We start from the raw sequence: 61,764 nt of genomic DNA, 5'->3' as shown, positions 1-61,764 counted from the left end.
TCACCTACTTCTGAGTGTGGAGTGAACTATATGAGGAGCACTAGATACACTACCTTGTCAGGTTGATGATGTGCTCTTGTTTGACCCAGGAGGCAGTCCCATCACTAGACCCACCTCTCTATCAACAGTCCAACGGAAGTTAAATGAACGAGACTGACACAAGTTTGTATGCATGTGTTTTAATGCTAAGAATAAGAAATGGACTGAAATAAATGGAATAAAAATGGAATGACATACAAACACCACTGAGTCACAGGAGTCACAGATGATTATATTTTAATTTCTTTTACCTGCTAAAATAGATGTCTGAGAGCCATATAGGGTCCAAACATCAGCGGGAAAACTAAGTGACACACAAGACACCTATCCCTTTAACATAAATGCAGCATTTAATTAGTTTGAAATTCATTTGAAATATACCGTTTAAAAGGCTGCTCACTAAATGTAAATGATAATTAGTTTAGGAATGACATACACATTTCCTAATGCCCCTGGTGCTGAATGTAGGAAGGCTCATTTCATAAGCAGGTCCAATCAAATAATTTGATTTAAAATTATTAAGCCGACATACAATACTCCTGATGACATGATATTTCCCTGTCTATACACACAGTCAGTTGATAAGATTGGTGTCTGAAAACAGACTGCCTGTGATTTGGAAACACTCTGTTTATTTTGGGGGCAGCAGTGCCAGGCCAGGGTATGTAATGTATCCGTAAATGGATGAGAGCATGCCACCTGATACTCCATAATGTGTAATTAGAGACTGGCTGAAAGACAGTAGAGAGACAGATAGACCTGCCACACACTACCAGAAACTGGCTGAAAGACAGTAGAGAGACAGATAGACCTGCCACACACTACCAGAAACTGAATGAAAGACAGTAGAGAGACAGATAGACCTGCCACACACTACCGAAAAGTTCCTCTTATTTGTACAGAAAGGGAGAAAATGCTTGAATGTATACACCAAACCTTTCAAATGAATACTGTTTGTCACTGAAGTTTCCGGATCCTTTGATTACATCTGTCCAAATTACATTTACATCACAGAGCGATGGTGGTGTTAATAGAAAGAAAACAGCAAATAAAAGAAATATGCTGCAAGCTTTAGTGTGAGCACTGCCATTTACTGCAATAACCGGCATCAACATTCAAACACTATGAACAGTCTGTGGAACGAAGTCAATACTGTTCTTGCCTTTTAAACAAATTGTTGTAATAAACCTGAAAGCATGTTATATATAATACACTGTTATTCATTTTTGGAATAATTTCTATGATTGGGTTACAGTTGGGTTCCAATTACCTCCCATTAAAAATGAACTCCCATCAAAAATTCTTCATCAAATCAATATGACAAATATGGTTTATTGTGTTCTCACAAAAGAAAATGCAGAGTTCATTAATCTACTTGTAAGATCTGGTTTAGGCATAAAACTCTTCCAGTGTCTCTGCGGTCCATCAGAGGGCTGTAGCTGTAGCTGTGGCCCCATCTGTCAGACAGAACGCCAGCTGCCCCAGAGCGACACCAGAGTGGTGGAGTAAGCCACAAACACGACCAAGTAGAGGCGGAATAGGAATCGGTCCACTTTATAGCAGAGAGCCAGCCAGTCTGATTGGGAAGAGCCGTCATCCTCCACCTGCTGCAGGTAGGACCTAATCACACATTTGACTGTTAAGAGCCTTTAAAAACTTAAAATAATATTTGAATATGAGCCTTTAAGAATCACAGGCCCCTGTAGAAAATGTTAATCCATGAAACAGAAGGTTTTATAGGAGTATATCTAGTGGATATCAACTGAATGCAGGGAATAATGAGCATGCAAATTCAATGATTTAGTGTTATGAGTTGGGAATGAGTTGAGAAATGTGAAATGATGGGTCAACACCACCATGTTTCATAGGTTGTGGTAAGTATTTTGTGATCCAACCTGATAGTGGTTATTTGATACAGCAGCCTCTCCAGACGTAGTGAGAACCTAGGGGGTTCGCTGAGTGACACGAGATCTTCGTCTGATGGAAGATCAAACTCAAAACCTGAAATGATATAGTCCTGTCAAATTTGACATAAAATAATAAGGCGATTTTATAATAAAGTGCCAAGAAATGGTCTGTGCATACCTAATCAACTGAAATTACAAAAAAATATATACAATTATACAAATACATACAAACGTTATTTTCATGTTACCTTGCGTTAAGTATAATTTAGATGTATTGAATCGAAGTGCAGTACAACTTTATACTGTATGACTTGATATTTTATTAGTTAGTGCTCCATGAATCTCAAAGGTTCATACCACTGCTCTGGTCCATCTCGTCTAGTGTCCGCACCGATGTGAACATGCTCTCTCCAAAGCTTTGACTGGAAGAGCCGTACTTGTCTAGCAGGCAGGCAGAGATGGACATTTCCTTCACCTCCTTGTCATTGTGGTGAAGCAGCTTCACCACCAAAATGGACTTGGCCAGACTCAGAACCAGAAGGGCCATACACACCGCAAAGAAGACCCCTGCAATCAGACAGATGTTCCTGGTCTAACTGAGGGAGTGATCAGCAAAGCAGACGCCTATGAAGCCAGCACAGTTCTCTGATGCACTAAGGCCAGCTACTACCATTAATGAGGAGCAGATGGAAGTAAGCTTCATAAGCATTCATGAAGGCATTGGGCGAACAAACAAACAAACAAACAAACAAACAAACAAACAAACTCAATAACGTATGTGTTGTCTTCTCTTACCAATGAGGGGAGTGTTGAGAGCTGTTACAGGGATCTCATCCATGAGGTTGACCCTGAAGACAGTGTAGCCCAGGAGGATGCTAACTTTGAAAGATATCCGTGTGCCTGTGTTAGGTGGCAGGTAGAAGCTGATGACGTCCACTATCATGAGGAAGACGCTGGGGATGAGTAGACCCACGACATACTGCAGCGGGCGCCGCCGAATGAGCACCTATGGAGACAAAGAGATGGAACAACAGAGAAGCAATATATTAGTTCAACATAAGAAAACCAATAAACACAAAAACACATAAAGGCAATTCTTTTGGATATATATTTTACATATAATAATGGCAATGCACCTAATAGGCAATTCAAGTTTAGATACACGTAAATTTGTCAAATCACCCAATAAATTCTAACCCAAATAAACTAACTGTCATAAGGGTACTGTGGCAATGTTTATACAACACACTCACATTGAATTGAATATGGGCATAGTCTTGGTCGTCCACATGTAGCCTCCAGTAACGTGACGGCACGGACAGCAGCTCCCACTCGCCGTCACTCATGAACCCTCGCTTGTCACTGGCGATGTCTTCAGGGTCACGCCAGAAGGCCAGGTCAACCTCTCTCACTGTTGGAGAGAGAGAGACCACAAGTGGTCAAACAAGCACTGGGACCCTCCCCACATTACAAAAAGATGAAGGGCCCTATTTTTTTTCTTTCATATGGTTTTGTGGAATTATATTTTATGAGTGGAATTGAAGAAGGTAATTGGAAAATTAAATTAGAAGAAAATACTGCAATTGTATATTAACCAATAGTTTCAGCATCTGTCTGTGTCATGCAGCAATCTATGTGTCAGCGATGACATCTACCTGCAAAGTGTTATGATTCTACACCGACACGTAAGTGGTAATAACTTTTTTTTGTGGTCGGCTGTGGAGACGTGATTTGATCAGTGAGTTCTTTTATGAGAAGCGCGTAAGGGCTATTTGCTTTCATATGAGCAAAAATAGCAACGGCCCCAGGGCCATGCAGTCAGACCCACACCTTGTGATAAGATCTCCTGGTTGTGTTTGCATGCTACATGTCACGTAATGAAAAAAGGATCCTTTATTTTCAGTGAAGTACGAGAACATTTTCTTGTGCTACCTCATCTTCAACTCCCCTATACAACGGCTAACTTCTACACTGTAAGATTGTGATTTTATAAACATCAACAATGTGTGTGTGTGTGTGTGTTTGTGTGTGTGTGTGTGTGTGTGTGTGTGTGTGTGTGTGTGTATGTGTGTGTGTTTGTGTGTCTGTTTGTGTGTGTGTGTGTGTGTGAGTGTGTGTGTGTCTGTTTGTGTGTGTGTGTGTGTGTGTGTGTGTGTCTGTTTGTGTGTGTGTGTGTGTGTGTGTGTGTGTGTGTGTGTGAGTGTGTGTGTGTACACATGCACATCTCACCAGAGTGCAGCCAGCTACGGAATGTTAAGGTGCAGTTTTGCTTGTCAAAAGGAAAAGCGTAGAGATGCAAGTCACAAGAAGCAACCACTTGGATGGGTTTGTAGTTCTTGATGGTTCCAGAGGAGTTGACATAGACATAAGGAACTCCAGAGGTTGGGCTAACATCCACACTAACAGAGGGAAGACACATCAGATCATTATTTGTTTATGTAGCATTATAGGACAATATCCAGATAATCTTATTATCTTAATAGAAATGGTTACAAGTTACAAAACAGTGGTGAAACAAATTGATCATTGGTTCGTACAATTCGGTGATAATGACGTCAGGAACCCAAATAGCGTCAGATGACAGTGAGATTTCATTTATGCCATCAAACTCCTCGGGGTCCCAGACTAAGAACTCATCCGTCCAGATCTGAAACAGAACCAAGTAGAACACATTTCCCACACAAGGAACTCATCCGTCCAGATCTGAAACAGAACCAAGTAGAACACTTTTCCCAGTCCACGTACAGTTTTCATATTGATACATATCTACTTCTTTTGGTTCCAGTCAGACACACAAACAGCAAAACATACGAAATAAGAGCATACTGAGTGAAAATGAAATGGACCCCAATAAAGAGAGGCCATGCTTCAGAATCAATTCAGTGACTTCCCACAGTCTACTCAGAGCCCAGTGCCACATCATTTAACTATAACGAATTGTGAGCATCATTTTCAGTCTGTAATATAAGGCACATGAACTTGATACTTACTTGCCGATACCAGATGCTTGTTGTTAACTTCTGGTTCTGTCCATCCTTGGAAGAAAGTATGATATCATTAACATTTCTACAAAAATACTTTAGAACCAATCCACTTATCAAGAAGCAGAAGTCCAAGGAGCGTACAAGTCCAGTTGCAACATCAGAAAATCATATAGATACAATAATTAAAAATGTTTTAACACTGCATATAAAGATAGTGAGATAAAGTTGGAAAACTAAAACTGTGAGATAAAGAAGTTAAATATCCAAACAAGGACAGCTAAGGACAAAAAAAAGCACAAAATGACCAGAGAATCAATCAAAGTTAAAGTTAAAACAAGGAATTAATCTAAAAACAAAACGAATGGATTCTAAGCAAAAAGGATTTCAAATTTCAAACAATCAATTAATACTTTTTCACTATAAATCTATACACTTGTACTAGATTAGTACTGAAAAGCAGTGGCATATTGTTAACTTCTGAAATTCTTCACCGCAATGAATCTCTGGGATCTACATGACCTGACTTTAAACTTGGGTCTGGCATTGGGGAGAGCTTAGCAACAGCTAACCGAAGAATTACAAAAATAAAAAGGCGTTTTTACCACATCCAGGATGGACTGTATGATGAAATCAATGTAAATCACAGTGGTGTCCGTCCAGTTGACGACAGGCCGGACGCCACAGTCATACTGCCGTAGGAGCATCCTGGTGAGCTGATTCAGCGTGGACCTCTTTGGTTTATCCAGGACCAGCTCCACCACTGGAGCTACTCAGTGACATTGGTTTAGAAAAGCAAGAGCCAGATATAAAAAAAGAAGGATTTTTTTTTTTTTAAAGATATGACAAAGCTATTTTCAACTAATTGAAGGAATTGAATGTCTGTCTCCAAAATATGGCCTTTCATACAAGACAGCTGATTTGCAGTCTGTAGAATTACACATCGTAATGGACCCGGATAGGAAAAAGACCTGCAGTTGTTCAGATATAATTGGGAATGTAACTTTAATCTTGAAGATCATAATCTGAGAATTCCATCAAACATTCAACATGTTGTATTAGCAATTATGGTATGTTACTAATTATTTGATTGGTCCTCCGATTTATAAACAGTTCTCTAAACAACGTTGTATATTTTAGGTTATTTGATTAATATATTTCGATTATTTTTGCCAACAGTTTGGAAACTGATAACAACCTAACAATAAAACATGGAAAAGATACTTTCTTTTTTCACCAAATGATGAATGAGGAAAGCAATAAGGAGATGGAAAATAATCAGAGTAATTCAATGATTACACTGGATTATCAAATCACCTCTGGAGTGACCAAATTACTTACTATACCATTTTATAAATGTCTTCCACCTGTTTTATCAAAACAGAGTTGTTACCTCCCGTTTACAATTTGATTGAATTGTGCTCAGTTCAGAACTTACCTGAGAGCAGAATAAAGAACCAGATGACAGCATCCATGATGTGCTGAGAGCATGGAGTGACACTTCTCCACCCCGTTGTTCTCAATCAGATCCAATCACAGGTAAACGCAGTTTGACGACTGGGGTCAATTCAGACTTCCCATTCCCTTCATTAGTTTCTCCAAACAAGGAATTTTTAAAGTTTCTTCCAGCTCACTTTAAACAGAGACCATACAGAATACATGGCTGAACCCTAACTGAATTGACATGCCAGCCTGACTGACTCATGCCCAGTAAACTCATTTCTGTGGAGTTGATGAAAGTACATCGCTTCATGTACCATGACAACCGTGATCTATTTCATTATGACTGAGGTCTGTCAGTGGAGGCTCACATTTCCAAAGGCCGAACGGTAAATTCCATCTGAATTGATTATAATTGCATTAGGGCTCAGATAAGCTCTCACATAGGGAAGAAGAGGGGCTCTATTTCACATTTTGCATCCTGCCGTCTTTACCCATAATTCAGTTTGCAAAGTAGAGTTTGATTTACAGTCAATGGTTGCCGTAAAACACCAAGCTTGCTTCAGAACTGAGACCTGGGGCACCAGGATGGCACTTGAAGAGAAAATAGTCTTTGACATCACCTCAGGGACAGCCTGTTGGTCCTCACATCCACAAAATGTTTTTTAAATCAAAATTATGTTTGTTAGTGTTTGTCAAGAGTCATTGGTCCAAATCTGTTGGTTCTCACATTGAAATACACACACATTCCAATGGAAGGATTCAATATTTGTTTTGGAGATTGTTATAAAGATGATAACTCTTACGGCAGTTAGATACATTTGTAATTTTTTTCAATTTGCACAGAACAATAAAGATAACAACATTTAGAGATTTTGATTGATGGTACATCACTTGGAGATAGTATGTTTTTTCCTTGTCAAAATGGCAGGAAATGTTATACTTTGTTATTATGGTGCCATCACCTGGTGAACTGGTGTCATTGCTGTTGATGGACTTGCTGAAATATGGGCCTGACCTTCAGCTCTGGATGCCCTTGTACGTTTCCAAGAGGAATGGGCCAACTCTTTAAGTGTCACATGATGATTGCCTGGAATTGTTTATGGCTCAGTATGAGCCTCTTTGTTTGTTTCCCATATACAGAGCCAGGGCTGTGAACGAACACAGGAGATTTTTTGAGCACACACACAGAACGCACAGCCAGACGACCTTAGGCAATTCACTGAATTTGCCAAACAGTGTATGTCATCATAAACACAGCCTCCACCTTTAATGTCTCGCCACAGGGGGGTTTTCATTTCTTCATAAACTTCAGCTGTATCATATTATATGTACAGTACTTATGTTCATAACTAGATGCTTCCTAATTCAAGTGTAGGCGATGCTACAGGGAAGCCTGTCAATTAGAAAGGCCTGTTGATTAGTAACTCACCATGTGGCCCCATGGGTGTGTCTCCAGTCAGGTAGGTAGCAACATTTAGATCCATTGCTCTGGGAGTCTTCCACCTGAAAGTCATTTAAGATGTTTTCTAACTTGAATGTTGACTGCAAATACAGTTTAAAGCAGATCAGCCGTGCAATCTATTAGCAGTGAGGCAATATTATTCATCTGTTCATCAATATGAGCAGAGTCAAAGACCAAAGTTTGTCTTGTGTATACAGTGCATCATAACCTGACTGGTTTGTGGAAACTCACTAAAGACCACTCTAAAGTTGATGAATTTATTGTAATTTGTTACATTGTGAGATATTTTGTATAATTATTCATAGCCTATTATCTGGATATAATTCATGATGGGATAATAAGGTCAATGGCTTCAATCACAGTTCTGAAGTGATTTTGAAAATGTATTAATTCATTAATGGCTTTATGATATAACATTGGAGGATGGAAATGGTCATATGGGCTAAGCAGATTGTATCAGCACTGAATAAAATGATAAATGACATTGCTGTAAATATGTATATTTATCCATGTCTGCCTCCACAGTAAATCAGTGCTCTCTGCACCTCACTGTCAGCATACACATACATCACATTTGAGCATACACATACCACATTTGAATTACTGTTCTACCACTAGGTGGAGAAATACCTCACTGTTCTGTGCTTCCTCTTTATCACTCGCAAGGAGCAGAATTGGTGGAGAAAACAGATCACCATGGCAGGTGATCTCCTAACATGGCGTCTCAAGATACACAGGTTGTTGTCTTTATTTTCCTCCACATTGAAACCCACCACGTCCTCAAAATGACTCAAGTTGCCCATGGCCAATGAATCTCCAACAGAGAGAAGACGTGATGGTGCTACAGCTCGCTCAGACGTAGGCCAGAGCAAAAAAAGGCGAGCTAGGCTGATTCATTTCCTCATGTGTGCGAGTTATGAGTCACTGCCTGGCTGCACATAACACACTCTGAGGTAGCACTAATCACAGCCCTACAAATAAGCAGTCACCAACAAGAGCAGCTTGTTAAACGTGTTTGCCCAGATCTTCTCATGCCATGCAACATACAGAGTGATACTCTGAAGCTACTCTTGCTCTCTGTGACTTGTTATTAAGACAGACCATTTTTGGACAGGTTCCGCTTAGGGTCTTTGCTGCTATGGCATATTCTTTCAAATTTACAGAACACGCTGGTTTCAATAACTCTCTAAATTATTCTGGATTAATACTTGATGTACATGGGAATTCTGTTGATCTACAGCACATGAATGTTTTAAATGTCCTATAATCTATCATTACTGACCTTCTGCATCTAACTTTTCCAATGACTGAGGTACTATAATTCCTCATTCACTGCTAGTATTATCCTACCAAGAACAAACATTTTGTGACAATATAAACTGAAATTAGTTGTTGTATTCAAGAGTCAAAATGAAATCAGCACCCAATATCTTCATATCCCAAAGCTCTATCATTACTTGCCTAACATTTTGTTTAATATTTTTTGTGGTTTAACTGTCAGATGCTCTCTCATTTGATGGGGTGGAGGTTCCAGAAGCCACAGGTTCAGATTATTTTCCTTATGTTGTAGGAATCAGTCCTAACAGTCAGTGTATTAACTTCATCCATTGATTGTAATCAAACTTACAGTGTGTGCTTGTTTAATGTCTTCCTTTCTTATATCTCTCACATATCCTGGCTATGTTTCACCATGTTTTTTCATTAGCAACTTTGTAGACACATGTTACGTAACCTATTCTTCCTATTCTGGTTAAAGAATGAAGTGCAATGCATTTGTTTCAACGTTGCATTTTACTTCACTCTACTGAAACTGTCTGTTCATGTCTGAAATAATATCACTTTCACTCTCACTTGATGTCATCAGCCCAGTTCATCGCTGAAGGAGGAAGTGTGATAATCATTGCAATAAGGGTGGAAGCACCATATACTAAAACCACTATTATTTTAGTTAGATGTCATGTAATATTTACAAACTGTTCAGTGAACTTTACATGTTAGCTGCCCAACAGGTAACAGTTGATATGGCCTAATCTAGATCTCCATTCATATTTTGGCACACGCTTCAGCTCTCTGTCAATCTACCAAAGAAAATGGCCTTCACAAAACCAAAGAAAAGAATAAATACCAAAAACTGAACAAAGTAATACATTAATGGACCTCTTTACTACATGGTCCACTAGAAAATAAGGATTAAAACAGAACCTCTAAAAATAATGCATTCCAAAAATATCATATTATTGATGGCATGTTATTACATTATTGGGTCTATTACAGTTTGAATGGAGTTAAGTGGAAAAAGTTATTACATTATTGGTAGGTTATTACCTACATTATTATCTACAAAAACAAGGTTTACCCAATAACGTAATAACTTCCAATAGTGTATTAATGTATTACATTATTGGTACAAATATTCTTACATTATTGTTTAAGACATTTTATAACATTACTGGGTTTATTTTTGATGGACTTAAGTGTCAACAATTATTACATTATTTGAAATGATTACATTATCAGGAATGTATTACTTTATTGTGTTCTACAAACCATTCTGTCTTGGCCTCTTTCGAAGCTGCTTGCTACATTTTCCTTCGTCCTACCTGGCCATGTTCCTTAGCACTGGTACACATCGGAATCACCTGTCTTTTTCTGGCTACATGAACCCATCCTTGTCTTACGACAAGCAAAAGAAACAGTCAAATCTGAATACTGCCATTCCAATAAATGACAACACAGTGTGTGCGTCTGTGCTCAGAAGATGTCAGCTGATCTACTGAGAAGGTTTACCAAGCAATTAATCAAGCTAATTGGCTTCATTCAGGGGAAATTACATTTGGTGATAAAGACCTATACAGGTAGGCCATTGAACATTCAACAAGAAGGCATAGAAAAGAACATGTTGACTGATCAACACAAGGGGGGGGGGGTCACTTAAGTTGATTAGTAGCAGTAGCCTAATTATGGGCAATGTGTAACATTTTGGTTTCAAAGTTCTTGGGTGACAGAAATCTTCAAAACAAAAATTCTAATTCTATTGTCAAACCTAATCTTGTGACTAGCTGCCTCAAAAAGAGCATATCAGCCTTTTTATTAGGCTACAGAACATTAAGCAAGCCCTTTCATACACACTATGACCTTCAGTCACTTTCATTGTGTGCTATGGATGAATTTCCATACTGTAAGTTGTTTTACTAAAGTAAATGTGAATGACTTGCCTGCATTACAGATATGTCTGATATGGGAGGGAATTCTCGAAGTCATATAAAATCCACAATGCAGCCCATCTGTTCGACAGTAATAATAGGGGTCAGTGAAGTAGCCTACAAAAAATGTGTCTGTATCAAATGCTTTTTTTAGAAGAACTGTAGAACTGTATCATAGATTGTTATCTATTGTTATCAACTACATTACTGATTATGATCTGGTTTGGGATATTGCGTGGGCTACATCTAAAAACACAACAACAGTAACAACCAGAAAAAAAGACATGGAATTTGTATATCAGCACAGACTGTTTTGTTAGTTTCATTCATCTGGGAAATAGGCATTTTTAAAGCTATGTATAGCCCACTTATACAAGGCTAATAAGTGTAATTTAAGGTTTTGTTTTGGGCTCAATTGAAAACAAAAGAATAGTGAACGTATTATAGGCCTATTTAGATCGCTTATCTCTAACGGGCTCATAGGAGATCTCCTGTTTGTCACTCTAGCTTTTGTTCGCTTTTCCCCGACTCAAGCCATGCCCTGTCGATCAAGATGCAAGTGTCCGCCCACATCACCCTTTCCCTGTGCCGCAGCTGGCCGTCCAGCAGCCCAACTACTCTCTACAATCAGTGTCGGGGAAAGCCAAGAGAGCAGCACCTTATATCGCCTTTCCCTCCGCACACGCAGGAAGTCTATGAGTGTCTACGCTGAAGAGTAAAAACCTACAAAGGTATGTTGAACGTATGAGATCGTGTGTTATGCAATGCATTGATCTGGACATTTAAATTTTAATTTAGTTGCCATTTTAGAAAATAAAAGCCCCCGTGAGCTATAAGTAAATGCGCGGTCGATTTCGAACGCAAGCGTATTTGCGGAAGTGCCTGATTATTTCTATCAACCTACCCCTTACTTTTCCGAGAAAGTTTTAAGAAAGTATTTTGTTTTATGCAATCGGGTAGTCCAGCGATTGCCTACTGGCGAATGACGACTATGTGAATTTTTCAACATATGCTTGAAATACATTTAGGGGAGAAGTTGTTATGAGGGCTGACCGACTAGGAAATTCAAAATGGCTACCATCATTGTCGTCCCAGCTGCTACATGCTTGCTGTTCAATGACTGCCTGTGCAGCGAAACACTTATGCTTATGATTCCTCCTAAATTTCGGGCACTCAGTGTAAGAGTGCATTTTATGTCTGCGAATTTTACGCGTTTCTCAAAAGCGGCATTATGGAAAAGTATGGAATTACGTGATTTCCGAGTTACTGGCATTTGTTTCGGTAGAGATTGTTAGCCGGTAGCACAGCGCCCGTGACCACGTCAGTACGGTGGGGGAGGGTAAAGTATGCCTGGCTGGGTGGAGCTAGTCCACTAGCTGGCAAGCGAATGTGTCTCGGCGAAAGTGTTTTTGTAACGTTGTTTGTTTTGCAATGCTGTCGCTTTAATTGGAGCCCGTATTTGAAACCATCAGAGGTGGGACTTTTAAATCGTAAAGCATATGTGTCAGGCTGTCACCCATGGTCAAATATCAGCACTCGCCACACATAAGGCAATTACATTTCTTTTCAGACACATTACACAATCAGAAATTCTAAAACAACTCCGCTCCGCTCTGTAGCCTTTGGTTGTGTTGCACTTATATCCAACTAACGGTAATCTCTGTGTATTTACTACGGTGTAATTCGGTCATATTAACTTAATTTAGGAATTACTTTTCTGATATTTGCAATAGAGCGAAATCCATATCTCTTCCACCCAATCCATACCTTATATTAAATATATTCAACCTGTTATTTATGCTTTGTGAGATTGCATTGGTATATATAACTCAAACTGTCCAAACATGGATTCTCTGAGCGCTGTGATTAGTATGGGCTTTATTTCTTTTAATGAAATATTGGTTGAAGCCTTGCAATGGAATTACTGTCAGCTTGCATTCTGGTCTCTGTCTCTACAGTTCTGGGATGTCACTGATTGGTCAGGTAGGCCAAATGTCCATATTTTAGTTTAACCATGATTTAGCCTTTTCCCCATCCCTTCCCCCCACCGGTTCCCACATCTTCAATGTTAAGTCAGGTTTTATATTACTTTTACTGGGATCCCAGTCACGTCTTTTGTGGTCTCTTGAAGAAATCATCTCCATTGAATGAATTCACAACCCACACCAGATTATGGACTGATTTCTGGTCTTTCAGAATGCATTGATGTTCTTCTGTGTTTGGTGGTGTTTCTGTATGCCTGCAACTAATGGGTTTGTTGGTTTGGCAAAGATAAGGATGTGCTTGCACGTTATGAAAGAATAGATTCTTATTCAGCCCAGTAGGAGAGATGTCATTTTATCGTTGCTTAGTGCTTTTTCCTCGTCCAAAATGCCTACATCCCTCCAACCCAACACTGCCTGATGTAGATAGCTAATTAGAATACTCCCTACTCAAACATACATTCACATGAGTCACACACTGAAGCAGATGTAAAAGTAAGTGTACTCCAAGGCCTAATATTTACCGTAGTGTGCAATACATCTTCTGGCCTGTGTCATTTGTACGTCCTGACTTTAGCGGCATGTGCGTCACTTTAGCGGCTCCCCTTGCCCTGGTTGACTGGAGGCAAGTGACCTGCAGCCTTCATCTTGATTCGAGATGTAGCCTATGAGCTGTGCCACTCAAACTACTATTAGCCATTTTACCAGTGTTGTGCTTGTCTGTCATTACTTTATGGTGTGTGTGTGTGTGTGTGTTCTTCGGCTCAATTCTAATGCTTGCAGTGGGAGTTGGGTCAGAATTACCTCTTGTGGAACACAATGCTTGTTTTTTATTTAAATTTTACTAACATCTGTGCAGTTTTTGTTGAAAGTGTGAAACATCATGTGAATACAGTTTGTGTTCAGATGGGTATGTATATGACCATGCCGAATATGTTGGGTAAAACAGGTACTCGACATGGCAATTTGGTGTGTCACATGGGTCAAATAATGTAGGACTTATGTGGTTGCAGGACTAATACATTTTGTGTAAATTTGTAATAAATGTGCATATTTATTTTTACGTCGCTTTGGACAAAAGCGTCTGCTAAATGTAAATATTCAGGAGTGTTTCAAAAATGGTACTAAAGCCAGATTCTATCAATGGAGGCTGCTATTACTTGATGTGTAATCACTTTTTCTTATAGCAACCACGATAGAGACAAATTACAATGAATTATTGTAGCTGCCGGGCAAGTATGAAACAGAATTTGTTACCATCCAGTTTGTGTTTGCTTCTACACATGGGTCATTGTCAAATTGCGATATGAACCTCACTCTTCTGTTTCTCCTCCATCACAGCAGAGCCATGTTCTCCAAAGGAACCAAGCGCAAGTTTTCCGATGGAGGAGAGGAGCTGCCTGAGGAGGGCCTTCCAGGCTCCAACGAAGAGCTTTCCTCTGTATCCTATAGCCTTCAGAGGCAGTCCCTCCTGGACATGTCCCTCATCAAGTTGCAGCTGTGCCACATGCTGGTAGAGCCCAACCTGTGCCGCTCCGTCCTCATCGCCAACACTGTTCGGCAGATCCAGGAGGAGATGACCCATGATGGCAGCTGGCAGGCAGCCACCATGATGGAGGCCTTCGCTGCAGCCAGTGCTGCCGGTTCTGGTGCTGCCGGCCCACCGGAACGTCTGGTGGCTACCGAGGTGCTGTGCCGGCCTGGGAGGGAGATGAATGGGAGCCCTACTGCGGAGCCAAAGCTGTTTTCGGTGATGGGGTACGAGGAGTGCCGCGAGGAGGAGGTGGTAGCGGTGGAGGAGGACTCGATCTGCTCTGAGGCGGCCTCGAATGTCTGCCTGTCGGGCAGCATGGGCCACTGTTGGGAGAGAGGGATGCTGAGGGGCGAAAGGGAGCTCGACTCTCGGCTGGGTGCCCCTGACGAGGATGTGGATGTGGAAGAGGAGGATGAGGAGGAGGAGGACGATAATGAGCTGGAGGGGTGCAGAGAAGAAGGGGAGGCAAAAGCCATGAGGCAGGTCTTCGGCACGTTTGAGATCAAGAACAGCCACCCGGGCCCAGAGTCCGCCTTGGAGGAGCTGTTCTCAGATGTAGACGCGTCCTACTACGACCTGGACACCATGCTCACAGGAATGCAGGCTGCCCCCAAGATAGGCCCGTATGACCTCTTGGACAGTCTCAGCCAGTCCCACACTCCCTCATCCTTAAGTTCAGCCTCAAACTGTCGTTCCGACCTCAATGAGCTCGACCACATTATGGAGATCATTGTGGGCTCCTAGGCAAAGGCCTCTCAGAGACCCGTACTCGTCTTTTGCCTTTTTATGTCTCCTATGGTAGGCCAGTGGAATGAGACGTACTGTTAAGGAAAAGGACTTTCTGCCCCTGGTGTCAGTGTGATTTTTACGAGCTGACCATTACGTACTTAATGTATGTTTTTTTTAAATGAGGCTGTTTCCTTTCATCCTTCTTTTGTGTCTGTCTTGTTTTAATTTATTCCTGTAAAAATTACACTACAAGAATGGAGAACAGAACAAGATATATACAAATCTGTAAAGTTTGTCTTATTTTCATAAAAAAGAAATTGATTGAAATATGTATGTAAATATATATATATATATATATATTTTTACAACAGATACATCTTGGGAACTGTTACTGTACATTTTATATGAGATTGCACAGTGTCATGTGCCATGGACTGATATGTCTTCCAAATCCTAAAGCTGATGAAACATTGGCTGATGCAGAGTTAACACACATTTTTCTGACAACCCTGTTTCTGTCCACAGTTTGGTGCACACAGTACCATGTACAGTATTGCTCAATATCACTTTGTCTGAGGTCACGGGAATGCCTTATCTCCTCGCTTGCCACAACCTTCGGTTTGCCATTAGAAGTTAAAAGTTATATTTGACTCTTTAGAAATGAAGAATAATGGCACAAGCCAATTTTATGTGAATTCCTTTTAATTTAATTTATTTTATTTATTCACATCAAATATGTCAGGTGATTATTGGTCAAGTTGAATCCAAGTTGCTCTTTGACTTTGGTGAACTTGCTGACTTTTTAGTGTGAAACAGCATTTCTCAAATTTCTATGCATCAAGTGTCCATATACACTTTCTATGCATCAAGTGTTCTACTACAACTTTACACATAGTATTTAAACGTTTTTTTTTATTTTTTATGTTGGGTCAGAAATGGCATAAGTTATTGTTTATGAACGCGAATGCTTTTCTTCATATAGCAAAATGTCAAGTGAAAGAGAGTTCAAAATCGCTTGAAAGTATCATTTGAACATGGATGAACTGAGAGGCAAATGGTATCTATGTAATAAATCTAGAGTAGATTAGAACCATTTTATATGAACATTGTAGCATTTTTTTTTTATAACATTTCTAATAAAAGGTACAAATTATGAATGGTGTATGTTGTTTTCCTTTACTCCTTTATAAATTCAGGACTTTTCCTTAATAGGTTCATGACTGCAGAAGGATTTTCTCATCAACTGCAAATGACCGCATAATGGTTGTGGACAAAACTTGAAATTCACCTAACCATTTATTCACCACTACAGTACAGGTAGAGCATAGTAAAACAGACAACCTGTAAAACAAACAAACCAACAAGAAAAACATGGATTTGGTTTAGCCTTTTCTCCACTTCAAACAGAATTTACATTTACATGTTGCATGAGTTAATGGGGTTCGATACACTTTTTGTCCACTTGTGTCAAGGATAGAGCATAATGTGGTGAAATGGAAGATGACAACTAGCTAACTACATAGGATGATTTACTTAGTTATGTCAATAAAATGAAGGTAAGGGAATTGCTGAATGCACTCTTGTTTTCCTGTGACTTGCACAAAATGCAGTTTTCAAAACATTGTAAACATGACTTGGGGGATGTTTTGTTAAACACGGAATGGGATATGGAAATGGAAAGTAGTTCAGCATCTCTGAAAGAAACTGGTGCTAAAACGCGAATGTACAAAAGCTTTTTTATTTGAATCCCACTTACGTAAAGAACTTTCCAATATTCTTGTGTATCTTACTGGCCTGTTTCTGGCATTTTCATTAAATCCGAAATATGTAAGGGCATTTGACTTGTTGAAAGAATACTTTTAACAAGTCAAAAATCAGTGTCGTGTACTTTCATTTTTTCATTACCTATTTACCCATTTTGTAATACCAGCATTGGAGCGCAAAAGAATACTGTCCTAGTATTGGTTGCAAGTGCAGACGTCACTCAAAATGTAACGTCACAGTTTAAATCCCCAGTTGCTCATGCCGCGCACGACCTCTGTGCACGCAGACGAATTTGGTATAACTGCAGTTGAAACCCACATGCTATTTATGGCAACGCTGCATTGTTCTTTTTCTTGTTAATGTAATACATGCAAGCACATGAGAATTTTCTACAACAGACTGCAACATAAAGCCTTAGAGTTGCCCTTTACAGTCACTATTCGCACACGTAATTTCTGTTCTCTGCTCTGCCGTATCCTTAGTACAGTTTTTCTACAGTATTTCCTCTGGTCACGTTTTTGGTCTGTGAGCGCGATATTAGAACGAATGAAAGACAGGGATAGGAAGAAGGAGAGAACTGGCTCAGCCAACCAGATGTGGTTACTAGGCGGGCTTGAAATTTCATTGGACCAATCCAGGCTCTCCCACCTGACGACCGTCAATCAGCTGAGCCTCTTTTCTGCCCTTTTCCCGTAGCTTCTATGTTGGAGAAGTAGAGTTTAGCTCGGTAGGCAGCTTGATAGAAGCCGTCGTCCACATCAGTCCTGTATGCTAGTTAACCAGGAACGTGTAGACTTTGGACAGGCGAACACTTAGCTGAACCGTCAAAACTAATACATTTGCTCATTATCAGTCAGCAAATGTAGCAAACGGTTGATGAACTATTGTCTGCCTATTAGTAATTTTGTGTAATCTGAATGCAAACATTTAGCCAGTAAACAGTTTAGCCAGCTCAGCACCGTTAGCCAACTTGGCTAATTCATTGCGCATCAATTGGCTGGCCATGCCAGTCAGTGATAGGTAGCTATTATTGTTGAAGTTGTATTTTGCGGAGAGATTCTGTTCTCTTTCAACTTCAGCAGACTAGCAAGAACGCTAGTTTAGTGATACATTATGGTATGGGTCAAAGGGATATTGTGTCTTACGAGACTTCGATGAAGAGGAAAAACAGAATTCGAGCAGCCTCTATGTGTCGCCTAGATGTGGACTCCGCTGTGAAGGAAGTTGAGCAACCGAGAGATGCCCTTTCCTCGTCAAGGTAACGCAACTTACTAGCTTGTTAGCTAGCCATGCTGTCCCAGTTCTCTGGTTGCTTGATCACCACTGACTGTATTGTCAACAGTATGAATGTATTCTCTCTGGGAATGTAGGTGGTTACGACAGCCTTCTTTCAGTTTAAACGTTCAATGTTAACGTTTACCTGCCAGATGGCTGGCTAAGTTAATGATAACTTTAGTCGCAGCAGATACTAACGGTAACTTAGCTACCGGTAGCTATGTTGCTTAACGTTACTCGGTCATGAAAGTGATTCCTAACTCGCCAAGCTACCCTCACACTAGTAGACATCTTTAGCTGTTGAGCTTTTAAGTGAGATACCGCTACCCAGCATTCCAGTAGTTGGTAACCTTTTTAGTTCCGATGAGCTGTGAAACGAAAGTAAGGGTTGAACAGACCGAGCCCTTTAAACGTTAGTGAAGCAGCTTTAACGTTAAAGTTGCTGTCCTAAGAGAACGGTTTATGAAAACGATTATGATTGTTTACTTGGTTTTCTAATTTCACAGTCCCCGTTAATCATTTTCCAGTTAGCGAACTTGTTACGGACCAGTCTATATGCTCACATTAGGTTTAAATTCCACTTGGCTAACTTTCAGCTTCTACTTTTAATGTGGCTAGCTACTAGCTTGCTAGCTAGGTAGCTAGGCGGTGAGCGTTTGCGTAATGTTCAATGGCGAGTTCAAGTGGCTGCTCCGTGCCTCAGTGCTGTTGCGTAATGGAATCAATCCATCGCTAACTGACCATCATGCACTCCGCTTTACTACTTGCTACTTCTTTAGCATCACAACCACCCTCAGTCAAACACCAAATCGAGGGAAGTCTAAGGTTAATTGTGGTCAAATATGCCGGCTCGTTATTACTGGAGTAACTTTCAGGGGCGCATTGCTCATGTGTGCAGAATCTGTTAAATTAAAATTGGGATTCATCGCTCATTGACCTAACATTGAGTCAGTGTGAAGTTGTTCATTTAAATGAGCCATGCCAGCAGCAACCAGGCTTGCGCTGTAGATCTCTCCAGGTTTATCATCAGGCAGCAGTATGGCCGTCTCCCCGAAATAGACTGTAATATTGATAATGTGAACCGATGCAGAAACAATAATGTCGATGTTTGTGCGTTTATTTTTTTCTCTTGGTACCGTAACTCAAACATTAAAAGTTACTATGTTTATGGCTGCAGAAAGAACTGTCTTCAAATGCAGTTAAGCTGTGGGCACGGGAGCCATAGTACCCATTATTTCGTTTTTACTTGGAGTTTTTGGAGATTAATTCAAAGACTTTGCCTATTGTGTACACTCACGTTAGCCGAATCCCTCTCCCTCCAGCCCCTTCCATGTAAACCACGCTCAGAAATGTTGATGCATGGTTCAACATGCTATCGTACAGTCGACGTGGTTGTCAGATGGCCATGGATTTAAACCGCTACTACTGATGGTAGCTAGTACAGTATTTGGTAATAGTGTACAGTGTTTTCCAGCATGTGCAAAATAATATACATTTGAGTTGGTCTAGTAATTTGTTGACTGGTCATTTAATGTAAGCTATCTTAGAGGTCACTCAAACTTGCATGGTCTTCCACATGAATTTTAGAAGCACATACCGGCAATCTTCTGTGTCCCTCTCTCTGTGTATTTACTAGAGCCTTTTTGTCCAACTCAATCTCACTAGCTGTACCTTCTGTTTGACATGCATGAAGTAGATGCGCTGAGGAAGATAGTGGAATTCTACTGTGATTTAGAATTGGAAATATATGGCTTGGCTATTAACCAGAAACTTCAATTACATGTGGAAATGAGGTATAGCAAGTAAAAGTAAAACATATTAGGTATTGGATAACTGGAAGTTGATGTGCTTGCATTCTGAACTATAGGAGGATACAGTGTAGCAGTCCACAGCGCTTAGGACAGCAGGGGTGCAATAAGCCTAGCCCTTTAAAATAAATAGGGGGTGGGGCTCACGGTCTGTTATTGCATCTCGATGACTTAGTTGATCTCGGGAGTACCTATGATAACCCATCCCATCACGACCCATGACATGAGCCATAGGTCCGCTCACGTCTCCCTCGGTGTGACTAACCCCCACGCACGGATGTGACTCATGATGGCGAGGGTGGTTCCGTGGTCTGAGTGACAAAGTGGCCCATATATGGACATCCTCTTTCCCAGCCCCCTCCGCCCCAGTTCATTACCAGCAGCACAGCTTTGAGTGCTCATCAATGACTGGCCCCGCCCCCTACTGCTTGCTGCCTACTCGTGGTTAATCCTTGCTGCCTCTTCCTGTTCCTCTCTCTCTCTCTCTCTGTCTCTCTGTCTCTCTCTCTGTCTCTGTGTCTCCCTCTCTCTCTCTGTGTGTGTGTACTGGAGCAAGTGGCTCCCTCCAGGGCAGGGAGAAGAGAGGGGAGATGGAGAAGGGAAAGAGACGAGTGCAGTGCTGTTCCTCATTGTAACTTCAGCATTAGTATTCTTCCCTGGACAGGGACACATTTAGAACAATCTTCAATGACTCCAGATCAAGCAGAATTAAGCACGTAGAAAGCGTTGAGAAGCACTGACGTGAGCATCTCTGTGTGAGTTGGGTTTTCTGGCCATGTACATTTACTTAATTGTGACAGATTGACCGTTGCTAACGCTCACTACTTCACTGCCCCCTCCCCCCCCAGCCCCATATAAATCTTGAGAACAGATTGAGAATGCTATCCAGTGTTTCTGAAAGCATACAAATGTGAAAGTACTGAAAGAACGACGCTACATTAATTTCCCAGCCAATCAAGTCATGTCATCATTAAACCCTCGCACAATGGCCCTCACACAATGTTGTAATGATGAAGGTTGTCTGTCTTGATGGAGAGGGCTGGATTATGTAATCCATTCTGAATTGTTGCCAACAGCCAAAGAACTGTCAACCAAATTTAGGTCAAAATCCAGTTCTAGAGATGAGTCTCATTAAGCCAGCTGTACATCACATATTGGGCCCTATGTTGTATACATCTGGAGACCTCTGTGTTGGAATTGGTCCTAAACCTATGTAGAAACAAGTAGGCCAAGATGGTCAACTGAGTCTGAATATTTCAGTTGTCTCCTTATGACTCCATACAGGTTTGCCACAAGAAGTTTGCCACAGCTGCAAAACTCAAACAAGGATGTAAAATGATGGACTGTAGTGTAGGGCATCTCGTGCCAAATCCAAGAGAAACACTGACCTTCGGCTAATTGAAAACATGCTTGAACATTTTTGTTAAAACAAGAAATAAGTGTCACTCTTGAGAAGCTGCTTAATCTCTGGCTAGGAGCATCTCACTATTTCCCAGACAGTCCCAGAAACAGCCTGTCACTCGAGCCCTGAACCTCTCCTCCACCGCCGTTTCCATGGTAAATGGTTGGGTGGGTAGGGGATGGGAGGTAGGTGGAGTATAATGAGGATGATGTGGTTTTGAAGCACGACTTGATGCCTCCCTAACTGCCAGAACAGGGAGCAAAAGATCACGATTTCAGACGCCCCTGCTATCCCACACACACACACACACACACACACACACACACATTCTTTTTCTCAGAGCCTCCAGTCTTACCAGCACCTACATCTTTAAAGATCAGTTGGGGTTTACTGTGTGGATGGCAGGATTATGTGTAAGGTGGATGGAATTTATTTTTAAAAAGCTTCCACAATGAAGAGTATAGGAGACACATATGTCTTTATTTTGTGTTGAATCTCAGTTTTATATCTCTGTTGTCGTCGCTCCTATGCGAACCTCCCACTCTGGCAAGAGGCACTGTTGTTACCTTTCAGCTGGTGTTCCATTAAAAGATCCCTTCGTAAGACTCCTCGTGCCACCTATCTCAGGCTTCTGGATGCCAATGTGGGCATCATTGCTGGCTTCATGTAGACCTGTGTTGGCTTCTACAGAGCTGCCCTTTCCCCAACCATAGGCACCTCTTGGCATGCACTGGCAGAGATGTGCTGGCGTTCAGGAGCGGCCGGGTGGGCTGTTATATAACGGCCAGTCTCAGATGTTCATGAGGGCTGAGCAGCCATCAGCCTTAGAGTGCATCAGAGAGCCAGTGAGTGAGTGAGTGGAGGACCACACTGCAGTGGGGGGGGAAGTGGCCTCTGTAGACAGCCCACTCCTGCTGCAGTCCAGGCTCCAAAAGCTGCAGTTTGAGCTCCTGTTTCAGGATGTGTGAAGTCTAAAGCTTCCTTTCATTGGCCCTGGTCTCAGGATGTAGATCAGATTCACGTGATGAGTGTCTTCTGCCTCACTGTCTCCAGAGAACAGTGCAGAGAAACATCCCTATGGACGGCTCTGAGCTGCTGCAGTCAAGTAAGCTCTACTGCTGCTCCCGTCTTCTTCCAGTTCACATGGTTTCCTGATTCGTAAAAAGAAAACACGGCCAGGCAGGTAACGAGCTGCCTGTGACTTGTGTCCTGTGAGCTCTCTGTGCTGTGCTACAAAGGGGGCTACCCCCACTAAAGTCTATTGCAATTCTCTTATTATCGTTTGGTTTAAGATGCAGTCGGGCACACGACGAGTCCTTTCCCACCGGCCCCAGAACAGACAGTAGATCGCTGTGTCGTGTTCCTGTGGGGTGGTGGTGTGATGTGCTGCTGATCCTGCCTCCGCTGGTGCCAGCCCTGCCGTAACGGTGCAGCTGGTGCTGCCGGCTCTGCAGTGGAGAGGAGAGGAGAGGAGGGGAGCGCGGAGCGGAGCAGAGCAGTCTGCGGCATGTGCTCGGACCTGCGGGGGATGTCTGCTCGCATGGAGCAGCGTGATGGATGAAGTGTGGACACACAGGCGCCTGCAGAACAGAGAGGAGGAGGAGGAAGGAGGAAGGAGGGGGTGGAGAGGACAGAGGAGGAAGGAAAATAGGAGTTAGAGGGATGGAAGAAAGAACTGTATGGGGGACAGAGGGGGAGAAGAGTAGGAGCAGGAGCACGAGTGGAGTGAGGAGGTGGCAGCCATCTACAGAGCAGGCGGTAAGAGGCTGAGTGAGGAAGAGAAGGAAGGCGAGTGAAGAAGAGAAGGAAGGCGAGTGAAGAAGAGAAGGAAGGAGTGAGAGAGGGAGAGGTGTGACGACACCGCATATGGTGGACCTGTTCTGTTCAGCAGTGCTCTCTGCCTCTTCCAAACAGTTGTTTTTCACTCGGCGTGTTCAGCACAGTATTCTGGCAACTCCGTGTCACATAGTTTGGTATCCTTCAGGTCTCTATTGTGTGCATGTTTGGAAACTGTGTGTGTCGCTGGAACAGAGCATGTTCGACTCGAGCTCCTCAAGAGGGATGATCGGGATGAGCCATGCTAAGTATTCCTTGCGGTGGGAAGAGCAGCACATAAGCACCCATCTCCTTTTGCCTTAGTAGTGCAACCCCCCTGCCATTGCTCTTTCCTCTCTAGACTGGGCGTCTTTCTGCCTCTTACTCGTGTGTGTGTGTGTGTGTGTGTGTGTGTGTGTGTGTGTGTGTGTGTGTGTGTGTGTGTGTGTGTTGAGGGGTGGGGGATTGAGCACCTCCAGCCAGCCTCTCTGCGCCGTACACCACCTCTCTAGGGACCGTCTGTAATGCTGACATCCAGCAGAAAGATGGATGAGAATCACCATGGTGACCAGCAGAGCGTTCCCATGACCCATCAGCTTATCCCCTGGAGTGAGAGAGTGTGTGCGTGCTCTGCACTGGTGTGTGTGTGCGTGCTCTGCACTGGCGTGCGTGTGTGTGACGCGGTGCACATGTCCACCCCCCTCTGGTGCATGCTGCAGTGACCGACATGGCCGTCCACGCAGCCCCTCACATGGCAGCACTGGAAGCCCTTTCATAACACCAGCGCCGGCCGCCTGGCCTCCTGTTGGACCTTCACTCTTCAGGTTCTGCCAGCGCAGAGCACGCACGTGTGTGTGTGTGTGTGTGTGTTTATGTGGGCCTGGCCTCCTGTTGGATCTTCACTCTTCAGGTTCTGCCAGCGCAGAGCATGTGTTTATGTGGTCCACACACACTGTGGTTGTTTTCTGTCACTGGAGCAGCACAATATTTGTTTTCTGACTCCCAATAGTCCCAAGGTCATGTGTGCTTCATGTCGAGCATGTACACTCGAGGAAGTGTGCATAATCTAAACATTACATCTTTGATCAAAGTGAGAAGGCCAGGATTGTAAATGTACATATAAGATGCACGTGAAGAGTAGTGTGGTGTTTATGGCAAACATGCATGGTGCGGTTGAATTGTCTACATCAGTGTTTCTCAAACTTTTTCAGACCAAGGACCACTTAGCCAATAAAAAAAAAACTCGCGGACTATCTTACTAAATAGTATATCCCCGGAACAACAGGCCTCCTACCCAGACCTGGCACCAGACAATTGTTAGCGCCAAGGCCGGATTAACCATTAGGACAATTGGGCACTTGCCCAGGGGCCCTGGACAACGTCAACTAAAATGTTATATCACGTTATGAACGCAGTCCTTACTTTCCTAATGTGAGCACTTTATTGCAACTCGTTCGATCAAAATATTATGTTAAATCACGTCAAAAACAGTGTTTGTGTAGTCTAGTAGCTGCCTGCACAAATGCCACTTGGGGCTTGCCAGCTCTACGCCGCGGACACTGCGAGCGAGAGTCACGTGACTTGAAGCGCTGTGGCTGGAGGAGAGCGTTCTATGGGGAGAAGCAGTGCAGCAAGATGGAGAAGCAGTTAAGCGGGAGTGCTAATGTGAGAAGTTTTAAAAGTAAAAATAGGTCATTAGGCCTCATAATTGTTTGTGTAGTCATGAGTTCAGTCTTTAAGGGAGGCCAGTTGTAAGGTCCATTTGTTCAGGTAAAATAATAAGGATATATAGAAGTGAAGTGATCAACATTAAATGTTGGATTGTGATACAATAAACATGATCTTGACTTTAAAATTACATGCAACAGTGTAGCCTTGAGCCTTGTTGCCCAGGGCACAGAACATTGTTAATCCGGCCCTGGTTAGCGGCACATGATTTTCGCGGGTGGGCACTCCTTTTTTTTTAATCGGTAGGCTAGTTATAGATATGACAATGCGCTAGGCAAAGCATCTGGAACCCTGCCTGCTCCATGCGTGACCTGGTTAAGTTACAAACTATAGTTCGCTCACAGCCTCATACTCCCATCACACACTCAGACACGCCAATGTATCACTAAACACCAATAAACACAACCATGCGCATACCGTCCACGCGACCGCAGTAATTCACTAACAACCGTAGGCTAGCCGTCTGGCATTAATATAGCCATCCTAGTAGTCAACTTTTCATAATTATGAGTCGTCATTATCCAACGTCACACAACACAGAATAAAGTTATCATCTTGCTGTCTCCGCAGCGGGAGAAAAACAAATGCTGTTTGAATGCAGCTCCGCGGCGCGAGTGACCCTTCTCCTTGTCTGTGTCAGAGGCATTCTCATTTAATTTTCTTTTCATTGTCCCTGTCTTAAGCCACCGATCCATGACCTTCTTAATAGATTAGGCTACTCTTTAATAGATTAGGCTTCTACTGACTGTGTTCTCTTCGTTCTGAGTTGTATGTTAGAAATGTCGCAATCATTTACTTGTGGCAGTCGCGGACCACTATGGGGCACTTGCGGACCACCAGTGGTTGAGAACGACTGGTCTACAGGTTTCAGGATATGTAGATGGAATTCTGGTGGCTTCAGTGCATCTTGGCATTCAGCTGGCTTTCTGCGCATGCTCTGGATTTAGATATTTTCCTACAGGAATCTGTGCTGAGTGTGTTTGGCTTCAAACCCCCTCTTTTTCTGACTTTTTTTATTTACCTTAACTGTGTTTCTTTTCTCCCCCTCTCCCCCCATTCTTGGTTCTCTGCAGGTATCTGCTGGGCCGCGGCGTGAAGCGCAAGCTGAGCGAGTGTGACGCCGGTGACTCTGCACCTCTGGGCTTGCCCTATCCTCAGCAGCGCCAGATGGTTCTGGACCTGTGCCTGGACAAGCTGCAGAGCTGTCAGCGCCGCTCCGAGCCCAGCCTGCACCGCTCCGTGCTGCTGGCCAACACGCTCCGCCACCTCCAGCAGGAGATGAGGCAGGAGGGCTTCGCCTGCATCCCGCCGGCCCCGTCGCTGTCCCCCGTGCACGCGCTCACCCCGCGGCACACCCCCGACCTGCCGCCCGTGCCCTCGGACCTGCAGCCCCCCGGCGCCCCGCCCCCGCCCTCCGGTGGCCCAGATGTTGGGGCGCAGCTGGGCGATGGGGCCGGCCCCCACTCGCCTCTCCAGGACTCGATGTTCGGCTCGTTCGAGATCACGAGCTCCGCCAGCTGCTACCTGTCCGACCTGCCGCTGGACGACATCTTCGAGGACATCGACACGTCCATGTACGACGGGTCGGACGTCGCCGCCGCCCTGGCCCTCGCCCCGGCACAGAGAGCGGGCGCAGCCGGGGCCGACGACGGACTCAAGGGATTCCCCTCTTCTGGCTGCACCCCCTCAGCCCTCCAGTTCTGCTTCAACGACCTCAACGACCTGGACCACATCATGGAGATTCTGGTGCGTTCCTGAACAGAACCCCCACCCCCACCACTGCTCTTTCTCTCTACAGAATCATGAACCTTTTTCTGCTATGTTTTTGTTTTTTAAAACATCAAATGGTAAATGTAAATCTATTTTTATACAGAGAACTATCCCAAATATATTTATATGAAAAAGATGGATGTCGACCTGCCTGACACACACTTGTTCGTTCGCTGTTGGGTGAATGCACACACATACCCGTTCTGTCTCCAGACTGGCCCCAACTAAAGCCATCCTCTCCCGCAGACACCGCATCTGTCTGCAGGGCCCTCAGTGACAAACTGGTACAAGTACTAGTGTTAACGAGACCTATCTGCATGATGTGACTATTCAGGACCGCCTGAAGTCTCCCAGGAGCAAAGCCAGGGGTGCAAAACGGAAGGTTTTTAGCATTTAAAAAAATGAGACTTATTTTTGTGGACTGAACTTTGCCCCCAACCCATCACCTAAGTATTTTGTGGAGCATTACATTTGCTATCAATAATTCTACCGTCTGATCATGACTTGCACATCCAACAACACTCACACTACCTCTCAACAACCAAGAGCTCACTATCGATGTTTTACTATACAAAGTCAATGTTAACGTTTTAGCCGCCTCGTGTTCTCCTTACTGGTATATTCCTTTCTTGAAAACAAAAACAGACGACAACAACAACAACAACAACAACAACCCAAATTCTGGTGATTGTCAGTCCTGCTCTCCTTGACCTGAGGCTGCGAGGTTTCCCCATTGTGACCTAAATCTACTGCGCTGTTTGGTTCTGCCAACATTCTCCTTTGGCAGGCCTCGTTTGAACTTGTCACTCTGGCACTCATGTGTTTAGCACCTCAGGTCTGAGGTATATTGGGACAGTGTTTCCGCAGGAGGACGATGACATTTGTGTCCGACGGAGATCAGGCTTGTAGATACTGCTGAAGTGAGGAGGGGAGACGCACAGCTACATGTTTTGTCTCTCTCTTCCTTTTTTTTTTTTATAAATTGTATGAAGATGAAATCTGTATTTATACATTTTTGGCTTTAATGATTGTGGCGAGGACAGACACACCCCGGCATCCTGCTGAATGAACTTTAGTGCCTAGAAACGGAGGATATGAAGACTGGAACTGGTGGAACTGCACACTGTGCCCCGCTCCCCTCGCTGCACCCCATGTGATGGACCCTTTCTGCTAGAGAGCAACAGTGTGTGTGCCTCCGGTCCAACGTCCGGCCCACAGTTCCGGATTTTACATTCTAATGTCAGACCTTTTGGCTATTTTCAGACTTTCTTTTTCTAAAATGAATATTCAGTAGTTTTAAAGCTCCAGAAAGAAGCCATTTGACTCTGAAGTTGATCCACACTTCTGAACCATCTGTTTCTTCCCTTTTGCAATCCTCACCACAAAGATTTTGTGCAACTCTTCAAAATGTCAGTGATGTCCGGAAGTCCTACACTTTGGGCAGGACAGACACAAGTATACCCGCCACCAGGCTGCTGTCTCCAAACACACACACACTACCCCCTTTTTTTGTTGCTTCCTCCTTGCCCATTGAACCATTTGTCTCTACAAGGAGTTGCGTAATAACCAGTAGCAGCCAATCAGGGTCTTGGCCAACAGGAAGTTGTTTCACAAGGAGAGATGCCCCGTGTGTGTGTGTGTGTGTGTGTGTGTGTGTGTGTGTGTGTGTGTGTGTGTGTGTGTGTGTGTGTGTGTGTGTGTGTGTGTGTGTGTGTGTGTGTGTGTGTGTGTGTGTGTGTGTGTGTGTGTGTGTGTGTGTGTGTGTGTGTGTGTGTGTGTGTGTGTGTGGCGGGCTGGGGCTGCAGGTGGGGTGTTTGTCAGACTGGCTGGCTGACGGGGGAATCGGGTGGGGGAGGGGGTGCTGTGGCCCAGAGCTTCAGTCATGTGGACTGGCTTGAGGAAAAGGCTTCACTGAGAATTTTACAACAGCTGGTGTGTGTGTGATCAAGCCACACCCCAGAAGGGGCCCCTCTCTCAGTAGCCAATCAGGAAGCAGGGGGAAGGAGGAACCCTTTTGTTTTTGTGTGGAGTTGGATGACAAAACGCCAGCAACTTTTTTTTTTTTTTTTTCTTTTTTTTTTCTCCCCCATCAGAAAAGCAATGTATTCCTTAGTCGCAGGGCTCCCTGCCTCGCAACACTTGACTAGAAAAACTCCCCGAGCTCCTCAACCCTCCAAGTGCAAAGAAACTGAAAAATCCCTGAAAATTGTAATCTCATCGCCCATGCTATTTGTCTGTGACAAGCCGAGGGGTTTCTATGTACACATGAAGGCACACCTCTCTGGACTCAAATTTGGGGTGCTCAGAGAACCCCCACCCCACCCCACCCCTCTGGCCCGTGGGGGATGTTTACAGCTGTGTCCGTGGAGAAGGCCCTCTTTGATTATGGCCACTGGATCCCTCCACCGACATTGTCCACGGACATCTCTCTCCCTGTGTGGGCTGAGAGCTGTGCAGCAAGTAAGCCGTGGGCTCTGTCAGCTTAGTAAGCTTTTTTTATTTTATTTCTAATATTTCTTTTGTGTGTTTCTGTATATATTTGTATTTCTTTCATTTTCTCTGTGTGGTTAAGTTAATGAGATAATATATTGAATTTTATTTAAATGTGTGAACATGGTCTGCTTTAAAGAAGAAAAAAGCTGGGGAGGGCTTTGGCCCCCACTGGATGAGAGGAGCGTTTGTAAATATTTTGTTGCAAATTGTGAGATTTTTATTATGGAAATATTTTTTTTTGTAAATTGCAAATTCTGTCAATGTTAGTACAGAAATATCTATTGAAATTTGTTGTGTTTTTTTTTTTATCTTTTTGTTTTTATATAAATACACATGTACAAACGAAAGAGATTTCAATCAACCAGGCAGTCTATTTGGCAGCTCTACATGATAATGTCACCCCTGAGTGCTTGTTTTTGTTTGTTTCGGCTCCTTTGATTACACAAAAATGTGCTGGCCATTGTCAGGTGTACTGAAGGATGTCTCATCTTCTCTCAGTATGTCTCCCTCCGACTTTTGTAGACGGTCTTGGCCAGCCTTTCTTCACCTTGGAACACACGCCAGTCCAAGGGTACCCAAATGTTCTTAATTTCACAATACATGTGACTCCAAGAATCAAGCCCTTCACAAGTATATGGGTATGGCAGCGTAGGGTTGCACCTCAACCCTACAGCAGGGTGCCCTGGCTGTGGTCCCCTTTATTAGGATCCCCTTTATTAGGATCATTTCTATGTAAATGGCACAATTTTCTAAATTTAAGGTAACTTCACAAAGTGAGACTTCTAAACATTGACCGTTGTTTGTCCCATTTTACATTGTAGTAGCATTTCCCTTTGAACTACCGCAGCAGTCTAGAGGGCTGTGATATTATTTCTTACTTCATGTAACGCCACTCCGCATTGAATCATGTGGAATATAAGCTTATTGTCCCCACCCCAACTGTTCATGTTTCCCTGAAAAGTAATAATAAAGAAATGTCTGCAAAAAGAAGCTAGAAGTCACATTCATCGTGAGGGATTCTTTTACAAAGATGCAAATAAAAGATTGCCTCATCTGCCTTCAGTGAAAACAGCGGTGGCTGACTTCAGACCGGATCTGTTCCAGTCCACTTTGGTCTTGGATGTCTGAACGAGGCCTGGAAGAAGCTTTAACACACACACACACACACACATGCACTGAACATCTGCATCCACTCTGTCTCTCGATTGTGCCACTTCTTATTCATCCCTGTCTGTCTGTCTCGGCTTGTCTGTTTAGATGTACGTGCTGGAGAACCTTGTAAAGGTTTAACTTATGTCCCAAGTGCAATATGAACTCCTCGCACAATGACAAAAAAAAAAAGCCTGACCGCTCTGGTCCAAAGAGACCAAAAGTATGTATTTTTATTGTTTTTCTTTGAAAATTTATATTAATGTATAAAGAAAGCATATACATTTTTTGAACAGAAAGAATATGCCCCCCCTCCTTTATTTCCCTCCTGTTCTCACATGGTGTTGTAGTTCTTTTCCTGTTATGCCCCTGTCTGTTGTGTAAGGCAACTCTATTTCCAGTCATACTCTATGCAACACTATTGTAGCAGGTCAGTACATGTAAATAAAGTTGAAAGTTGAAAAGAAGAGGTGTATGGTCATTCACATTGTTGTTTTGTCTGTCAAGTAAAAAAAAAGAAGCACTTTGAGGTGCAATTAATGTAGAATTGTAGCAGGCCAAATTGATATAAATACAAACATCCTTGAATGAATGTAAATTGATCTTACAAATAATATTGATTCTAGTCTGATTTGTAAAATTTTACAAAAAACATTTTAATACACGTTAGCAACTAAGAAATAATAAAGGAGTGAGTATAGAACCCCCTTTTAGCATAAAGAACTACCCTGACGGAATAACTTGGGCTCTGCTCATTTTCATTCAAGTACTTGGCCGAACACGCATGCAACGACGCCGCAAATCCGACAATTCCCGCTTGCGTTTGTCGCCCCCTTGAGGCCGAATTGCGCATGTGTGTGTTGTGATGCAGTGCCTTTGTGCCCTGATATTGCCTCGTTAAAAGCGGAGAGCAGCCTACCACCAACCAGGTACTACTACCACTACTCTTACAACGATAATATTACTACCTCTCCAAACAACGACAGCAATAACAAAACAAAAAAAATCGCTCTAATGACATGATCGCAACATAAAGTACGATTATAGGCATTAGTTTGGTTCAGGGGCTTTTACTGAAGGGAGCCGGAGCCAGAGCTACAACAGTTAAAGGTTGCTGGATCCAGGCAAGTCTCTGGGTTACACACAAAAACACGACAAACTGCACAAAGACAAAACCAAGTAGGCGATGAGCATGACAAAAGGATACCCCCTTCTGGAAGCTTTTGAAAATACACAACCTGAACATTTTCTTGTCTCGAAAATGTACTCAAAACACCCCGTATTATCTTGTTGTGTGATTACAAACTGTCTTCATATCCAGTCATAAGCCTTTAATTGCAAGAATAAACTAAGCATTCATATTCTGTGATCTGATTTTTAACGCAGAGGCAATACATGTTCTTTCTTTGTCTTTGATGTTAGTCTTTCGGTTTGATTTGCCACCCCTGCCTTCTCCTTTAGTCAGTGGGGTGAGTCTGATCGACCCTGAGAGAGCTGGAGAAGTCACTCGCTTCCTGCACAAGCATTAATAATGCAGAAGCATGTAGCAGGGAGCTGTGTTTGTATTCCATCGCTGTCAACTCAGCCTCACAAAGGACTCTCTATCAGTTCAACCTAACTGAGTACATGACAAAATGTGCATTTAATTGCACATATACACATAAAAAGAACAATGACCAAGATAAAATTTCTCACATACACACACGCGACACGCATACATCTTCTTTCTTTCTCTCTCTCTCTCTCTCTCTCTCACACACACACACACACACACACACACACACACTCTAACCATAATTCTAAAACTAATTAGGGGGAGCTCACTGTTTGAAGTGTCAGTCTTTGCCTCATATATGTGCTACTATCTGCCCCCCTCCTTCTCCCTCTTTCAGTTTTTGGGAGGCCCTGCTGTTTTCCTGAGGGCTTGGCACAGCAGTCAGCCAGGCCTCATAGAAAGATGAGTAACATCAACTCTGGTGCAGGAGGGCCAGGATACACGTAGAGAGGGAACATTAGTGCTTCTGCATTCTGCCCATGAGAGAGAGAGAGAGGGAGAGAGAGGGAGAGAGAGAGAGAGAGAGAGAATCTTCCTGCTACACCATGGCAACAATGAAATCATGGCACAACCGAATCACTTGATTGATTCCGAGGAAGTTCTGTGGTTTCTCCGTCGAAGGTGCAAATGTATAGTATGTTTATACCAGCATCAGTACTGTGAACAAAACATACGCATACACCGCAAAAGAACAATAAATAAAATGCAATAAACAGAAGCTATCCAATTTGATAAATTCTGTCTCTGCTATTCTAAAATGCTACACCTTTTATCAGACCCCATGGATTTCACCAAATCATTTACCCACTGCCCTCTGGATGCTCTGCAGCTGAGTGAACAATGCCCAGAGATTATGTTTACTCTGACATCACCAGTCTATGTCCATGGTCCATCATATCTATAATATTTCTCTTAAATATGATGTGTAAGACATATATAATATGTAAAACAGTCATACTTGTATGCGCAAAAGAAATAGAAGGACAAATACATAGACTGATAGACAGTTCCCGTTGCTCTCCAAACCTGCAGGTGGCGCCGATTCATTTTTTATTTTCAAATCTCTCTCCAAAGGAAGAAGAAGATGAATCTACTTTGTGCTTTCTTGTCGGTGGACTGATAGCAGCGTTGCCGTTGTATTTACTCTTTTCTTTTCGCCCTGCCGACATTAAAACAGTCCATAGCTTTTCAAGCGATTACAGAACACTTTACACTAAACTATTAAACAAAAAAGTACGTTTTCATACGTGATTACGTGACCGACAGACCAGCCTGCTAGTTGCTTTGCAGGGTTAGCTTGCTAACGTTACTTAGCGGTGGGCAGTCGAGATTTTTCTAGAACTTTCTAGTTAGGTAATAGCAGCATTTAGCGAGCTGTCTAGCTGTCAGATGAGATAGTACCAGTAGTAGTAGCTACCTGGCTTGATAACGTGAACTAAACAACTATTCTGCGACAAAATGGCCAAATGGGGAGAAGGCGACCCACGCTGGATCGTGGAAGAGAGAGCTGATGCTACCAACGTCAACAATTGGCACTGGTAAGATGTGACAGAAGCTGCCGCAGCTCAATGGCTCGCATATCTGTCCTGTCCGTGTTGGTGTTCTGAGTAACAGATTAGGTGGAGTAAGCGCGAACACATGGCTGAAGTCTAACTTTGACTTGAACCAAATAAAAGTCAAATTAAGTAACATTAATGTGACTATTGTTGGTATATTATACAACATTCTTGAGAAATCGTAGTGGTACAGTTCTCTTAACTACAATGGCGAGTTACCCTCGTGAATACATTCCCCCCCCTAGAAACCAACTTTTACGCAGCTGTAGCCGGGCACCAGAACTGAAGCATCTGGGAAATAGTGGGCTCTTAAGGGGGTTGCTAACGTAGCTAAGTAATCACTATTTTTAGACCGCCTGGTTCAGGCAGATGGGGGGTGTATATATACACCAAAGAACAGCTGCCACGCTCACTTCTCACACAATATCACAGCTCTGATGTGGTCAATGCAGAGGGAGAGTAATACTTCCGTTCTGCCAACAGCGCTGAAACTACTACTTTGTGAAACAAACTTTTTTTATTGATTTCAAGAAACACGAGGTTGGAGTAAAAAACAATTACTTTTACGTTTTAGACCGTGCGGCTTCTGTTCCTTTGGGGGTGAAGTTGTGTTTTATATTAGGATGTCCAGAATGCAGCGACAGTGTGATCTAGATATATGACCCACATGTGAACTGGTTACATTCAGCACATGCTTATCCTCATGTCATAGAAGTCCACTGTTAGCATCAGATTGGAACCCTCAATATTTTGTGAGAAGAATATTGTCCTTCTGGCTTATCAAGTAATTTGCTATTTTTCCCTAATACTAAATCAAGCAGTCTGAAGTAGAATCCTAAATGAATGTAGATGGGAAGTCAGTGACCCTCTCACCCTCTCTTCAGTGAGTCCCATTCTCCCTGTCATTGTATCCTTGGTGACTAACTATGGGGTCCTGCCATCGTAGGACAGAGCGTGACGTGACCGACTGGTCCACCAACAAGCTGAAGGGACTGCTGATGGGGGTGCGTGTGGAGGGGGACCAGGGGACCTGTGAGGTCACGGCCGTCGACTCTCTGGAGGGGGAGGCCTCGATCAACAACCGCAAGGGCAAGCTCATTCACTTCTATGAGTGGCACGTCAAAGCCACGTGGACTGGTGAGTTTCAGACCAGGGATGCACATGTAAAGACACTGGTGGTGTGTACATGCATTTCCAACTATCTGTCACAACATGCTCAGTGTCCAAATGTTACCTCTGTGATTTTGCACTGCCCAGATGTCCATTTAACATTAGGGCTCCTAACATGTATGATGGCATACGTATGATTGGCATGAGTCTTGATGATGTTATTCGGAATCCTAAAGCTTGCATCACTCCTATGCTGCAGTAAAAAACATAAGACAAGAAAACAGTATTAGAGCACAAAACACGTCTCTCTTCATATGTAATAGCAGGGATTGTGATAAAGATTAGATTACCAAGAATGGATGGACATTCTGGTTGAGCAGAATGGTCAGTATCCTTTGCATCCTTGACTCCTCCATTTGGAATTGCCTATCCCATGTCCTGTCGATATTTTTGTTGTCTTTTCAGTTCCAGTCAAGAGTAGCAATTGTGCATCCTCATCCATTTCATTTGTTGTCCATTCTAATGTTGACCGTTTCATGTTGCATCACACTCCCCTCCGAGGGTTTAGGACACTTTGTAAAATACACCCTGTCTGAATTTGAACACTGAATTCAATCAAGATACCTTTGTCAGGTGGTGATGCTGTATTTTATGACAATTGTCATTTCGGCTGTTTTGTTTTTTTTAAACTGGCAACATTGCTATAGAATCTTTGGAATAGAATGGAGGAGTTCGGTTTGGTGTCGTAGTTCGGTTTGTCTGCACCTCACAGACAGATCAGAGCATCTTGCATAACAGACAATAGAAGAACAAAAAGAAACAAGTTGGTCAATTCACCCTGTTGTGACCTTTAGAACAATAAACTTTCACAGACAGGCGCCTTTGGAGCCTTCACTTGTCCTGATGATCATGTGATTGTAGAGACAGGTGATCTGATAGGTGTTCACTCTTCAATTCCTAATTTGTGTTGTTTTCTCTCACAGGAACAACCAAAAGTGGAATCAAGTACAAGGGGAGCATTGAAGTTCCAAACCTGTCTGATGAGAATGACATGGATGACCTGGATGTAAGTTACGGTTGAAATGGAAGCAGCATTTTGTGTGAAAGCATGATCAATATCAAGGAACAGATCAGGCTGATTTTTCCACGCTGTCATCTATTGTTACATCTGTGTAAATACAGGTCAAATAATCCAGTTACATAATATATAAGGGTATGTTTCACAAAATATTTTCAGAAACTTCACATTTATGACCTATATAAACAATTTTAGTAGGTTATATGATGCATTGTGCACCTTATGCAGTTTTGTCCAAATGCGATTAGTGTCTTTCATTCATGCGTCTGTTCTTCTTACATGTCCATCTTCATATCATAGATCAGTATTGGCCTGTGTAAAGATGAGCCCCAAACACCACTGGCTGACCTCATGAAGAAAGAGGGAGCGAGAGCGGTCCGGCTCGCACTGGGCAGCTACATCAGCCTTCTGAAAACGGGTGAAGGCTTTGTCTTTAACACTAAAGTGCTTCAGTCAGTCAAACAGTTACAGAAGCAGGGGGAAGCATTTTATCCCTTCAAATACTTGTGCATAGACTAAATTCAACAAGGTTCCAGTGTGTAAAGCTATGCCTGTTGATCATGGTTCTTAATTACCATTAGGATTTTGTCGTGACTTTAACAAGTATCCCTAAATTTTTTAGAGTTCTCGCAAGGCATGATTCTTCCTACGGTAAATGGCGTGCCCAGCGCTAAGCAAGAGCAGCCAGCACCCCCCAAAGCCAAGATGGACAAGACCCAGGTCAGTGGGGGCTCATACTGCAGCTGACGCTTAGGCTAGTGGTGAACATTCAGTGGGTTTCAACTGGGTGTAACAGTTTCCTTTTGTGGTCTTGGCTAAGAGTCATTACAGCTACTATATTAAGCTCAGAGAGACTTCATCCCTCTGGTGAATCAGGTCTTGCCATGGCTGCTGTTAAACTTTTAGAACCTGTGTTTAGAACTGCCAATCTTTCATTTTCAAGGTATTGATGTAGTGGATTAAACAACTTCCTTCAGGATTTAGGGAAGTGGTATTTGGCCTCTCCGCACTGTCAAATCATTTGATCATCTGTACCTTTCCGTTCTTCAGGCTGGCTCCTCTACTTCAGCTTCTTCAAAAAGTGCCGCTGGGGTGAAGATTCCTACTTGCAAGTTCAGCCTGAAAGATACTTTCCTCACAGCACCAGAGGAACTCTTCAGAGTCTTTGTCAATCATGAGGTGAGGATGACCATGACTGGGATACTTCTGAGATGTACTGTGATGTATGCATCATGATATGTTGGGGTAGGTGGCAATATCCAGCCCTGGTGTCTTCAGGAAGGTTAAAGATGGCCATTTTTTTGCTGTCACAGATGGTCCGGGCCTTCACACATGATGCTGATGCAGTCGTGGAAAACCAGAGAGGGGGAAAGTTCCGGCTCCTAGATGGAAATGTGTCTGGAGAGTTTCTGGATCTGGTAAGGAAAGGAGATGGATTCTCAAGGGGGGCCAGGAACATGTGCTGCTGGTTCTAGCCGTTCTAGCCAAACCGGTTCCCACATTCATAAGCACCAGCTGCTCCAGATTTGGCCTCGTTTGGAATGACAGTTCCTGTTTGTCCCATTCCTGTCAGTAAAACTTGTACTCCTTTTATTTTGATTATAGTAATTTCTAGACATTGTTGTTCTCCCCCCCCCCCCCCCCCAGGTACCGGATGAAAAGATCGTCATGAAATGGAGATTTAAGACATGGCCTTGTGGTAGGTTACAGCTCTGCTCTGGTCAGCCTTCTTTTCTGATCATACAGATAAAGTAGTGAGTTGACTGTGCTCATGTTATTTCCCTGCTCTCTACAATCCATGGTTGTATCTATAATCTCCCTGTATATTTAAAAAAAAAAACACTGTGGAAGAATGTTGCATTACTGAAACACACACTACCATAGCTCTGTATCTGGCACCAAGTACAAGGCATGTAGGACCCTGCTGCCCTGTGTGCTTGATTATATTTAAATGTGGATGATTTGAGAATTCCAGGCCTTAGTCATCCATAAATGGTCATGTTTATGGCTGTGCCTCTCATTCATTCCCAGAGCACTATGCCACTGTGACCTTGACCCTGAAGGACAAAGGGGACGAGACCGACCTGCACCTGGAGGCCAGGGGCGTCCCCACCAACGAGGAGGAGCGGACCAAAGAGGGCTGGCAGAGATACTACTTTGAGGGCATTAAGCAGACGTTTGGTTTCGGAGCACGACTCTACTGATCCAACTAGCGCACACGCACACACTCTTTACCCATAGACAGAAGAACACACACATTCTGAGTTATACTCTCCGAGCAGCATACAGAGAACAGGGACTACGCTCACTCTTAAGGATGATTATGGTGGTAGCCATAGCCGTCTGTTGTGACGGCCATTTTTCCAGCACCAGCTTGTCTATGTGTAGGATTACCCTGTAACGAGTTAACCTTTTCTTGCCTAAGATGGAGGCGAGGTTTGCCTCTAATACAAAAAAAAAGCTTTTAAGGGTCAGCGATTTCACGCATTTAAAAAAAGTACACCATTTTTTGACGTTGATCTGTCTACATGTGACCTCTTGCAGTGTGTTTTACCCATTCGGAGTATTTTGAATGTCATTTTAAGTTTTTGTGTGTTTACATCGAAGTGGAATTCAGGGGTCTTTCATGTGACCGTTCAGTTCTTTTTACAGAATGAGCCTACTTTTCAGAACAAATGCAGATTGTTTACAAAGACATCTGTGTTGATTCTTGTCACATTGAGATGCAATTGGTCACCAAGGTGCAGAATATGGAAACTATGACCCTGTAAAAAAAAAAAAGATTTAATAAGCGAGTAATGTGTTGATGAAATAAATGTAATGTATAAATTATTTTGATGAATGTTGTATGATTAAATGTTTTGACTAATTACTAGAGGTTCCCTAACACTTGAAATTGTTAATAACCCTTAAATTCAGACGGCAAACGTCCACATCTAAGGCAATCATCTCCAGTACTGCTCCTCAATAAAGTAATCAATCTGTTCGATGTGTGTATTGTACTTGCGAACAGGAACTACCTATCTGATTGAAATACAGTGACTTTGAAAAGTATTCAACCCCCCTGAAAATCATCACCATTTTCACAACTACAAAAGATCATTTCTCCAATCAGTAATTCAATTGTTAAAATGTATACTCTAGTATATTTTGAAAGGCTGAACAAGTGATTTGTCTGTTCATGTTTGAGTTCCAGATTAAAGGTACAGTGTAGTTTTTTAGTGGTATCTGTTGGTAGAAATGGGATGTAGTATTTATTGTTAGGTTTTCATTGGTGTATTATATTACCTGTAACTATGAATTGTGTTAGAATTAACCCTTTATATCTACACAGGGAGCAGGTCCTCTACCACGGAGTCCGCCATGTTTCTAACATTGGTTTTGAGGGTCACGCTTGTAAAGGAAAGGGCATTCAGCTGGTTGCAATTCAGCAACCTCACTACTAAATGCCACTAAAAACTACACACTGTACCTTTAAGGCAGATGACAAATGAATTGCCAATGATACAGATGTGACTCATTTGACCATTACTGATCATCATTTGGTACTACCTATCAGTAGAGCGCTTCTGAATGTAAAAGTCACTCTGTCTAAGGATCGTCAGCCAGGTTGTGAAATGGGAGGGAGGGAATGAAGACTAAACAAGGTGATTCAAATGTTGAAGTGAGGAAAAGTCTCCACTGAGTGGAAATTGCATCACACCACCCAGATGTAGAAAAGCCTGTTCCCCAATCCAACCGCGCAAGGAATATATTAAGTGGGAACTGAAGCCAGCACTGAGCACACATCACCCCGAAAAAATCAAAATGTCTGTGGCTGGAATTGGGGTGTAGGAGTCGACAATCTTAAGAGAAATCCATAAAAATAGGTGGCAAAAAAAACTAAAACATATTGCTTTAGTTAGAAGATCCACAATAAAGCATGTTTTGAGGTTGTTTAAGATATGGGGGAAGGTTTTTATGGTCATAGGAGACCAAAATAGGTATTTTTGGCCTATCCCAAAGCGCCAAACGTGGTGTAAATCTAACAGTGCCAATGCCTCAGGAAACACCATCCCAATCGTTATATTGGTGGCAACCTCATGCAGTGGGCATATCTCTTGCCTGCAGGAACTGGGGAATTTAAGGCTGCAGCAAATGGGTTCTCTACCCAGGATTAATATATCTGGGTTGAATACTTATGCAAGCAGAATATTTAATTTTAAGTAGATAAAGAACTTACTTAGCCTTTAGAAATATATTATAGCATAAGTGTACAAACAATGTCAAAACTGAAAATATGTGTACGTATCTTTCGTAAAACAGAAAATGGTGATGACTTTCAGGGGGGTTTCATACCTTTGCAAGCCACAGTATCATGTTCATGTGGCAGGTAGACAATTCCATGCAACCTATCATAATCTTTGCTATTCCGACAGCTGGTTTACAGGTGGAAAAGTGGAATCTTATAGTATATCTGAAAGAAAAGAGAGAAGAAGTAGGACAGTATATTGAAATGGGTTTTCCTCCTGCGCTATTCTGTTTCACTGATTAATATTAGTAGGCATATTTGTTTTACTTTTCCATGTTGGAAAATCGTTCGAGAATATGATTGCCTTGTGTACAATACTGTGTTTCTTGTTTGAAGAGTTTTTTGTCGTGTTCGTTTTCAGTACTAACCTAACTGGTGTAAAAAATGGGGCATACATGTACATGTGACTATCAAAGTTTGTCCGTCTGTAATTCTCGCTGTCCAGAACGTTTATGTAAATGTTGTTTTTTAGGGGTAACAGATAATGTTTTGGAAGGCGTTTCCTTAACTTCAAAGGAGCTGTCGTGTACAATGTAACGCGTTCGCAGGTATGTATCATAAGTCAATTGTGTGTGCATACGCCATTGGACAAGAAGCCTTTAACCGCATACGATTGGCTGCTGTCTGTCATCGCGCATCGCGATTGGTCTTTCGGAGGATTAGGAAATGGTGTGTGAAAGGGTTAGTGGCTGGTCATCTATTTGGAACTAGAGCAAGAGCTTTCGTTTCTGTATGTGTTGTTTATTTAAGTTTCACAGACAGTGCCGCGCCGAGGTATCTTTTGGTTGTATCTGTTCAAACCCACACATTGAGCCACGACTACTATATAGAGGGAGCTTTTGTTTGTAAAACGATAAATGCTAACTAGCTAGCTCGCTAGCTTGCTCACTGTCTTGAGTCGTGAGGAGCGTTGTTGGCTCTTACTAGCCAGCTACCGTGTGGATTAGTTCAGTGGTCTCATGCTCAACATTTTACCAACGACGATGTCTTTGACATAGCCAACTGACATTACCTGTATGCGTGTAGAGACACTTGTGATGCAGGTTGTATGTGGTCACTGGAACGTCAGGTATAGCTACTACCTCATGCGGAATAACTGTCGTAGCTAGCTAGCGATAGCTAACTACTCCAATGGAATAGGATATAAAAGTGAATGATCAGCTGATTGAGCCAAACAGCTAATCTGTTTAGCTAGCTATAGTTGTCCTCGTTGATTAAGGGCTGAGTGGATGTTCCGCAATGAAGGCGATGAGGATCTGTCAACTTCTAATTGTTGTTCTATTTATGTCTCTGGGAACAACAGCTGGTAAGTCAAAGCGATTATCAATAAGACTGTGCAGATCAGCTTTCTGTGTACCTAGACAATAGTTATCCAGATGTCCTGTAGGCTCTCATAATGCTTGAATACAAACTCGGCGATTTGTTTGTGTTGTAAGTGGGCTGTAAATAAGTCTCCTCGTTATTTCAGTTATCCAAGTAATCTCAACAGTGCCAAAAAAGCACCGTACTCGCCCGGGACGCTAACTTTAGACTTTAAACCTTAAACCTGGTAGACTCGCAACATTGCAAACACTGAATGAACTCGGTTGATGTTGAACATCGCTTCTTCCCGTGACTGTTCTGTGTCTTTGCAGATTTGCAAGCGGAAGAGAACGAAGTGGCAGACGTCAAAGTAAGCAACCCTAGTTTGAGAGCTCAATAACACACCTAAATATTTAACGATGTTATTTACTATGTGTATTGCTTGTGACCTGACACTTTCACCTGTACTTGATTGTCGTCTTGATATCAAATGCTTGGTTTCCTCCCTGACTACAGCAGAACATAGAGGAGGAGGAACAGGTCCCAGTAGGGGCCCGTGTGGTAGCTGGGCAGTCGGTTTACCAACAGGAGTCCCCCCCCACGGAGGAGCAGGATCATGGAGGGAGAGTGCCGGAGATGGAAATAGAGGGGGAAGACAAGGAAGACCTCCCTGACCAGCCCCCCCCTATCAAAGAGAAGCCCAAAGAGAGTAAGAACACCTGGGAGTAGTATTTAGTCCTGCCTGGCTGGATGTTATGGTTGGATTATTTCCTCTGGTGTCAGTAGAACAGATGGTGATCGAGGTGTTTCATGTCATTTGGAGTCATGTCATTTGGAGTTTTGATCTCATGACCTTATGAAAGTGGGGAGGGAGTGCTGGTCATTCTGTGGTATCTTTGTGAATGGAGAAATTACACTGATACAGGTTCATAGAGGATAATCAGTTTTCACTGTGTGTCGATGATTGTGATTATCATTTTCATAAGCATCTCTCAGTGTCCTTTTACACTCCTTAGTACCCCATTTTTAGTTTATGCCTCATTTTTCACCAATTTACTGTACCTATTGGCAAAGCTCAGCGAAATACACACAATGTACTGTCATACGGCGTAAGATCGGGTTAGGTGTCATTTCTCCCTGAGTGTCAGGTCATACGTGTCACAGTCCCTTTCTTTTTCTGTCAACGTTGTGCTTGGATTGGTTCAGAGTGCCTTTCTCTGATATCCGCTACGCTATATGAGTGTTTAGTTAGGTTTCGTTTGGTGTCACTTGCGAGCACTTGGGCCTCATCTCTGCCGTGTTTCTCTCCTTTGCTGCAGTTCCTGTGGTGAATGGGGGCACAGCCTCAGGGGAGCCCTGTCTGTTCCCGTTCCTCTTTATGGGTAAGGTGTACACCGACTGCACTACAGAGGGCCGCCGGGACGGCAGGCTGTGGTGTGCCACCACCTACGACTACGACCGGGAAAAGAAATGGGGCTTCTGTGAAAGTGAGTGCACTGTGTGTGTGTGTGTGTGTGTGTGTGTGTGTGTGTGTGTGTGTGTGTGTGTGTGTGTGTGTGTGTGTGTGTGTGTGTGTGTGTGTGTGTGTGTGTGTGTGTGTGTGTGTGTGTAGATGGTCTTGTTTGTGAGTGAGAGCAAGCTGTTAAATAAACGAATGTCCTGAGTGGTAATGCACTTTAGTGTGGCAAGCATGACTTTGTGACCGTGGCAACGCTGTGTTGAACCTTTAAAAAATTCCAAATAGTGACTCAATTTACCAGTACCAGCCACTAGAAATGGACCCTATGGGTAATTTGGGTACAAATTGCAGTGTTGGTGTTGTTGCAATCTTTCTATTTTCTTAAACAAGATTTCATATCATCAGACGATGTTGATGTCAGTATGGCCTCATCATTGTTTTGTGCCCGTTGTTATCGTTGATCATATATTGTGCTATTGCTACACAATTTTGTCAACTTTCTCTCCTCACGGTACATATGTTGGTTTTAATAAATCCAACAGAGCTGGTTAATATAATAAAAGCCCTAGAATTTGCTTAGAGCTGATTGGCTAGAGCTCGGTGTTGGTGACTGGTGTTGTGAAACCTCTTGTGGTTTCACAAACCTAATCGTCTCCAGGTGTGATCAGGTAGCAACTTCACAGCTCACTCAAGGACCTGGGAACAATATTATGTACTTAACAAGCCACCGACACCCTCACTTGTTTTGAGCTCAACCGCTGCCATCCATTCACTAATGCTCTCTCTCAGTCTGTCACTGGTAGTGAGTAACACTGATGGAGCTGACCTCGCCCATGAACTGTGTTCTGACCTTTGACCCCTGACCCCCTGTAGCGGAGGAGCAGGCCGATCAGAGGCGGGAAGCTGAGGAGGCCGAGGAACACTACCAGTCTGCCATCCGGATGATCAACAGCACTAACCGAAAGAGCCAGAAGAAAGAGTAAGAGCTTCCTTCTCTCTCTTCCCCCGTGTCCAGCCTGCCTTAATCCCTATTTTTTGCCCGTGATCCCTTTAGCGATGTTGTACAGGGAGCTCAGAGGTCTTACCCACGGCAGGCTCAGTGTCACTGCATGCTGGCTCTGCTGGCTCTGCTGGCTCTGCTGGCCCCTGTGCTGTGGCAGAAGGATACTATGGCCAGGCTCAGACGGCAGTTTTAACAGGATCTGTGCAGTGTTTGCCCTAAAGACTTCACAGGTTCTCTAAGGACAATGTAATGTATCTAAAAGGCAGGTGCTAATGTGACATGCTGCAGGTTTGGCAGTGCTGTTCTTTAACTGTGCTGTTCTTTAGCTGAACCGCTCCAGATGCAGGCGTATTTAATTGATTGGGTATTCGCTGGTTTAGCACCACTGACATTTGAGATCAGTATTGAAATATGGGGTGTTGTAGGGAACGTTTCTGTGACATATCAGTGTTAGCATAGTTTTATTGATACATGAGAATGTAGGCAGGTCATAGGATTTTAGTTGTCTTGCTGGTGAGGGGGAGGACCCAAGCACTGGTTGTCATACGATTTTGAATATCACCTGTTGGTTGTCATGGGATTTTAAATATCACCTGTTAGTTGTCATGGGATTTTAAATATCACCTGTTGGTTGTCATTGGATTTTAAATATCACCTGTTGGTTGTCATGGGATTTTAAATATCACCTGTTAGTTGTCATGGGATTTTAATTATCACCTGTTAGTTGTCATGGGATTTTAAATATCACCTGTTGGTTGTCATGGGATTTTAAATATCACCTGTTGGTTGTCATGGGATTTTAAATATCACCTGTTGGTTGTCATTGGATTTTAAATATCACCTGTTGGTTGTCATGGGATTTTAAATACCACCTGTTGGTTGTCATGGGATTTTAAATATCACCTGTTGGTTGTCATGGGATTTTAAATATCACCTGTTGGTTGTCCTGTCTCCCCTTCCTCCTGTTTTTCCCTCACTATGTCTGGTCTGGTCTGGTCTGGTCTGGTCTCCAGGGCGTATGAGAGGCTGCTGGAGATCTCCAGGAGAGGCCACACCAAAGCCACAGAGAAGGTGGCTTACGCCATGCTGTTTGGGGACTACATGACCCAGAACGTCTCTCAGGCCAAGGGTCTGTTTGAGAAGCTGGCACTTGATGGATCTCCCAAAGCCCAAATGGTATGTCCCTTCTTTTCATCCACCCTATGTGAGACTGAACTTCAGCTTACCTGGTAGGACGTGTCGACAGACTAGAGGTTGGGTTGTGTGTGTGGGGCTTTGCCCTCGGTAGGGTGCACAATACAAAAATAGGCTTAGTCAATACTTCATTGTTTATCAATACATTATTAATCAATACATGTTATCCAAGAGGAACCCTGAAAGGTACCGTGTAGAGCTCTTTGGTAAAGGGTTATTTGTGGAACCTTGTAGAAGCCTTTTCATACTTAGGTTAGGCTTAGGCTCCTTAGAAACCTTTACGTCCACAACCAATATGATTCTCTGAAATGTATGCATATTGCTGTGGTTGAAGGTGTCTTCAGTGCAATGGAATTTTTATAAGCACGCATCTTGTCCCGTATCTGAAATGTAGGCCTTGTTGCTATTTTTTAGTATCTGACTTCCATTTGTAATGTCCCATCAGGCTCTCGGCTTCCTGTACGCGGCAGGTCTGGGAGTGAACTCCAGTCAAGCGAAGGTAATCGTCCTCTCTGTACTCAAAGCAAACAGCCTGTGTCTGGACACTGGACTTGTTTCAGCATGAGCTCATTGTGGTGGATAAAGTGAATGCACTTTCTATTACAGAGCCCAAAATAGTAACACTGGACATTTTAAATACGCCTCAACTAACATCCGTTTTAACACATAGAGAATGTTCACTGCACCACCTCATATAGCCCAATGGTGGCTGATCGATTTCAGTTTATATGTTCTATGTAATGTCAATAACACACCTCTGAGTGCTGTTTGTCATGATGTCATTTGATTTGATGTAATGTAATGTAATGACTTATGTAAAGTGTTGATGGGAATGGTATGCTGAGACCTACACTAAGTGCTATACTGATAGCAGTGTACTTTTTTCTTCTTTTTCTTCTTTAAATGGCGTGTTAGGCCTCCTCCTTAACTGTTTTCTCATGTTCTTTTAACAGGCTTTGGTTTACTACACCTTTGGTGCCTTGGGGGGTAACCTGGTTGCCCATATGATTCTGGTATGTATTAAATGGCTTTCTCACGGTCTCTATTCAATCAGACCTGGGACTCATCTGACATATGTGCACCCTGATTATGGACTGCCATATGCCTCATTTAAATCAAATGCCTACCAGGGTTCCAGCTAATATATGGAATATGTATAGAATATATAGGCTGGTATGTGTTCATATATGCTCTGCAAGCTCATTTTAAGATATTAGCAGCCAGTAAAAAGAACTAAGCATTTACATGTCTAATACAGTGTACAGGCATCAGTGTCATGTGAGGTATGCATTTACATGTCTAATACAGGCATCAGTGTCATGTGAGGTATGCGTTAACATGTCTAATACAGTCATCAGTGTCATGTGAGGTATGCTTTAACATGTCTAATACAGTCATCAGTGTCATGTGAGGTATGCTTTAACATGTCTAATACAGGCGTCAGTCTCATGTGAGGTATGCATTTACATGTCTAATACAGGCATCAGTGTCATGTGAGGTATGCTGCGTTAACATGTGTAATACAGTGTACAAGCATCAGTGTCATGTGAGGTATGCGTTAACATGTCTAATACAGTCATCAGTGTCATGTGAGGTATGCTTTAACATGTCTAATACAGGCGTCAGTCTCATGTGAGGTATGCTTTAACATGTCTAATACAGGCGTCAGTCTCATGTGAGGTATGTCTTCAGCTGCTCAGTGAATGGTCATGTGATTCATCTTCATCTTCCTCCACAGGGCTACAGATACTGGGGTGGAGTCGGTGTGCCTCAGAGCTGCGAATCAGCGCTCACCCACTACAGACTCGTGGCCAATCACGGTAAGCCTTCCTGTTATCCACTGTTCCTCAATTCAGGCTGTCTGTGGTGAGCCAATGAGGAAGCGAGCATTGGTTTGTTTGTTTGTTTGTGTTTTTTTTAATAGAGATGGGGCTAGATTACAACCAGTCTAATGAACCACAACGAACACACAGCATGTTGTCCCGTCTCTGCTGTTGTGGATCCTGATGGGTTTTGTTGTTTTGTTTTGTTCTTCCTCAGTGGCCAATGACGTCTCCCTGACCGGAGGCAGTGCCGTGCAGAGGATCCGGCTGCTGGACGAGGCGGAGAACCCGGGTTCCACCAGCGGCATGCTGGAGGAGGACCTCATTCAGTACTACCAGTTCCTGGCGGAGAAGGGAGACGTCCAGGCACAGGTGTGCACAGCTGAACTATGGGTCTACTCTGGACACGCATTCTATCCATAAAGGATAATATGTGTGATACTAAGCATACCATGCATATCTGAACAAATATTCTGCAATGTGTAACAGATAGTGTGGGCAGAACAACCACTCTTAGTTTGCACCGTGTCTGTGTGAGATTGAGATGTTGGTATGGTATTGGGTCTTAAGACGAACATATTTAGTTTGATCAGCCAGAGTGCAAAGACCTTTTGAATATTTCAAAAGTTGTTAATTTGTCGGTTTGTCGTTTCCAGGTTGGACTGGGTCAGCTGCATCTTCACGGTGGCCGAGGAGTCGAACAGAATCACCAGGTGAGCTTTGAACTTTGTTTCTCAGTGCCACTGTTTTCATCGCTACCATCTATAATATTTAGGGCTCACCTCCTTGTGTAAACTGTTTATCTGTTGAACTTGAGGACTTCTACTGTTACCATAGTAACTATCAGGCGCTTGCAGGATCTCAAGTCACTTTTCCCGTATGACGCATAATTAACTAGTCTGTCTCCCACCTCTCTCTCTTCAGCGTGCCTATGACTACTTCAACCAAGCTGCCAACGCGGGGAACACCCATGCCATGGCCTTTTTAGGAAAGGTAGGGGAATACCGCCTCTCTGCCTGCATCATACAGTGTTCAATACAAGGGACCGCACTGAATGGAATGTTTAAACCTGTCCCCATCTGTCATAGTGTTGCATATTTTTTCCATGCTAATTGTTTCCTTGTGTTCAACCCCTCCTGTGTCCCACCTCATCTTGGTCACGCTGCAGCGTGAGGTGTCTCCATTTCCCAATGTCTGTGTGCTCTATGCCTTTAAGAGCAGTCTAGTATCAGCAGCATGTCCTAATGGTCTGCCTGTGTCTGTCTTCAGATGTACTCTGAGGGTAGTGAGTCTGTGCCCCAGAACAACGACACGGCGCTGCAGTACTTCAAAAAAGCCTCCGACATGGTGAGTGGCTGCTCTAGCCCCGCTTCAGGCCTTCCTCTCGCCATAAGGCAGCTGGCAGCTGGAGGTCTTATCTGTCTTAACTTTATCTCCCTTTGCTGTTTCCTTCTCTCTCTCTCTCTCTCTCTCTCTCTCTCTCTCTCTCTCTCTCTCTCTCTCTCTCCTAGGGGAACCCAGTGGGACAGAGTGGTCTGGGAATGGCCTACCTGTATGGAAGAGGGGTCCCTGTGGTGAGCCAACATTTCACTCTTATTTGCATACAACACTTCCCAGTTTATCTTTGTATACACAGTACACACAGTCCATAAAAAAACATCAAATGGTGCAGCATTGACAGAAATATAAGGGATAGACAAGGCTTTACCAAGAGACAAAAGTGTTTTTTTTGTTTGTTTTTTTTGCTTCCATTCCAAAACGTTGATTTGAATAAGCTGTGAGGAAGGATTAGTATGAGTGGAATGTGCCATCATCCTTCACAGCGTACTAAAGTTCAGATCTGATCAACTTTGACCTACAAAGTCACATACGCTACACATTTGGCCAGTAGATTAGTGATAAAATGTTTGAGTTGGAGTTAAACCACCGCATTAGAGGAATGCCTCTTATCTGTGTTCTCATCGCTACAATACTAACAATGCATGTCATTGTGAGAGAACTCATTTATTGGTGAAGCATTGTGAGCTAGCAAGTGCACATATATCGACAGTTTGGGGGAGAAATCGTCATGCGAGAGGTAGAACTTTAATTTCACCGAAAAATGACGATGTCAGGATGAAGCAGCCAATCGTGTTGGGCGCTCCCGAGCCTGAAACAGGAAGTCTCTCCACGCGCGGTGGGTGTTGACGTGTGTTAAATGGGATTTTTCTTTGTTCCTCCAGAACTATGAGTTGGCACTCAAGTACTTCCAGAAGGCTGCTGAACAGGGTTGGGTGGACGGCCAGCTTCAACTAGGAACCATGTACTACAGTAAGTGTGTGTTTGTTTTCAGTTTGTGCCTGTGTGTGTGTGCTCTTTTACTGATGCTCTGTCTGTCATTGTTTACTCCTCCCTCTCACCTTACGTTCGCTCTATTTTGTCCATGTTGTTTGTCTGTCTATTAGCCTGAATTTCATAGATGCATCAAGCGTTGGTTTCTCTGGTTGCCAAGGAGATTGTTGCTCTGTGAAACACCCACCAGTCTTCTGTTCTGAAACTGAAGGAAAACAACAGCAGTTATGCAGAGTTCTGTGAATTGCTATCTGTCATTTTAGCTGCCTGTTCTCCTGATGTTTGGGGCAGTCTATATGGTCCCATTTTGGCTTCAGAATACAACCTGTTTCCCAATGTTGTCAACAAATTGAGATGCAATTGTGAATATAATCTGATCTGCTGTGTTGGAAGCTAGTCTAGTCTATCTTGCATTTGAAAAAATGAATGTGGATTTAGATTCAGTGCTTGCATTGGGAAGGACCATTTGAAATGTAGTGTGCTGTGATAAGATTGCTGTGGTCTGATATTAATGCCATGTGGAAACGGAATGAGTTAGATGGCAGCGGAAGCCCCTGTTCCACTTCTTTTTTCACCCTCGCCTTTCTTTTCTCCTCCCTCACTTTCTCTTCCTCTTCGCCATCTTCTTATCCATCTCTTCATCTCTCTGTGTACCCCAGATGGCATCGGGGTAAAGCGAGACTACAAGCAGGCTCTAAAATACTTCAACCTGGCCTCTCAGGCCGGCCACATCCTGGCCTTCTACAACCTGGCACAGATGCACGCCACTGGCACAGGGGTCATGAGGTCATGCCATACTGCCGTGGAGGTAAGAAATGTGTGCACTCATCACATGCATGCTCTCACACACACTCACACACACTCACACACACTCACACACACTCACACACACACACACACACACTCACACACATTCTCTCACAGACATACACTCACACATTCATTCCTAACACATATGCACAGATACATGCTACAAAGCAGTCATGGCGGTAGAATAGCACATATCCAGATGCAGAAATATCCAGACGCACTTTTTTATAGTCACTACACTCACTCACATTCCCTCACTCAACGGTGCCCACTAACTAGTGACATTTTCATTTTGTTAGTTAAATCTTTAACGCTTTAAACTTTGTACTCAGTAACTCATTAAAACATGGTCTCTTACTGTGTGTGTGTGTGTGTGTGTGTGTGTGTGTGTGTGTGTGTGTGTGTGTGTGTGTGTGTGTGTGTGTGTGTGTGTGTGTGTGTGTGTGTGTGTGTGTGTGTGTGTGTGTGTGTGTGTGTGTGTGTGTGTGTGTGTGTGTGTAGCTCTTTAAGAATGTGTGTGAGCGTGGGCGCTGGTCTGAGCGCCTGATGACGGCCTACGGCAGCTTTAAGGACGGGGACATGGACTCCGCGATGGTGCAGTACCTGCTGCTGGCCGAGCAGGGCTACGAGGTCGCCCAGAGCAACGTGGCCTTCATCCTGGACCAGAGTTAGTCACCTCCACCCTCCTCCTCTGTTTGCTCTCCTGTCTGCCTCTCCTCTTTTCGTCTCCTTCTCATTCCCTCTGTCCTCCACTAGGGGGAGCTCACAGTAAGGGGTATACAGTCAGGGCCTCCCAGATGCTGCTCTCTGCTTATCTGTTTCTCCGCTCACTATTGTATCAGTGAGAATGATACTTATAACAATGAAAAAGAATTAAAATATATAAATAATGATCCTTTTTGTTGCAGTTATAAAAGCTTTGATTCCAGTAGTCATATTTTTCTGTAACTGATGTCCACCCTGCAATCTTCCAAATGGACGGCACAGTACTGAATGTGTGTTGAATTATACTGCAACTGATGACTTTAAAGGGAACACCATCTCGCTTTGCTGTGTGTGTGTGTGTGTGTGTGTGTGTGTGTGTGTGTGTGTGTGTGTGTGTGTGTGTGTGTGTGTGTGTGTGTGTGTGTGTGTGTGTGTGTGTGTGTGTGTGTGTGGTGTGCCGCGCCGTGTGTGGCTTCAGCAGCAGATGGATCTCACATCTTCAGTGAGAATGAGACGTATCCACGAGCGCTGCTCCACTGGACCAGAGCTGCTGCCCAGGGTCAGTACTCAAACACGCCCCCCTCAGGCCAAAACATGCACTGCGCTCACCAGCACCACGGCACTAGTCTGAGGATGAATGCTACTAGTCTGTTCATGATCCTGGTCCTGCTCCTGGTGGCTCAGCTTTCAGTAGTTGTCTTCTCAAATAGATGAGTGAAGCCAGATTAGTTTAGCTACAGAACATACTCCTACCTGAGTACTTTAAATCTCCTATGCTAAAGCGCCAATATGTTAGAAATATTGTGAATCATCACCAAGGTTACTAAATAGTGACGTGAATTTTGGTCTGCCAAGGTGATTTTTAGGTGTAGGATTATAGGTACAGTCGTGTAGGACCTCTGTTTTGACATTCATGTATTGTTGTTCTGTGTGTGTGTGTGTGTGTGTGTGTGTGTGTGTGTGTGTGTGTGTGTGTGTGTGTGTGTGTGTGTGTGTGTGTGTGTGTGTGTGTGTGTGTGTGTGTGTGTGTGTGTGAAGGCTACACAGTGGCCCGCATCAAACTGGGCGACTACCATTTCTATGGCTACGGCACAGACGTGGACTATGAGACGGCCGTCATTCACTATCGGCTGGCCTCCGAACAGCAGCACAGCGCCCAGGCCATGTTCAACCTGGGCTACATGCACGAGAAAGGCCTGGGCATCAAACAGGTACACACACACACACACACACACACACACCAGAGCCATGTTCAACCTGGGCTACATGCACGAGAAAGGCCTGGGCATCAAACAGGTACACACACACACACACACACACACACACACACACACACACACACACCAGAGCCATGTTCAACCTGGGCTACATGCACGAGAAAGGCCTGGGCATCAAACAGGTACACACACACACACACACACACACACCAGAGCCATGTTCAACCTGGGCTACATGCACGAGAAAGGCCTGGGCATTAAACAGGTACACACACACACACACACACACACACACACACCAGAGCCATGTTCAACCTGGGCTACATGCACGAGAAAGGCCTGGGCATCAAACAGGTGAAGGACATGGACACTGATGCACGCACACACACACACACACACACACCAGCACACACACACACACACACACCAGCACGCACACACACACACCAGCACACACCAGCACACCCAAACATACTCACAAACGCACACACTAACAAACGCACACACTTCAAGAATCAACTGAAGTCTGCTGAAGCCTCCACATCCTTTTTGTATACTTTTGAGTTGTGAGTGGCAGTTCTCATCTGTAAATCTGTCTCCGTCTTGAAAGAGCAAATCAATGGCCTAGTTTGAGTGGAACAGCCATTGAGTTGACTGAGTCAGTGGAGGTTCTGATTGGACTTGGGTTGGGTTGGGTGTGTCCTCCCCCGCAGGATATCCACCTGGCCAAGCGCTTCTATGACATGGCAGCCGAGGCCAGTCCTGATGCCCAGGTGCCCGTGTTCCTGGCGCTGTGCAAGCTGGGAGTCGTCTACGCACTTCAGTACCTGCAGGATCTCAATGTACGCCTCACACAAATACACCCCACACAGAATGCTTTAGCGTTAACCAGAGTGTGTTCAAAAAAAAAATATGTTATGCAGGAGAATTTGAATTAATATGAAATTTGTAAAAATAGAAAGCACATGCCTTGAACCACATGAGTTACCTTCTCTCTCTCTCTCTCTCTCTCTCTCTCTCTCTCTCTCTCTCTCTCTCTCTCTCTCTCTCTCTCTCTCTCTCTCTCTCTCTCAGATGACGGACATGGTCTCTCAGGTGGACCTAGACCAGCTGCTGGGCCCTGAGTGGGATCTGTACCTGATGACGGTCATCGCCCTGCTGCTGGGCACGGTCATCGCCTACCGCCAGCGGCAGCACCAGGCCCCCCTCCCGCGCCCCCCTCCCGTGCCCCCGAGGGCCCCCGCCGAGCAGCCTGAGCACCCAGGCCCCGCCATGCCTGAGGAGCAGTGATACATCCCTGCCCAGCCGTTGCCACCAGGAGGGGGAGGAGGAGAGAGCGGGTTGAGGAGGGAGGGGGTGGGGGGTATCAGGAGCGCTAAGAGACTCAAATCAGAACGTCTTCACTCTCTGTACCCTCTCACCCTCCCAGGAACCTGCCCCAAAGCCAATGGAAGAGACCATCATCCAACCTCCCCCTTCTCTCTTTTTCTTCTTAAGCTGATCCACCGATGCTCCAGTCCTGTCTAACACACACCTCCAGCCTCCTCTTCACACAGCCCCCCCCCCCCCCCCCACCCCTCTTACATTTCAGTTCAGTGGACAAAAGAAGACGGAGACACTGAGCGACGAAATTGAAACAAGTGTCCCTTTAAGACATTGAGTTCCCAAGTCCCCAGCCAAGTCTCCTATCTCCCCACGTGGGGTCAAGAGGTCGTGGCGTGATCCTTCCACGGGTGACGCCTGGCAACACCACAAAACCCTTCTGAATCCTCAGCCTCAATAAGGGACGCTGTCAATGAGAGGAAGAGGGAGACAGAAAGAAAGACAACAAAAATGTCCTTTCTTCGACAACCCTTGTGGACTGCTTGAGGGTGCAGACATTACAGACTGTCCAGAGTGGTCAGGGAGACTGGGTAGTGTTTCCTTGGCACTTGGAACACATAGAGGAAAATGAATGCTCATGAATGAAACGTTTTAAAAGTCAGTTTTGCTTGCCTGTTGATGTTCTTTTCCATTTCTTTCTGTAGCAACTGTAGCTCTCTTGGCTAGCAATATGAGTTGTCATCACGTCTTCTGCCATGAGGTCAAATGTGGAGGATGTCATTGCTGTTGTGTATTTTCTTTAAAAAAAAAAAAAAAAGTTTCAGGAATGTTGCCAGGCATATTCTGATATGTTCTGTTCTGTTGGAGAACATGTTCTTCAGGCACATGTGTCATATTCAGGAGAACTACCAGAGGAACACTGTTGGCAGCCCTTCAGCCGAGTTGACCAGGGATGTTTGGCAGTAGAGTGTTTGTTGTTGATGTAAAATAAATCTGACAAGGTTAATACTTAAGATTACAACTGGGGTTTTTTTTTTTTTGGTATGTGATGGTTAACACTCTTAAATGTTCACGTTGTCCACCCTCTGAGACCTCTCCTTAAAGCGTAATGACTGAAGAGCCACCCTGAGAAGGCAGGATGGAGCACGGCGTGGTTGAGTCCTGACGTCTGAGCTTTCCCACAGAGGCCAGTTTTGCTACTTCAGCCACAGAGGCTAGTTATGCTACTTCAGCTTGATCCTGCGGAAAAAAACTCAACACCAACTACATACTTTCAATGCACCTGGTGTGCCGGCTTCGTTTTAAAAATCTAGTTTTTGACAGCTATTCTGAGAGGATATACCCTAGTGGAGAGCACTAGGTGAAATTTATTTGTATTTATATTTCAATGCTTTGCAATATCTGTAAAACAAAACAAATAGTATGGACATATTCAGATTCAATGGTTGATATTCATTTTGGGGGGAGTTGTGAGCATGCTTGGGCTCACTCCACTGGACAGGAGAAGGAACAAGGAAATATAATTGAAATGTGTGTTGAGATGTTGGGCGTAGCTTGTTTTTTTTTCTGAGGATATTTACCCTTTTGTGCAATTTATTTGTGAGATGGATTCATGTCCCTTCACAGCAATATTCAATGTATGGACTCTTGAAAAGGAGGCACAGACTTGTGTTCATTCAGTCAAACGAGGACTGAGATTGGTCTTACACAGTGAATGGCTTAGAGGGAAATGGCTGTTGTTTAACCCGGCCATCTCTATCCAGCACGGGATATGATGGACGACTTCCACATGTCAAACTTCATTCCTACCCTTCATCAAGCTAAACAACTTTAGACAAAGTGGCATTGGTAGGAAACCGCACATTCTGTGGCTTGAGTACATCATTTTGACCATGTCAAGTTTGTAATAAATGAATTAAAATGAGCCCTGGCCACACAACGGACCCATCAGTGTCTGCTTTTTATCCCCTCAGACATTTCCCAACTCCTAGGACTCATTTTGTATTTGTTGGGAACGCAACTCCCAAACTATAACCACTGCCATACTGTGAGAACAAAATATGATAAAGCTCTTCCAGGATGGAATCTATAAACCAAGTTAAATAATTACACTTTGAATAACTTACAACTTGGACACACTTTTTTTCAGATTTTTTTTCCAGGTTAGACAGCTGTTGTGTCTCAGGTTCCTGTTTGTCCATAACTATTAAAGATGCAAGCAAATGTTTTTTTATTTATTTATTTATTTAAAGTCACCTTTGAATCCAAACCCTGCATAAAAAAAAGCTAAGTAGCTAAACTACAAAGTGGCAAAAATTGATAAATGTTCCAAAATAGTTTATTTTTCTGAGAAACAGAATTGTTCTATTCAGAATTGAAAAGCACAGTGACTATCAAATTGGCCTATGGTGCCCTCTATGACCTGTTGACATTTGTAGTGAGTCTTTTTTAAAGTCATATCTTTTTCCTCTTTGTGCACCTTGATTGAGTTGCCCGTTTCCTGGACTTAAGGGGAACTGGTCTCCGTCACACTCTGCTTACGTGCACGTGGAGCTCTTTTTCAGTGGCGCACGGCTGGACTTTGTCACAGTTATTTTGGGTGGGGGAGATCAGGGGGTCCTGTGAATATAATGGCCCGGCTCGACCTCGCGTGTCACATTGTGCTCTACGCCAGCAACGCTGGACCATGGAGTGGCTTTTGATCGCCGTGGTAACATGCGTGCTAGCCCCCTTCCCTGGCAAAGGTAAAAGCGCTGGAACCAGCTGGAGCCTGTCAGGACTCAGTCACATATTTGGTATTGCGCTTGCGGTGTGTGTGCATGTGTGTGAGCTTGTGGTTTTTTTTTTTTTCCTGAAAGACACCAGCTCAAGCTTGGGTGACCACATATGTAGTCGAGGGGGTTTCGACAAAATGCAGTCGTGTGCGCCCGTACGCTTGTGTGTGTGTGTGAGCCCGTACCGTTGTGTGCACCTGCATTTTTTGGAGCTTTGTGGGACCAATAGAATCTAAACAAAAACCCCTCTCCAAACATGGCCCCTAGAAGCGAACCGGAGGATTATGGGTGTCAGTATGGATGAAGGAAGCCATGTTTGAAAGACCTCATTCTCTGCCACTGAGGCCATCAACTGTGCTCAGTGTCATGGGAAGCTATGGCTCCTGCCATGTTGCCATGTGTTTGTTGGAATACACAGGGATGAAGAGGAATTAAGGATGCCTTTCCCTTTTTTCTAAGGCAGCGATTGGATGTGGGAGTACGACGAGGGACTGAGGCACTACACCGAAGAGGCTCTTAAAAGGGTACTATCGGCCAGTTTTGGTCATGAGCACTGGTAAAGGGATGGTGGTAAAATCAGGTAGATGACTTTGATGTCTTGGATGTAAAGGACACAGTTATGACACAGACCGTATCTACTCTGCTCAGACTTGATTCATGTAGTATCCTGTTGGCATTGAGATATCTTGCTTGAGATAACATACAAAGGTCTGGGCTGGATGTGATGCTTACAGTGAGATTGCTACTTAACTGTGTTACTGTGTAATTGCTACTTAACGTCTGTTAGGTGAGCTGTTCAGACTTAAAAGAGTGGCACATAAACCTTTGCTGTCCTGTCCTGTCCTGTGCCTTCTCCAGGAGTTTCCGGAGAAAACTAGGCCTGTGAACTTCAAACATCCTCAGTTCCAGTGCCCCGACATGAATCCCTCCCCTACGGTCCCTACCTCAGGTGAGGCACACAGCTTGGACACTTCTCATCCACTTTATTCATCTAAGTTTAGAATAATGACAGTTCAGCACAGGCATTTTACAGATTCATTTTTCAAAACATCCCTTATGGGCAGGAAGTGACATGATTACTCTTTCAGTCCCTCACCAGTCTTATTAAAGGAGTCGCACGTATCACATCGCTGGTCTACATCTAGCTCTGATTAGCATTTCTACTCCACTCTCAAAAGAATTCAAAAATAGGCCAGGCAGCTTTTAAGAGCCTTAGGAAGTGTCACATCTCTGCCTGAATGAGTCTCTCTCTGTTTGTTGCAGTGGAATTGGTGAAGCCTGCAGACATCAAAGTGATCGCGGCACTCGGTGACTCGTTGACTGTGAGTTTGTCGGCTGATATTCCTGATCTTACATCTTACATTAGTAAAACTCGCTCAAGCTTTCTGCGCGTGAGTTTGATGTGTTGAGGTGTGTGAGGCTCTGCTTGTTCATCACACACACGCCTTTGCTTTCCCACGAGTTTGTGGGCGCTTTCAACTCGACAGCACTCTTATCACTGGCATCTTTGTTTCCTGTTGTCAACTTGCCGAGTTATAATTGTGACCATAATCTGTGTCGGGGCCATCTGTTGTGGTGGAAGCACAGAACACTGCTGTGAACATTTGGAGAGGATGCTCTCTCTACCAACCCTCAAAATTACTTCCCACTAAAGTAATGGATGGGTTGTTTTCCAAGGTTACACAGTATAATATATATATATACAGGTTACACATAATAATATACAGTGATATACTGTAGGTTGGCGTAACTATGGAGATATATTTAAGTCCATTTTACTTGATATATTTTGTTGCCATAGCTAGCTGAGAAGGCAGTGTTTTCATTTGAACACAGAAACTGAATTTGAGATGGATCTAAATCTGCTGGCCTCTGTGACTTTGCAGACAGCCATTGGTGCCAATGCAACTAACGTCCTCGGAATACCTATAGAATTCCGTCATGTGTCATGGAGGTGAGTTCTTTCAATTTACTCCCCGAATAACATCATTACACTTACGTACTTTCCTTAGGTACATAATCATCATTACACTTACATACTTTCCTTAGGTACATAATCTTCCCTGGTTTCAGTGAAAGTTTCCTTTGTTTATTTTTGATTCCACTGGCGCTCTGTAGGCCTGTCTTAAACTGGGCTTGGTGACGGGGTTGATTTGGTCTGTGGTTTTACATTGGTTCATGGCTGTTCGTCTGCACCTCTTTGAGAGCCTGTCCAAGCAGCTCCAGTAATGATTGTCTATTGGATCTCACAGCATTGGAGGTCATGGCACATTTGAGGACGTCATCACGCTTCCAAGTGAGTTCCACCTTGTAGTCTTGTATTCCACGTGCATTCATCCACAGACTGCAAAGCCACTGTCAAAGGCTGACACGTCCATTCAGAGAGCTGTCTCCAGTCCAACCTGGTACATTTAAATAATATGCAGTATTCCTGATGGTGACAGAGAAGAAAAGCATTTGTTTTGCTCTGCGCACACAGAGTGTATGACAATGCATAGTGTTAGCAGTGAAGAGTACACCTTTGCTTTTAGCTCTGAAGGAATATTGTTTACTCTGGGGATGGGATTGCTTCCATGAGATACACAAAGGGGAATTTCAAGCTGATTTGTTCCCTTTATGTGACAACTAAGTTCATGTTTGAAGATGAAATGAATGCTTTTCTAAAATGTCTTTGTGTTTGTCTAAAATGTTTACTTAGCATTACTGGGGACTGACAAAGGCAAAAGTAGGCAAAGCTTTACATTTCCAAAAGGAGACATGACCTTTAACTTGTTTTGGACAAAAGGCATTAAATTGTATTTTACTTAACTAATTGACGAATGCATTTGTTTACATTTCTGTTTGCATTGATTCTCAAAGGGTTTGACAAAAAAATTATGTTTATCGGTATCAGTTAAAGTAACACTATGTAACAATTTGACACTTTTTGAGGTATGGTTTTATAGGCAACTAGTTTTGGTACCATCCTCAAATTAATTTTGATAGCAAATGGCAATGTGAAGGACAGATAAACACCTGTGTCTTTCCCACTAGCCATCCAGGATATGCCCTAGGTAGTTCTGAAAAATGGAAGAAAAGCTTTCACGGCATGACCTTGCCAACTATACTGCCAAAAGACACCAGTTAGTGTGTTGGCGAGCTTCTATCAGTGTCAGCTGGGCTGTTGGTGGTGTTTGCAAGATTTTTAGGTAGTTAGCTTGCTAGTTTTGGAATAGAACTCCTTATTGCTGCTTTAAGGCTTTTCAATTTGAGTTCTACAAGAAGGGTACCTGCTTGTGTGATATGAGAAGGGTGAGTCATATTTTTTCCTCCCCAGACATCATCAAGCTCTTCAACCCTCACCTGATTGGTGCAGCTCCAACCAAGACAGTCCACGGAACCCCAGCACCCCTCAGTGAGACGGGCTTCAACCTGGCTGTGACTGGACACAACACATTGTGAGTGTTGTCATGGCAGCCAGCTAGTCTAGAAGTTCCCATTCCTTATGAAGTTTAATGTGATTTCTAGATTTTTCATTGAAAACTCACATGAAGTATATTGAGGTAAGGTCATGTAAGGACAGTGTTGTCACTTACGAAAATGTGAATCACTTTTTTCATTTTTGTATTCAAACTTTGAAATTTGATGAATGCTTCCCCTTCAGTAATCTCCCTGGACAGGTCAGACATCTTATTGACACACTGAAAACTTACCAGGTAAGGACATGTGGCCATTATAGCTATGGTGAGTTATCTGATATGTGTATTTGGAAAAGTAACGTTTTGTAATATTTTGGTATTTGACATGGTAGAAATACCATCCATAAGGACATTCTTTGAAGCTCTAACCCGAGCCACTCTGACGCTGTAGGGTGTTGATTTTGATGAAGACTGGAAGCTTCTGACCATCCTCATTGGTATGAACGACATCTGTGATTACTGCAAAGACAAGGTATGGTATCATGCGGGAGATTCCATGACGTTTTCTGTTTAGAGACCAAATCATCGCACATGCTGTAGGTTCAGCTCAAGCCCACTGCGTGATGAATGAATGCTGAATCACCTCAAGTCCACTGCGTGATGAATGAATGCTGAATCACCTCAAGCCCACTGCGTGATGAATGAATGCTGAATCACCTCAAGTCCACTGCGTGATGAATGAATGCTGAATCACCTCAAGCCCACTGCGTGATGAATGAATGCTGAATCACCTCAAGCCCACTGCGTGATGAATGAATGCTGAATCACCTCAAGCCCACTGCGTGATGAATGAATGCTGAATCACCACATCCACTGTGACAGGAGCTCCTCTGTTGGGATAGCCTTCAGAAGATTTCCCAGTCTACATTTTTTTATATATCAACCGCCAGACAAAAAGCTTCAGGAAACCTTTACTACTGCTAGAGTAACCTTGCCAGCAGCTAAAGTATACAGCGATATCCCTTGGCCTTGGCTGACTGGAAAGGCACATTTCATTTCTCCTCTTTATTCCCTCAGTCCCTCTTTTCAGTGGAAAACTTCATCTACTACATGACTGTGTCCTTGGAGATGTTGATGAATGAGGTGAGAACTATTGTGTAGGTCCTGCCAGATCCACACTACCGTAGTTATTTAAAATATATGTAAATATTCAATTTGCCTTGTTTTTTTTTTTGTCTACGTTGTTTGCCTGATGCTGTTATGATGTTGAGAGAAGATAGTTGTTTAGTCTGTGTGAAACAAAAGAAGCCTGAATGAAAAATGCTGTTTTGTCTAATGTCTGAGGATTTACACAGTGGTCTGAAGACGCCCTAAAATGTGCACAAGTATTCATGATGCACCACAATATATATTAAGTAAGGTACACATATACCTGAAATATACATACATGTGTACTTAATCACAGGAAATATACCAGATGTTGCATAGTTCCCGATGCATCATACAATACACAATACACAAGACAGAAGCAGATAGAGGACTCAGGGTGAACTTGCATATTGAGCTGTGTGTTCCGGTAGGTTCCACGGATGATCGTGAATGTGGTGCAGATTCTGCCCATGGAGACCCTGAGAGAGGTGCAGAAGCCCACCCCAGGCTGCCTGCTCCAGAGGTATGTGACCTTTCACCCCAGGTCATGTGACAGGGACTAGGCTGGCGGGCCAAAACAATCACTGTTGGTCAAATCTGACCTTTCTGCAAGCTTGACTCAGGCACCCTGAATGACAAACACTTGTTTCATTGAGTAGCGGCCCCCTCCACACAGAGGCGGCAGTGCTAACTTGGCAAGTAAGAGAATGAAAAAAAGCCATTTTGTAAGATTGATGATCTTTAACCTCAAGTGTAAAGTGTAATGATCACTGTCCAGGCCAGTGCACACTGATGTCTCTGTCCTTGTCAGCAGTTTTATGCACTTTTACACTTTACCAACCGCTTTAGAATATAATGTCCACAATTGGGGAGAATGCCAAGGTTTTTATGACTGTTTTAGGGCTCTATTCCTCCGGGAGCTGATGTAGCCTGTGGGCAATGACAAACCTGGAAAGGGAACTGTAAAATCACTGGTCACTGGAATATGACAAAGCTGCCTTTCTGTTCTTATGTATGTTTTAACACACTTAGATAAATATTATGTGTTGCTTATGATATATATGTTATATGATTTTTAAACTAATTCAATGTATATGTATACAAAATGTATGCCAATGACACCCTACCAACAATCATGTCATTTTCTTAGTGCATCACAAAAAACAAAGATAGTAATCTATTTATGTAATAATTTAATTTGA

General features: G+C 43.4%; 6 protein-coding genes across 13 annotated transcripts in view; 5 read left to right on the top strand and 1 right to left on the bottom strand.

Moving 5' to 3' along the window:
- Positions 1 to 1,499: 1,499 nt before the first annotated feature.
- htr3b (5-hydroxytryptamine (serotonin) receptor 3B) lies at positions 1,500 to 6,402 on the bottom strand. The gene is made up of 10 exons (XM_012823832.2): positions 6,366 to 6,402; positions 5,533 to 5,696; positions 4,937 to 4,981; positions 4,484 to 4,593; positions 4,176 to 4,345; positions 3,200 to 3,357; positions 2,742 to 2,952; positions 2,304 to 2,513; positions 1,935 to 2,040; positions 1,500 to 1,659 (listed from the first exon to the last, which is right to left on the bottom strand). Exons 1-10 carry the CDS (start codon positions 6,400 to 6,402, stop codon positions 1,500 to 1,502), a joined length of 1,371 nt encoding a protein of 456 aa, XP_012679286.1.
- Positions 6,403 to 11,554: 5,152 nt separating this feature from the next.
- On the top strand, positions 11,555 to 16,433 carry cdca4 (cell division cycle associated 4). 6 transcript variants are annotated; one of them, XM_031581802.2, is made up of 4 exons: positions 11,557 to 11,766; positions 12,994 to 13,018; positions 14,205 to 14,253; positions 14,359 to 16,433. In XM_031581802.2, the coding sequence occupies exon 4, from the start codon at positions 14,366 to 14,368 to the stop codon at positions 15,293 to 15,295; it is 930 nt and encodes a 309-aa protein (XP_031437662.1). In that variant the 5' UTR covers positions 11,557 to 11,766; positions 12,994 to 13,018; positions 14,205 to 14,253; positions 14,359 to 14,365; the 3' UTR covers positions 15,296 to 16,433. The 6 variants fall into 6 exon arrangements, with proteins under 6 accessions (XP_031437660.1, XP_031437661.1, XP_031437662.1 ...); XM_031581800.2 differs by having other exon boundaries at positions 11,555 to 11,766; positions 14,205 to 16,433; XM_012823947.3 differs by lacking the exon at positions 14,205 to 14,253 and having other exon boundaries at positions 11,558 to 11,766.
- A 1,305-nt stretch (positions 16,434 to 17,738) lies between these two features.
- On the top strand, positions 17,739 to 28,516 carry si:dkey-177p2.6 (uncharacterized protein LOC568712 homolog). Its single transcript, XM_012823950.3, has 2 exons — positions 17,739 to 18,302; positions 26,146 to 28,516. Exons 1-2 carry the CDS (start codon positions 18,163 to 18,165, stop codon positions 26,828 to 26,830), a joined length of 825 nt encoding a protein of 274 aa, XP_012679404.2. The 5' UTR covers positions 17,739 to 18,162; the 3' UTR covers positions 26,831 to 28,516.
- A 4,580-nt stretch (positions 28,517 to 33,096) lies between these two features.
- ahsa1a (AHA1, activator of heat shock protein ATPase homolog 1a) lies at positions 33,097 to 38,769 on the top strand. Of its 2 annotated transcripts, none has more exons than XM_031581176.2 (9): positions 33,097 to 33,577; positions 34,547 to 34,732; positions 35,689 to 35,771; positions 36,084 to 36,201; positions 36,406 to 36,503; positions 36,834 to 36,962; positions 37,097 to 37,201; positions 37,431 to 37,482; positions 37,815 to 38,769. In XM_031581176.2, the coding sequence occupies exons 1-9, from the start codon at positions 33,550 to 33,552 to the stop codon at positions 37,985 to 37,987; spliced, it is 972 nt and encodes a 323-aa protein (XP_031437036.1). In that variant the 5' UTR covers positions 33,097 to 33,549; the 3' UTR covers positions 37,988 to 38,769. The 2 variants fall into 2 exon arrangements, with proteins under 2 accessions (XP_031437036.1, XP_012679427.1); XM_012823973.3 differs by having other exon boundaries at positions 34,542 to 34,732.
- A 1,937-nt stretch (positions 38,770 to 40,706) lies between these two features.
- Positions 40,707 to 54,254, top strand: sel1l (SEL1L adaptor subunit of ERAD E3 ubiquitin ligase). 2 transcript variants are annotated; one of them, XM_012823953.3, is made up of 21 exons: positions 40,707 to 41,380; positions 41,709 to 41,746; positions 41,893 to 42,085; positions 42,696 to 42,863; positions 43,709 to 43,814; positions 44,852 to 45,014; positions 45,478 to 45,531; positions 45,986 to 46,045; positions 46,771 to 46,852; positions 47,073 to 47,227; positions 47,512 to 47,568; positions 47,780 to 47,848; positions 48,125 to 48,202; positions 48,367 to 48,429; positions 49,078 to 49,165; positions 49,846 to 49,994; positions 50,498 to 50,663; positions 51,183 to 51,260; positions 51,740 to 51,912; positions 52,632 to 52,760; positions 52,993 to 54,254. In XM_012823953.3, exons 1-21 carry the CDS (start codon positions 41,314 to 41,316, stop codon positions 53,206 to 53,208), a joined length of 2,352 nt encoding a protein of 783 aa, XP_012679407.2. In that variant the 5' UTR covers positions 40,707 to 41,313; the 3' UTR covers positions 53,209 to 54,254. The 2 variants fall into 2 exon arrangements, with proteins under 2 accessions (XP_012679407.2, XP_012679406.2); XM_012823952.3 differs by having other exon boundaries at positions 51,180 to 51,260.
- Positions 54,255 to 55,317: 1,063 nt separating this feature from the next.
- The window catches only part of si:dkey-177p2.18 (phospholipase B1, membrane-associated), an 8,501-nt gene continuing 2,054 nt past the window's right edge, over positions 55,318 to 61,764 (top strand). Inside the window, exons 1-6 of the mRNA XM_031582103.2 lie at positions 55,318 to 57,969; positions 58,268 to 58,311; positions 59,332 to 59,452; positions 59,659 to 59,945; positions 60,491 to 60,556; positions 60,994 to 61,085. Coding sequence (XP_031437963.1) covers positions 59,913 to 59,945; positions 60,491 to 60,556; positions 60,994 to 61,085 — 191 coding nt within the window. The 5' untranslated portion in view covers positions 55,318 to 57,969; positions 58,268 to 58,311; positions 59,332 to 59,452; positions 59,659 to 59,912. The remainder of the gene's footprint in view (positions 57,970 to 58,267; positions 58,312 to 59,331; positions 59,453 to 59,658; positions 59,946 to 60,490; positions 60,557 to 60,993; positions 61,086 to 61,764) is intronic.

The sequence above is a fragment of the Clupea harengus genome, chromosome 15 (genome assembly GCF_900700415.2).
Source record: "Clupea harengus chromosome 15, Ch_v2.0.2, whole genome shotgun sequence".
Taxonomy (NCBI): domain Eukaryota; kingdom Metazoa; phylum Chordata; class Actinopteri; order Clupeiformes; family Clupeidae; genus Clupea; species Clupea harengus.
Note: the sequence above shows the minus strand (reverse complement) of the source record. Positions and strands in the feature narration are given on the sequence as shown.

What these genes read in the sequence shown, in the direction of transcription:
- htr3b (XM_012823832.2), bottom strand. Translation starts at nt 6,402, where the DNA reads ATGGATGCTGTCATCTGGTTCTTTATTCTGCTCTCAG. An exon ending in GTTCTTTATTCTGCTCTCAG is followed by an intron (nt 5,697 to 6,365) that starts GTAAGTTCTGAA and finishes GTCACTGAGTAG; the next exon opens with CTCCAGTGGTGGAGCTGGTC. An exon ending in CGAGATGGACCAGAGCAGTG is followed by an intron (nt 2,041 to 2,303) that starts GTATGAACCTTT and finishes ATATCATTTCAG; the next exon opens with GTTTTGAGTTTGATCTTCCA.
- cdca4 (XM_031581801.2), top strand. Translation starts at nt 14,324, where the DNA reads ATGAACCTCACTCTTCTGTTTCTCCTCCATCACAGCAGAGCCATGTTC.
- si:dkey-177p2.6 (XM_012823950.3), top strand. Translation starts at nt 18,163, where the DNA reads ATGGGTCAAAGGGATATTGTGTCTTACGAGACTTCGATGAAGAGGAAA. An exon ending in GATGCCCTTTCCTCGTCAAG is followed by an intron (nt 18,303 to 26,145) that starts GTAACGCAACTT and finishes GGTTCTCTGCAG; the next exon opens with GTATCTGCTGGGCCGCGGCG.
- ahsa1a (XM_012823973.3), top strand. Translation starts at nt 33,498, where the DNA reads ATGGCCAAATGGGGAGAAGGCGACCCACGCTGGATCGTGGAAGAGAGA. An exon ending in CATCAGCCTTCTGAAAACGG is followed by an intron (nt 36,202 to 36,405) that starts GTGAAGGCTTTG and finishes TAAATTTTTTAG; the next exon opens with AGTTCTCGCAAGGCATGATT. An exon ending in GAGTCTTTGTCAATCATGAG is followed by an intron (nt 36,963 to 37,096) that starts GTGAGGATGACC and finishes TTGCTGTCACAG; the next exon opens with ATGGTCCGGGCCTTCACACA.
- sel1l (XM_012823952.3), top strand. Translation starts at nt 41,314, where the DNA reads ATGAAGGCGATGAGGATCTGTCAACTTCTAATTGTTGTTCTATTTATG. An exon ending in ACTAGGAACCATGTACTACA is followed by an intron (nt 49,166 to 49,845) that starts GTAAGTGTGTGT and finishes TGTGTACCCCAG; the next exon opens with ATGGCATCGGGGTAAAGCGA. An exon ending in GGCCTTCATCCTGGACCAGA is followed by an intron (nt 50,664 to 51,179) that starts GTTAGTCACCTC and finishes GTGTGGCTTCAG; the next exon opens with CAGCAGATGGATCTCACATC.